Genomic DNA, 72,089 nt, shown 5'->3' with positions numbered 1-72,089 from the left:
ACTATTATTATTAGGGTTTTTCTACGTTATACCCTTGTATTTTTTCAATTTCTACGCCGTACCCCAAGCTTTTCAAAATTCCACAGAGTACCCTTAAACTTGTCCTTTTCAATGCACAATGCCCCTACCGCTGATTATACATCATTAATTTCGTCTATTTTTTATATTCCGATGGAACGAATCTAATTAGTGAATAACTTTCCAAGGGTTAAACTATGTATAAGTCAAATTAGTTCCAATAAATTTAAAAAAATAAAGGAAATTAATGACATATAATCAGCAGTTTGGGGCATCGGTGATTAAAAAAGGTAAGCTTGAGGGTATAGTGTAGAATTTTTAAAAAGTTGGGGTAAAACGTAGAAATTGAAGAAACACAAGGGCATAACGTAGAAAAACCCTTATTATTATATATTTTGCGTTCTAGTTACTTAATTATTATTTGAGCGGTATTTCGCAAATTAGAAAAACCAAAGTCGGTTTACCATTTCATTTTCCATTGTCAGTTGTTTTTGGAAGATAACCCCCAAATTTCCCCCTCATTTGTCGGTTAAATATGTAAACAAAACCCCATCACTTTCTTTCATTCTCTCTCGTTGATTCTAATATCTCAAAAAAGCCAAGCCCCAAAACAGAGAACCTCAAACCTGTATTCTCACCCCCATCAAACCCTCATCCATCTCTCTCGCTCACCGGCATCTCCCAAGTGTTGCTGCCCCGTCAGCTTTGCTCGCCGAAGATCCGCGCTGCACTTTGCAGCCCATGTTCCTCTCTCTCTCTCGTGTTGTGGTGTTGTTTTTCATGTTCGTTGCTGCCCTGCATCGCAACGCCAGTTCGCCACCTAGACGGAACCGCGTCGCACCACGACCCGCTAGCTTTGTCGCAGCTCTTCCCCTATGCGTCGTTGTTCGACCGTCTTTTAGCTCGTCGGAGGTGTGTATGATCCTCTTGTTTTGTCTCTCCTCCCTTGTGCTACCGTTATTGTTCGTCACTGCCACCAGTTGTGTTCAGCCGCTATTGTTGTGGTTGACGATGCTCGCCGGCGAAGATTCGAAAACCCCTACATCCCTCTGTTCCTCTGTTCTTCGCTCCTCTTGTGAGAAGAGGTATACTCATCTCTTTATTTTTCTCTTGAAATTCTGATTTTAAGTTTTGTACATTAATCCCAAGTTGCAGTTGTTTGTTGTTGTTCTTGCTGCGTTGTTGTTATTGTTATTGTATTGAATTGTTGGAGAATGTTATTATTAGTTGTTGTTCTGTTGTTGGTGGTGGAGGTGTTGGTGTTGTTGTTGTTATGATTGTTTGTGGTTGATGTTGTTGTTATTGTTGTTGTGGTGGTGGTGGTGGTTGTTGTAGTTGTAGTGGTTGTTCATGTGGTTGTGCTGGTTGCTGGTGTGGTTGTATGTTGGTTAGAATTGTGGTTATAGGATGGCAAGTTCAGTTTACATAATCTGTAATTAGGGAGTTAAATGATAAACGGATATGGTTATGTGTCTTAGTTTTATTATTTTGAGTATTGAGGATTCAAGTATAAATCATTAAATATCTTAACTTATAAGTATGAAAGTGAGGCGTGAACATGCACCCGAGTTATGGCAGAGAGAGTCCGTAATTATTGCCTTCCAGGAAGGGTGAATTTCTGGCGTTATAGGACATGTCCGGTTAAGTCTTGCAAGCAGAACAATAAAAGGTGGGGTGACGACCCTCAATAGTTTGGAGACAGCTGATACTGCGTGGTACCCCTCTCCATTCGTGTTCATGCCAAATAATTTGATTTTGTGAAACTATAGTAACTGAGTTGAAATGTGATTATTTGTTATTATAACTATGTGTTAGTTTTCAAAACACACCTAAACTTGTATTCTCTATTATATAGTGTGTACTCAGCTTTGCTGATAGTGTTGTCATATATGTGGCGTGTCACTTGGTGGGTGGCAGAGTCAAACTTTATTGCACGATTGTGTTGGAAGCTAGAATCGTGGTGAGAGCAAAGTTATGATTCTAATTGTGTATTATGGGATAAAGTCCGAGATTTAAGTTTGTATATAGAGGAGTTTATTTAGAATTACTTACAATATAGATTATTCTTTTACCATGGAATTTGAGATTCAATGACTATATAATTGAAGTCTTATATAAAGGATTTTGTTTGTGGGCCCAATAACCCACGGGTCCAGGATCGTTTTATAGGTTATGTTTCCGCTGCGAGTATATATTTAATTCGAGGTTTATTAAGCGTTTATTGTGATTAGTGAATACTAAGTGTGTTTAGCTAGCAGCTCGGGAATCGGACTGTAACACCAAGGCAACTCAACAAGCATTTGATAGCATTAAAGACTTGTTATGCCATACCCTATTCTTGCACTTCCGGATTTCACTCAACCTTTTGAAGTTGAATGTGATGCTAATGAGGTTGGCATTGGAGCTGTGTTGATACAAAAGAAGCGACCTATTGCATACTTTAGTGAGAAGTTGGGTGGTGCTAAGCTCAATTACTCTACATATGACAAGGAATTCTATGCAATAGTTCAAGCAATTGATCATTGGAGTCATTATCTTTGTCCCAGTCACTTTGTTCTTCACTCTGATCATGAAGCATTGAAGTATATACATGGACAGCAAAAACTAAACCCTAGACATGCCTAATGGGTTGAGTTTTTGCAATCTTTTAACCTCTCTTCTAAGTACAAGGAAGGCAAGCCAAATGTGGTGGCAGATGCTTTGTCTAGGCGACACTCTTTACTTAGAGTGTTGAGTTCAAGGGTCCTTGGTTTTGAGTTGGTGAAAGAGTACTACAAAGAGGATGAAAAGCTTAGAGAGGTGTTGGAGGCATGCTCCAAGGGATCACATGGTGCTTATGTGATTCATGGTGGGTTCATTTTCAGACGGGAAAGGCTATCCATTCCTTCTTGTTCCATTCGTGAGCTCTTGGTGAGGGAAGCTCATGGTGGAGGTCTTGCTGGTCACTTTGGAATGAACAAGACTTTGGCTATTCTATAAGAGCATTTTTATTGGCCAAAGATGCAGGGAGATGTTCAAGGGGTTATCTCACGTTGTGCTACATATCAAAAGTCCAAGAACACTTTTCACCAAGCTTTGTATACTCCTCTACCTATTCTAGATTGTCCTTGGAATTATGTTGCTATGGATTTCATTATGGGATTGCCTAGGACACAAAGAGAAAAGGATTTCATCATGGTTGTCATTGATAGGTTCTCTAAAATGCCACACTTTGTTCCTTGTCACGAGACTGATGATGCTTCAAAGGTGGCTGATTTGTGTTGTTAGGAGATCATTTGTCTTCATGGTGTTTCTAAAACTATTGTGAGCGATAGGGATACTAAATTCATGAGCTACTTTTGGAAGACCTTATGGAAGCTCGTTGGTACAAAGTTGTGTTTTAGTAGCTCACAACATCGTGAAACTGATGGGCAAACTGAAGTCGGTAATAGAACTTTAGGCACCTTACTTAAAGGATTGGTTAGCAAGAGTACCAAGCATTGGGATGGTGAAGCTTGCATATGCTGAGTTTGCTTATAGGTCACCTACATATGCCACAAGATGCTCTCCTATTAAGGTTGTATATGGTGTTAACCCTAGGGTTCCTATTGATCTTATTCCCTTCCCTAGTGATGAGGTTTATCATGTGGATGCTAAGGAGAAGGCGCAAGCTATGCTCAAGCCTCATGCACAAGTGAAGGCTCGAATTGAGAAGGTGAACACCAAGTACCAACAATTAGCTAACAAGGTTGGTGATTTCATTTGGTTGCACCTAAGGAAGGAGAGGTTCCCATGCCTTTGCAAGAACAATCTAATGCCACGTTCAGATGGACCATTCAAGATTCTAGAGAAGGTTAATGATAATGCCTTTGAGCTTGACTTACCTAGAGACTACAATGTGAGTGCCATTATGAATGTGGGTGATTTGGCTCCCTATGTCCATGATAAGGATATGGTTCAATTGAGGTCAATTGTTTCTAAAGAAGAGGAGGATGATACAGGAGCAGTTGATGCAAGTTTACTGGCTCTTGTTCATAAGAATGTTTCAGTGGACCTTGGCTCAATTGATGTACATGGAGGACGCTTCATGGGGATTACTACCAAGGTGGTAGCATGTTTGCTAACCAACTTAGGTAGCATGGAAGAGGCGTGTGATATTAACATGTTCACGAGAGTTCTAGTTCTGTTAGGACTCATACTATCTTTATTGCTTTCCTAGTTATGTTTGTATTAGGAATCATGGTTTTGCCTACGTTCTTAAAACGATGGATTTTACATGATTCAAAAGTCGAGAGAGTCTAGGACTTAGGGATTTTCCCTAAGCATATTAGGGTCAGTATGTTTGATTCCTACTAGGATTAGCATGCATAAACTAGTATAAATACAAGCTATGTAGTTCGATTATTTAATAGTGAACTTAATAAAAGTTTTCGAGAGATCGATTAAAACTTGAGTGTGTTTACACAATTCTCTTGATTGTTGGTGGCTTTGCCTTTATGCTTTTAAAACCCTTAGATTTATTTATTGTGGTGGCTTTGCCTTTATCATTGAATAAACTAAGAACTATCTTGTTCTTTATTTTGATTGTTTTGTTCGAACATAGATTGATTGATATACATACTTTCGCACTTTGTTATTTGATCTTGATAAATTAAATACTTCATATTCTAAGGATAAAGATTTGATCTTTGAAGTTTCTCATAAGGAAGCGGTGGTACCTAATGTTGATTTGCCGAAATATGAGCCTTTAGTTAGTATTTCTTTGACTTTGGCGCCTAGGGTTGCTGATGATCATGGTTTTTCGGAGGTTTTACATGTTATTTTTAGGAGGGATAAATTGCAACTAGGGACAAATCAAGATTTGGAAAGCCTAAAATTTCGTGCAGCATAAGAGGGTCATGAACGATGCCACATATTCATGGTATATATTTTTGTACGCTTGATTTGGATGATTCCATGAACTTCAAAACTTAAGACAAGTTTTTTCTAAGGAGGGGAGTATTCCATTTGAGAAATGGTCATTTTCTACAAATCTTAGTTCTGTTAGGACTCTATATGTAGTTTCCTAGTTTTGCTAGGAGACTATGTATTTTAGTTTCTTTATACTTCTTTATGTTAGGTGTTTGAGTGATAAAGTGCCTATTAGGTTTAGGAGTCTAATTCCTTTGTCATTGAGTCTTGTTAGGAGTCGATGTTAGATAGGATTGCTGAATTCTTATCCTAGGTGTGTTTTTACTTATCTTAGGCGTGTGTGATGGTTAGTTAAGTTAAGTTAGGAGTCTTTAATATCTATCTTGTTAGTATAATATTTATCTTTTTATAGTTAAGATTGTTTAGGAGTGTTTAAGTGTGTACTTATATATACACATTCATATAAATAAAATAGTGGAGATGAATGAATTGATTTGAGTTATTCGAATGCTATGTGCATTGAATTTTGGTTGTCGTTCCAAGAACACATAAATCGTGGTTTGTGTATGTGCATATCCTAATCGACGTTAGGTAGAGATCCTCTAGTTCTCGAGGGAACATATAGAGCCTATCCCTATAAAGATTCAATCTTTATATTATTCGGTTACAAAGCTTCAAACTTTAAGTGTTATTTATATTGTTCTTGTTTTAAAACTTCCACAATCATATCAAGCAACTTCATGAATATGTGCGTAACAAGATCATCAAGGCAAATGAGAAAGTTAAGGCACGAGTTGTTAAGAAGAGAATGGATGTTCAATTCCAACCAAGTGAGCTAGTTTGGATTCATCTTAGAAAGGAGTGTTTTCCTTCCAAAAGGAAGTCTAAGTTCCACCCTCGAGCTGAAGGTCCTTTCCATATTGTTGCTAAGGTGAATGATAATGCTTATCAATTAGAACTTCCGGGTGATTATGGAATTTCTAACACTTTCAATGTGGCAGATTTAAGTGTAATACTCCGTATTTTTTAGTAAGTTAATATTTATATTTTTAGAAAAGTTTTAGTTTTAAAAACGGTTTTATTTACTAAAAAGGCTTATTATTTATTAAAAAGGCTTTTATAAAAGATTTTGAGTATCTATAAATAAATTATAGCCCAAATAATATTGGGTCTAAGTTTACTAGTTTTAAAACCCAAGTATTTTGGTAACAAAATTTTAAAAATGTTTTAAAGAAATCTAAAAAGGTTTAGAAAAAAAGAAAAGAAATATATATATATATATATATATATATATATATATATATATATATATATATATATATTTGCAAAAGATTTTTTTGAAAAAAAAAAAGAAAAAGAAAAAAAATTTAGCTCACGCATAAGGAGTTAGGCGTGAAGGTGATAACTTTTGTTATTTTTCTTCCTTTTAACTAGAGCTGGCCACGGGCCGTGCTGGGCCTGACCACGGGCCAGGCCCGCGGGCTGAAGTGGATTACGAGCCGGGCCAGGCCCGTGGCCCATCAAACACGTGCCGTGCCGGGCCGGGCTGAAAATGTGGGAACCTTGTCCATGGCCCGTCCCGGCCCACGGGCCTGGCGGGCCGGGCTCGGGCTCACCGCGGGCCTGGTCCGAAAATCACAGTTTTTTTAAAAAAAAAATTTGCTCGCGAAAGGATTATTAATAGTAGTAGAACTGTAGAAGTCTAAAAGATGTCAAAACTATGAAAATAAATACTCCTACTGTACTGCTTATTTAGTAGCCTAGTAGTAGTACTTTACTAAATTTGTCAGGTTGGCGTGCCTATCACTACCACTCCCCTTTTTCCTTTTACTTCAACCAACCATTCAATATCACTAATAACTAATAATTTATTTATCAATTTTTTGCTTCAAGTTTACCACTTTATTTTGTTAGATAGAGAAATAACACCTTTTTTCTTTAAGAGAAAGATTGTGACTGGAGAATTGTACAAAATTTATCCTTCACTACTTGGCAATTTTATGGAAGTAGTTTTGTTTTTATAGGTGTTTTTTTTTAGGTCTACTTCACTACTTGTCTAGCATCGTTAGATTTGTTGTCACTTTACTAGAATTATATTTTAAGCTTTATTTCTCTTTCTCTTTCTTTTTTTAAGTTTATTTTTTATTTTATATATTTGTATTTATAAGTTAATTATAGTGAAAAACAAAAAGTAAAAAGTAAAGAAAATTTATTTACGGTAACATTGTAACTTGAAAAATACCTCAAATTTATTATTGAACTCTTGATAATATTGAAAAGGAACAAAATAACTAGATGTCTAGATTCTTAACAACTAAAGACATTAGAAACAATAAGAAAGTTACATTTCATCACTCATCATCATCATCATCTATTTCTTGTTCAAGATCGTCGGCTAATTGAATTGATTGAGAACTATTAGATCCAGAAGCCGAAGTGCCTTCATCATTATCGTTTAGTACATACGACTTATCTTGAGATCGATCTTCGGCATCTAACCAATCTTTGAAAGAGACACACATTTCAAGAGTTTCGGGTTTTAAACTTGATCTTCTATCATCTAGCACTCTTCCTGATGCGCTAAAAGCTCGTTCAGATGCAACTGATGAGACTTGGATAGCAAAAATATCACGAGCCATCGCCGCCAAAATTGGATGCTTTGTGCTTTGTCCTTTCCACCACTCCAGTAGGTCAAGTCCAAACTTTTCTTCATCATCCATACCTTTCATAAAATCATAGCTTAGATACATTTGTAATTCAGAAACATCACTTTGAGTTCTCCGGGATGATTCACTACCAGAAAATTTAGACATCATATTAACAGCTTGTGCAAATAAACCTTTTGACCGTTTACTTACGCTCTTGGATGATTGAGAAGGAGCAAATCGAGTAACTGTTCCATATTTAATTTCATAAATTCTAAATAGTTCGAAAAATCGAGTGCTCACATTAGTTTTAAAAGCTCCAACATCACTTTCAAGTAGCATGCATTGAAAATAAATATCAAGTAACAAGAAAGTACCATCATATTTTTGCCTTGGATCTAAAATAGAAGCAAAAACATAAATAATAGGAAGCTCCGTATAATATTTGCGCCATTTCACCTCCATTGCTGGAAGATAGTCATCATAAGTTTCTTCGCCACGATGCTCATAAAAAAGTTGAGCAAGTAAACATGCATTACTAAGAAAAGATTGAGAGCATGGATTATAAACAGAAGAAAAGCAATGGGTCATGCTATATAACAATTGTAAGAAGTTCATATACTTTTCACAATTATTCCAATCACTTTCTAATAAAGCCATTTGTGGAAATTTTTGATTGAAGAAAATCGTTATTGGAATTCTATACTCGATTGCCCTACTCAACATGTCATAAGTGGAGTTCCACCTAGTCGGACAATCGGCTTTGAGTTTTACCACCTTTAGCTTTTGCTGACGTAGAAATGCTTTCCACTCCTGAAGTCTCATAGAAGAACTGTTAATAGAAAGAATTGCAGTTCTAATTTTCTCATAAAAAGGACCAATAGCAGTAGTTCCATCTCTCATACATAAATTTAAAACATGACAAATGCATCTAATGTGAAGTGCTTCTCCATCTAAAATTAAATCAGGTAATTGTTGTTTGACCATGTTTGCACTATATGTCATAGATGTTGCATTATCAAAAGTCATGGACATAATTCTAGTCCTAAGACCATACTAATCAATAGCTTGCATTAGATGATGAGCAATGTTAAGACCAGTATGGGGGTATTCTAACATTCTAAAATGAATAATACGCTTTTGCAACAACCATTCATCATCTATCCAATGACAAGTCACACACAAGTAATGTAGTCCATAACCACCATCCCATGCATCTGCAGTTAAAGAAACTCTACAAGGAAGATTACTTAATAGTTGAATTAACCTTTCTTTATGCTCTAAATAGTTTCTCATCGCAGATGAACGAGCCATTTTTCTAGAAATTGGCTTGTGTTGAGGTTGTAGTGCTTTGTTGATGTAATTATTAAAAGGTTCAATTCTCAGCAAAAAGAAAAGGTTGTTCAGCATGCACAAGCATTTGCGCGAGTTCGTCCCTATCCCTCTCATAATTGTAAGTGAAACCGTGTGGATGATACTGAGAGATTTTGGGTTGTGCTGGATCGCTAGAGGTTCACCACATTTTTTGGAGTGTCTAACTAAGTGACCCGTCCCTTGTTTAGATAAAGCAGATAAAATCATGTTACATGTTTTGCACTTAGCTTTACTTTCATCCTTATTTAATAAAAAGTAGCTCCAAACCTTACTTTTTCGATGTTTTTTAGTAGCCATTTCCTCTTCCGTACACCACTCATCTAATGGATTTGGGATTTCGGAGAAGGGCCTATCCACTGATTGACCACTAGATCCGGATCCCATGCTAGGCATTGTTGATGAAAATTGAGGTATAGTTTGGGTGGAATGGTAAGAACTAGGATCTTGTGGTGTGCCAAATCCGTAATAGGGTTGGTATGAGTTTGGTTGAAATCCCGGAGGGGCATTCATATCGAATGAAGAAAACGGTTGGTTCATTTGGCTAAACTGATTAAATCCCATGTTTTGAGGTGGCGGCATAGACATGTTTGGGTTTTGTTGGTCACTAGAAGTAGCAATGTGTTTGGCTTTTTTGGAGGAGTTATTTGGTTTTGATGCCATTACAGAAACAAATTCACAAAAATAAATTATACTCAATTAAAATTAACAAAAATAACACTAATTAATATAGAAGGAATCAATTAACAATAATAATTAATAGCTAATAACGTACTAATAATATAATTGTAAATAGAAAATGATTAGTAATAATAAACTAAAAATAATTGAAACAAAGTTGAGTTAGATCTTACAACCAATATAGTAGAAATAGTATTAGGAAATGTGAGAATCGCAACTTCAAAGGTTTCTTGAATGATCTCCAAAAAATCTTCACCCAAACAACAAGTAATTTTGTAGTAGTACTATTAATAATTTTAAGAGCAAAGTGTTAATGTATAATTGAGAGATTTTGTTATTTAGGAATTGAGAACTTTGATAATTCTGAATTGAGGAGATTGAAATAATACAGAAGAATGAATGATGAGAGAGTGATGAGTTGTTTGGAAAAAATACTGAAATTTTGGTGTATTTATAGAGAAAGAAAAAAATTAGCCATTATAAATTTAGCTGTTGTGAAATAAACGTTGGAAATTTAGCCGTTGCAATATTGATTTCAGCATTTGTGCATTTGTTAGTACTGAACAATTACTGATACTCTAGTAGTAGGCTTGTAAAATTTCTGCATTTGCATGGAGTGAATTGTGACTTGTCATTGTCACACAATGTCAAGTCACATCACCATTTGTAATGAAAAGCAAAATGGGGAGAGGAAATTGCTTTCAACGGCTGCAACTTGCCACTGCCAGCCAACAATTTGCAGGGAGTGTAATTGATTAGGCCCACGGGTCAGGTCACGGGCCCAGCCCACGTGCCCAGCCACGGGCCAGCCCACGGGCCTGAACGGGCCAATTTCACGGGCTCGAGCCGGGCCCGGGCCGAAATCTGAAATCTCCAACGTGCAAGGCCCACGGCCCATGCTATGGCGAGCGGGCCGTGCCGGGCCCATAGCGGGCTCGGGCCGGGCCGAGCCGAGCCTAAAACGGGCCGGGCTCGTACAGCCCGCGGGCCAGCCCGGCCCACGGACACCTCTACTTTTAACTTATCTTTTTAGTTATTTAACTTATATGATTATGTATTATGGGATAATTTATATCTTTTCCTAATCTTAGTTGGATAAGCGTAAATATTAGTTATATCTTAACTAGATTAGTTTATCTTTTTCCCTAAATCTATCTTTTAGTTTTCTAATCATATTCCGATTCTACCTATCCAACTAGTATAGATAGGGGTCTCCACCCATCATATTTTTCACACCAAATTTGAGAAATAAATCTCTTTTCTCAAGTTTAAACTTTCTCTCTCTTTTAGCCTACCTTTCTCTTTCTCTCTAGCCCTTATTAATTTTCAAGGCGCGTGTATTTGTAGATCTTTAATAATTGTTTTGAGAGTATAGTATCATGTTTTTAGGAAAATATTATGGATTGAAATACATATTTTTATGAGTTTTATTATGAACTGCATCTGTTTTATATGAACATGTTTGAATGTTTATAAATTTTATTTATGAACTTTGAATTATGTCTTTCGTTTAATATATTTATAAAGTTTGATCTTTGAATTTATATTCAAATATTTTAGAAGGAGTTTGATCTTATGATTCATGTTTAAATATTTAAAAAGGAGTATTTTTGAACTATTATTATTTTTCAAAGGTTAACCCTTGAGCAAGTTATTTTATCTATGCCTTTATATGGCTAAGTTTAATATGCCTTGAGCAAGTTATTTTTCAAAGGATTGCTATGTTATTATATCTAGTGCATAGATTTTATAGTTATATAGGTTAAACATGTGATGTACATGTTATCTTAAGCGTGTGATTATAGGATAGGATTAGCTTAGTTCTTATCTTGTTGTTAGTTTAATTCTTATCCTAGTTTTATGCTTATCTTTAGTCAAACATGTACCCTATATAAGGGTCGCTTATTTCATTAATAATACATAGAATTTATTTGTGTTTTAAACATGTGATTATTATATTGCTTGAGAGCTTAACTAATCTAACCATTAAAAGCTTTTCATGAGTGTTAAGTTTTTAGTGCTAAACATCTTGATTTCAGGAGTGGTTTTAAGAAGTGGTTAGATTCTTGTATACAAGTTTCAGGAGTGATCTTGGATCAAGAAATATCCCCTTTGTTCGACTAATATCATTGAGTTGTTCGAATTCTTGGAGTTAATTTCTTCAAGATTCTTATTCATACTTGATTATTAAGCTATTTGGTTTAGTAATCATATCAAGTGGTATCAGTTTTCCAGGGAGGAGAGGATAAAAAGGATTCTCTTTTATCAACCAAGATCCGAGGGCAACAATAAGGTTCGAAGGTTGCTACTTGTTCAAGACTTAATCTTTTGATACTAACACTAGGGGGAAAAAGGAAGGGTTGCACTTTCTTCAAAACGCAGCCCTTCTTTGTTGTAGGGCTGCGTTTTTTAAAAAAGTGCAGCCCTACAGAACAAAAGGGCTGCATTTTTTAAGAAAATCGCTGCCCTTCACTTTGTAGGGTTGCGCTTGTAGAAGAAGCGCAGCCCTTCTTACATTTAAAAGGGTTGCGCTTTTTCTACAAGCGCTGCCCTACTAAGTGAAGGGTTGCGCTTGTAAAAAAAAGCGCATCCCTTCTGACTTAGTAGGGTTGCGCTTGTAGAAAAAGCGCAGCCCTTCTGTTATGTAGGGCTGCGCTTTTTGTTACAAGCGCATCCCTTCGTTAAATTTTTTTTTTTGATTGAATTAGCGCGCGCATGTACAGTATCCCAAGAGCAATTCTATTTCCCTCTTTCCCTCCCTTAGAGAATTACGAGCGAGAAAATCACCACCACGAGCGCGACCTAATTCGAGTGCACTACCACCACCATCACTGTGGCCCACCACATTGCTCCACCACCACGACAAGCACCACATTGCGTGACATAATTCAAGTGCACCACCACTACTGCCCACCACAATTCAAGTACAGTGGGTTTGCGCGACCTAACTCGACTGCTCCACCACCACCTTGCGCACCAATAGTGCTCCACCACCACCTTGCGCGCCACCCACCACGTGCAGCCGCGAACTCCACCATCACCACTACCCTTCTCTTCTCTTCTCTTCTCTTCTCTTCTCTTCCCCACCATGTGAGTGGTTAATTAGGTATGAATTAATTTTATTTTTAAGTTACTTTTGTTTTTCTTAATTGAACTAAATGATTAATGTGCAATGTGGGTTTTGTCAATTGTAAGAAGAAGAGGCTAAGGAAGGCAAATAAAGTTCCAAGTATCACTTTTCTCTTCATTGCTCGTCGTTGGTGTTAAGAGGTAACTAGTTTAATTTCGTTGTCTTTTTTGTTTGATTTATTTTGTTAATGAGACAAAGTTGTCATGTACTTCAAATTGATTAAGTTATGATAATTTAATGATATATATATGTATTTTTTATAATGTTGTAACAGCCCGAATTTCCCGACCAGCTTACAAAGGATTAAGCACAGCGAAAGAGACTCTAGTCGAGGTAACTCGGACTATTACCATCACACTCACCGAACTATATCGGAGAGTGTGGAACTCAATTCCCAACTCTATTCAAATAAATTAACTATTATAACTACGCTCTGATTCTCAGATCTATTCCCATAAATTTCTACAGAAAATCCAGCAGAGTTTCCTTTGAAAATAGGACAACGCTAAAGCGAAAAATGATTTAAACCTGTTTGCAAATTCAATTTATATAATATATCCAAATCCCAAAGCTCAACAACCTCAACGCTTTCGCGGAGCAACAACCAATAGAGAATCAGGAGCACTAACTAGCGACTCTTAAATGTAGAAATAAATATAGATTATAAACAATTAACTATTACAAAGTCAAGCGTCCTCACTTCGATAGCAACTATAATACTGCTCCAACTTGTATTAGCTTCAACTTGCAAAAGGATAACTCACGGCTTCAACCTGAAACATTTAAGATACTGCCACCCACCAAGTGACAGGCCACAGAAATGACAAAACAACATATACACATCAGCAAAGCTGAGTACTAACCCGTAAACAAGAGTAACACATGCTTTGGTGGTTTTTACTTGAAAACGACTCTCACACAATCAACATAAGTTCAACAATACACCAATCATAGCATACTTAGCAGCAATATTCTTGTTGAACAAACATATTACATTTCCAAAATTCCACGTTCCATAATACTTCATCAATCATATAGTAACAAAATTCAATAAGATGACTCTCAACAATGACATGTTTTTATATTCTCATTTAATCAACCTTTCAACTCAGTTACTATATTTTCAGAAAATCCGATCGTTTGGCATGAACGCGAGTGGAGAGGGGTACCACGCAGTACCAGCTGTCTCCAAACTAGTGAGGGTCGTCACCCAGCCTTTTATTGTTATGCTTGCAAGACTTACCCGGACATGTCCTATAACGCCAGGAATTCGCCCCTCCTGGAAGGCAACAGCTAGGGACTCTACCCGCCCTAACTCGGGGTGCCTATTCATGCCTCACTTTCATATTTATAAAATAAGATATTTAATGGTTTATACTTGAATCCTCAATACTCATAACATAACACCATATTCGACCTTATTTGGTCTTACCTCATATTTGAATCATTTCCTCATTATCATACCAAATCATATTTTAAGAAACATAGTATTTTCGAAAAACTCCAATGACTGAACAAAAAGAATACTTTTATAATAATCCAATAGCAATTCACAACTAACTCATAGAGATGTATCTATAATCATGGTTATTACCACAAACGATATATGATATCCAAAATTCAATATAATGCACACATGAGCATTTAAATATATATTGCTGAACATAAAGGTTACATCCACTCTATAACAATTATCCGAAGCCTCAAAGCATGATGACTTGAATTCCCATGTCATCTTGAATTATATACGTCTACATAGCCATCCTCCATCAATCACCTCAAAATAACATTGATAATCAATAACCAAAATTAAACTAATCTAAACTATAAAAACGTAATCGTAACTTATTCCCAATTCACAAATGATCAACCTTTAACATTCTAATTTCCTTAATCCTTAATTAATATCTATAACTTCGATGATATTAGGTACATCGACTTGCATCCCAATTCATAATCACAATTCCAAATTATATAACTAAACAAACTAAACATAACTCACAACCGTACCTAAATCAAGCACTTAATTGTGTTACCAACAGTTATATTAAATAAAGCTAGCTCGACTCAAAATAAACCTCAATAAACTGATTTCTATCTTAACTCAAATCCTTAACCAATCGAATAATGATTCCAATATTATAATCTTCTTCATAATTCCGAATAATACTCCATCCCAAAATCATCCTCCAATAATCCAGACTATTAAAGTAATTAGCAACTTTTATCCAACCTAGTGATTTCCCCTGTACATAACCATAATCGTCTAACTCTTATAAATACATATTTCAAATCGATGCATATATGCTTTTCAATTCCAATTACCAACATAAACACAACTGGTAATAATTAATCATGTCAACAAATTCCACAACAATAGTACTAAGTCTCTCAGTTAGAATTAACTAACGAGAGTTAACCAAAAACACATGACTCAAGTTTCATCGATCATAGGTTGATTATAAGTAACAAAATATAATCCAAGTTATACCATTAGCCGAGTTCTTGTTAACATAATCAGTAATAAAACCAAGTACAGATCATACTCCTGGTCATACATAGCGAGTTTATCTCATTAAAACAATGTCATTATCTAAGTGGGACTTCTTCAAGGTAATTCTTAACTCACTTTGATTATGTAATCAAACACACACACTAATACACTTTAGTGAATTACTAGTCAAATAAACCGACTTTACTATCTTATTCTATTTAAAGTTATCAAACTAAAATACTTTATTAACCACATCTTCATTAATCGAATCCATAGTTATAAAATTAACTCAAGTACTCTTCACATTACTAATAAGGACTAATTAATTCTCTTTCTAACTTAATATGAGAAAACTAATTAAACACATGAGCATCATACACTTCTTAATTACTATTCTTTTAACTTATACTTCAACCATAAACTTGGATTACTACCACATTTATAGATAATTTTCTATCAACACTAAACTAAAGATATTTGAACTACTTCTTACTAAATCATATCATCACAAGTCTAGTCAACCTCCCATATATAATTTATCAATCATTTATAATAATAACTTCTTAATATATAAACTAGATTGCAACTATTAATGGAATTATTCCTTCAATACACATGAGCCTAAATTTAATAATACTAATAACATTTCGTTCGTCGAGATCTGCAAGCTTATGTAACTCAATTGCGTTAAGAGTTTCAATTTGCATCTTTCTTTTCCTTCTCAAAGTTAAGGTGGACATGGGTTGCAAATCAACTATGTTAAAAACTAAGAGACACAACTCAACTTAGAGAATAAAGCTCAACTCAATAACTTATTTCAATTGTAATGTAACTAAAACAGAACTATAATTAGATTTAACCATAAGAGGACTCAAAGGGAAACTTGGGCAGTGTTAAAATCAAACCCACAATCAATAACACATAATCATACAACTACAATCTCAACAACAAATCTTGAAATGAAATAAAATCCAATTCTAGGTTAACTCACTAAAATCAGATTTAGGTTCAACTTGAAAGAAATTAACAACGTAATTAAACTTGTATGTAATCAGAATTTCAGGGGGGAAAATTACAAAGGTGCGGGTGTACCTATGCTCTTGTGAGCAGCAAAGAACAGAGAAGCAGAAGGATGGAGGGGTTTCGAAGCTTCGGCACCCAGCGGTGGAGCACCGACGAACTACTAAGCACCGACAAGAGGAGGATCACAACGGCAATAGTAGCACCAGCGACGACAAGGTGGTGCGGGATTACGCGAGGGAAGCGTCGAGCAGCGCGAGCAAGGGAGGGAATCAAACCTTAAGGAGAGCGAAGAAAGGACGCAGCAGCATCGAAACAGAGAAAGGAACGGCGCGAAACTCCGGCAACCTCAAAAAACGCCGGCGAGGCGTGACGCAAGTGAGAAAGACACAGAGGGGTCGAGGTTTCACCGAGAGAGGAGAGAGAGTGTGAGATTTTTGAAATTTTGGGGTTTCACAGGTTTGGGTTTTGGTTTTCGTGGGTTTTCTCACTGGAAAATGACGAGGAAGATCAAGATAAGGATGGGTTTCATTTCTTTTTGGGCTTGCACTTATAAACCGACAAGGGAAAGAAAATTGAAGAGAAATCGACTTTGACTTCCTATTTGACTAAATACCACACAATTTAATCGCACATAAGACCCAAAATAATTTTATTAATAATAATAATAATAAAAATAATCTCATATAATTAAATAAATAAATACATTACAGCGCGACAAAATAATTCATACTCCAACTCAAATAAAATAAGAATTTTCGAAACATAATTAACTTCATAAATATAATTAATATTTAATAAAGCTCTTAAATATAGGGCTATTACAAATGTATATGTATATTTCTTGATATGAGATTGTATGAAAACGCAATGTAATTTAGCTATATATGAAATCTACAAGTAGTTTGAATCATCATCATGTGCCTAGATACCCGTTCAAGACTTACTCATTAGAAGTAAGACTTGAATAGTCCCCGGTTTGGTTTGTTCTTGGACGTTTGATCTCACTTAGGTGGTGAATGTGTGTCTTCTTTTCATTCGAGGAAATCTTGGCTTATCGTTTCTGTACATTGTTCTCTGGGTACATATGTAGATAAGCAATTATCTACATTGTGTACTTGGAGAACTGTAGGGAAATGCTGCCGGTTTTTCCTTAGAATTGAAAAGTTGGCATATATTCACTAGTGAGATTAGACGTCCAAGGATGGGTTAGGTTGGAGTGATAAGGACCTTCGGCTGCATGCATACAATTGAACATGTCACTATCTTAGCTTGCTGTATACGTGTGTGATTTGAATATGTGAGTGTATGTACTTTAATAATGATTGATGCATTATAATGAATGTTGTGTTTAATTATTAGAGGTGGTCTTCTTGAATGAGATGGATCGTACTTGGATGTATGGTAGTCGTGAATCGATTGAGTTTGTGAATGGGGTCTCGGAATTCTGTAAAAGTGCATTAGAATATCAAACATCCTCTGGAGCAGTCGACTTTTATTGTCCTTGTTTGGATTGTAGAAATGTGAGCAAGGTTAGTAGTATACATGTGGTTAGGGAGCATGTCTTTGCCGTGGGTTTAGGCCTCAATACCACGTATGGTTTGGCATGGTGAGCAGGGGAGGTATATGGAAGCTCTGGAGTAAAGAATGATGTATGTGAAGAAAAGAAGGATGATGATGAGTTAGGGGATGAGAATTTGGATGATGAATTTGGAGATGAGATAGGGATGGGTAGACGAGATGATACACGAGGTTGAAGATCAGTCGTGTAGACGACCTCGTTTTTGAGTCTATGTCTCAGGCTGCTGAAAAGCCGTTGTATCCAGGTTGTACAAAGTACACCAAACTTTCCGCGGTAGTAACACTGTTCAACATTAAGTCGAACGCTGGTTGGACGGACTCTAGTTTTACATAGTTGTTGGAAGTTTTAGCTGAGATGCTCCCTGATGGAAATGAATTTCCAAAGTCGTACTATTATGCGAAGAACTGATGTGTCCTTTGGTTTAGAGTACGACGGATACATGCTTGTCCTAACGATTGTGTGCTTTATCGTAATGAGTATGAGCATTTACATGAGTGTCCACTTGGATTGTCGAGGTACAAGCGTGAAGGAGCTGGAGGTAGTGAAGGACCACCAGCAAGTGTTGTGGTATCTACCCATAATACCTAGATTTAAGCGCATGTTCTCAATTAAAGGAGATGCGAAGAATTTGAGGTGGCATGCAGATCGTAGGAAGAAAGACGGTCTGCTCAAGCATCCGGCTGATTCGCCTGAGTGGAAAACTATCACAGGGTGCATAAGTCATTTGGTAATGAGGATAGGAATCTGAGGCTTGGATTATGTACGGATGGCATGAACCCTTTTGGCAATCTCAGCTCGCAGCATAGTACCATGGCCAGTATTTTAGTGGTTTACAACTTGCCTCCTTGGTTGTGCATGAAACGCAAGTACATGATGTTGTCGCTTCTTATATCGGGGCCCAAACAACCTGGAAATGACATAGATGTATACCTTCAGCCGCTTGTTGAAGATTTACAGAAGATGTGGAACGAAGGAGTGTTAGTATTTGATGCGTATGCTAATGAGATGTTCACTCTGCGTGCCATGCTTTTTTGTACTATGAACGATTATCCAGCTTATGGGAACTTATCTGGGTATAAGACTAAAGGAAAACAACCTTGCCCGATTTGTTTAGATGACATGAAATCTACACACCTTAAGGGCTGCAAACATGTGTATATGCGCACACGAAGGCTCCTCAGCCGCGACCATCCCTATCGGTTTAAGAAGAAGGCATTCGATAGGTTGAAGAAGAAGTTGCTCATAGACCATTAACTGGTACTGAAGTTTATAATCAGGTGAAGGGCATTAAACAGTCTTTGGTAAACCTGCTAGTGAGGTTGATGACCTACAGGATTATGGAAAAAACAGTCCATTTTTTGGAAACTCCCATATTGGAAAGATCTAAAGGTCAGACATTGTTTGGATGTCATGCACATAGAGAAGAATGTTTGTGAAGCTATTCTCGCGACACTTATGAATATTCGGGCAAGACAAAAGATGTTAAGGCGTCACGACTTTACTTGGAAAAAGAGGGGATTCGACCAGAGTTGTGGGCTCAGAAAAGGGACGGAAGAGAAGAAAAAGGGGAGGAAAGGTTGATGATGAAACACAGAAAAGAAAAAGGTGGAGGATTCGGAGAAGAATTATTTGCCACCAGCTTGCTACACGATGTCGCGTGCAGAGAAACGGATTTTTTGCGAGTCATTGTATGGCATTAAGGTCCCTACTGGCTACTCATCGAATATGAAGCGCTTTGTTACCTTAAATGGTGAGTTGAAGTTATCGAGTATGAAATCGCACGATTGTCATGTCATGATGCAAGTATTCTTACCGATTGCAATTCGTGGGATACTTCCAAAGCATGTGAGGCACACCATTACAGAACTGTGTTCATATTTTTATACAATATGCAGGAAAGTCCTAGACCCGTCGACCCTCGATTCCTTGCACCAGAGTAGTTGAAACTCTATGCAAATTTGAGATGTATTTCCCCCTCCTCCCCGCATTCTTTGACATTATGGTCCATCTCATTGTCCATCTAGTTCGAGAAATTAAGCTGTGTGGTCCAGTGTTTTTGAGGTGGTGCTATCCTTTTGAGAGATATATGGGAACTTTGAAGGATAAAGTTCGTAATCCTGCACAACCAGAAGGTAGTATAATTCAAGGGATTGTGGGTGAAGAGATCAGTAATTTTGTGGCTGAGTATTTTGCTAGTGTTGATCCTGTTGGACTTCCGACATCCCGACACGAGGGCAGACTTGAGGGCAAGGGTACAATTGGTTCAAAATTGATCACACCTTCCGTAGAAAAGCGTAAACAAGCTCACTTATTTGTATTGCATCACGTACCAGATGTCCATCCTTATTTAAGTGAACATATGGAGGAATTACGTGTTAGCAATCCTGGAAAAGGAGTGAGGGCATTGACGCAAATGCATAACAAGACTTTCATTGATTGGTTTCATAAACGAGTACTCAATGATTTGGATGAAAGTGTTCCTGAAACAGTCAAGTGGTTAGCATTTGGTCCTCGTGAAGCTGTACGCTCTTATGAGGGTTATGATATTAATGGGTATACGTTTTGGACTGAACGTCAAGATCTAAAGTCAAGATCGCAACAAAATAGTGGTGTTTCACTTGTGGCGTCGTCTACACAATATGCAAGCTCGAAAGATAAGTCGCCTATGCATGCTGAAAGCAACTATATTTGGGCGAATACAAGAAATATGGGAGCTGGACTACTGTACTTTTAATATTTGCCTCTTGTGTTGCACTGGGTTGACAATAATCGACGTTGTGTAAGAAACGATGATCCTTGGGTTTCACTCTTGTTGACCTTAGTCGTCTACGTGAAACTGAGGAGCCATTTGTAATTGCATCACAAGTCAAGCAAGTATTTTTTGTAACTGATCCTGCTGATCATAAGTGGTCAATTGTTGTACCTGGAAAAGGAGTATCCTCGGTATTGGTGATGTTGATAATGAGGAAGAATATGATGCATTTGAGGACCTCCCCCCTTTACCTATCCTGAAACTACTGTGGAAGATGATCTGAATATGTCGGAGAACTATATGCGTGTAGATCACACGGAATGGATACATGTACTTAAGGATCCTAAGAAACGGCGGAAAGGTCAATAAATCATGAGATATAAACTCAGGTTTGTGTAATTTCTCCAATTTGTAACTATTGTGTAGAAACGGCTTTAATTTGTTGTTTGTTGCATATCGGGAACGAAAAGGTCAATTTAGGCCTATTTTCGCCTTTTCGCTCCCAAATCGTACTTATCGAGTCATTTAACCCCAAATTTTCTTTGAACATGATTATATGAGGTATAATGTAACTATTGTTTAGATTCTTAGGCTTGCATTTGTTGTTGGTTGCATTTCGAGAACGACAATGCCACTTCGGGCCTATTTTCGCCTTTTCGCTCCCAAATCGTACTTATCGAGTCATTTAACCCCAAATTTTCTTTGAACATGCTTATATGAGGTAGAATGTAACTATTGTTTCGATTCTTAGGCTTTCATTTGTTGTTTGTTGCATATCGCGAACGAAAATGCCATTTCGGGCCTATTTTGGCCTTTTCGCTCCTAAATCGTACTTATCGAGTCATTTAACCCCATATTTTCTTTGAACATGCTTATATAAGGTATAATGTAACTAGTGTTTAGAGTTATAGGCTTTCATTTGTTGTTTGTTGCATATCGGGAACAAGAAGGTCAATTTAGGCCTATTTTCGCCTTTTTCACTCCCAAATCGTACTTATCGAGTCATTTAACCCCAAATTTTCTTTTAACATGATTATATGAGGTATAATTTAACAATTATTTAGATTCTTAGGCTTGCATTTGTTGTTGGTTGCATTTCGGGAACGAAAATGTCATTTTCGGGACTGTTTTCGCCTTTTCCTTCCAAATCGTACTTATCGATTCATTTAACCCCATATTTTGTTTGAACATGCTTATATGAGGTATAATGTAACTAGTCCGTAGAGTTATAGGCTTTCATTTGTTGTTTGTTGCATATCGGAAACGAAAAGGTCAATTTAGGCCTATTTTCGCCTTTTTCGCTCCCAAATCGTACTTATCGAGTCATTTAACCCCAAATTTTATTTGAACATGATTATATGAGGTATAATGTAACTATTGTTTAGATTCTTAGGCTTGCATTTGTTGTTGGTTGCATTTCGGGAACGAAAATGCCATTTCGGGCCTATTTTCGCCTTTTCGCTCCCAAATCGTACTTATCGATTCATTTAACCCCGTATTTTCTTTGAACATGCTTATATGAGGTATAATGTAACTAGTGTTTAGAGTTATAGGCTTTCATTTGTTGTTTGTTGCATATTGGGAACAAAAAGGTCAATTTAGGCCTAATTTCGCCTTTTTCGCTCCCAAACCGTAATTATCGAGTCATTTAACCCCAAATTTTCTTTTAACATGATTATATGAGGTATAATTTAACTATTATATAGATTCTTAGGCTTGCATTTGTTGTTGGTTGCATTTCGGGAACGAAAATGCCATTTCAGGACTGTTTTCGCCTTTTCGCTCCCAAATCGTACTTATCGATTGATTTAACCCCAAATTTGCTTTGAACATGCTTATATGAGGTATAATGTAACTAGTCCGTAGAGTTATAGGCTTTCATTTGTTGTTTGTTGCATATCGGGAACGAAAAGGTCAATTTAGGCCTATTTTCGCCTTTTTCGCTCCCAAATCGTACTTATCGAGTCATTTAACCCCAAATTTTATTTGAACATGATTATATGAGGTATAATGTAACTATTGTTTATATTCTTAGGCTTGCATTTGTTGTTGGTTGCATTTCGGGAACGAAAATGCCATTTCGAGCCTATTTTCGCCTTTTCGCTCCCAAATCGTACTTATCGATTCATTTAACCCCATATTTTCTTTGAACATGCTTATATGAGGTATAATGTAACTAGTGTTTAGAGTTATAGGCTTTCATTTGTTGTTTGTTGCATATCGGGAACAAAAAGGTCAATTTAGGCCTATTTTCGCCTTTTTCGCTCCCAAATCATACTTATCGAATCATTTAACCCCCAATTTTCTTTTGACATGATTATATGAGGTATAATTTAACTATTATTTAGATTCTTAGGCTTGCATTTATTGTTGGTTGCATTTCGGGAACGAAAATGCCATTTCGGGACTGTTTTCGCCTTTTCGGTCCCAAATCGTACTTATCGATTCATTTAACCCCAAATTTGCTTTGAACATGCTTATATGAGGTATAATCTAACTAGTCCGTAGAGTTATAGGATTTCATTTGTTGTTTGTTACATATCGGGAACAAAAAGGTCAATTCAGGCCTATTTTCGCCTTTTTCGCTCCCAAAATCGTACTTATCGAGTCATTTAACCCCAAATTTTATTTGAACATGATTATATGAGGTATAATGTAACTATTGTTTAGATTCTTAGGCTTGCATTTGTTGTTGGTTGCATTTTGGGAATGAAAATGCCATTTTGGGCCTATTTTTGCCTTTTCGCTCCGAAATCGTACTTATCGATTCATTTAACCCCAAATTTTCTTTGAACATGCTTATATGAGGTATAATGTAACTATTGTGTAGATTCTTACGCTTGCATTTTTTGTTTGTTGCATTTGGGTAACATAAATGTGATTTTAGGCCTATTTTTAGGCTTTGAACAGCACCTCCCCTCTCCCCACTACTGCCTTCCCGTCCCCACACCCCACCCCACTGCCCTGCACCCTCCCCACACACCCCCTGCTGCCCTCCCCTCCCACCACCTGCACTCCCTCCCTCTCCACACAGCCCCTCCCACTATTGCCCCTCCCCACAGCCCCCCTCACTACACAGCCCCCTCCCCACTTCCCCCTCCCCACTGCTGCCCCTCCCATTACAGCCTCCTCCCCTGCACCCTCCCCATTGCACCCTCCCCACAGCTGCTGCACACACCCTTGCACCCTCCCCACAGCCTCCTCCCCACTCTCGCCCCTCCCCACAGCTGCTGCACACACCTGCACCGTCCACTGTTGCCCCCTCCCACAGCCCCTCCCCACTGATGCCCCTCCCCTGCCCCCTCCCCACTGCACTGCCCCCTCCCTCCCTAAATGTGATTTTTTTTATTAATGCGTATATTTGTATAATTTCAGGGACATGGCGGAGGTGCATACCGATACGAGTGCGGAACACACTACCGAGGATGAGTCTTTCGATTACCAAAAGGAGCGGGGTAAATTGGTTCGAGCTCGCCGTGAAGAAAAAAAGATGCACAAAGGGATAGAAGTCATTGGCGACGAAAAAGAGAAAAGGAAGGGGACCTACAAAGTCACTAGGGAAACCCACCCTAATGACTTTGGAGTATGATCATTTGGGGCAACCTTGTGGAAAATGGCGTTAAAAGTATGCCATGCAAGTTGGGATTTGCATGCATAAGCTCTCCATTTTCCACTCATGGAAAGAGGTGCCCGAGTCTTTCAAAAAGATGATTTGGGAAGATACTATGGTAAGCTTCGCGTACAATAACGTTTAGTTACTTAATACTTTAGTTAAATATATGTGTAATATTTACTAATTTGTGAAATGCGTTTTTTGTAGAATCAATTCAATATTGAAAATGATGAAGCCAAGAAGAATGTGTTTCTATCCGCGGTTGCCCAGTGATTCAGAGATTTCAAGGCTAAGTTAGTGTCGGGGTGGATCACTAAGCGGACAAAAGTAGTGGGTACAAAGAAAAAGAACATCTACGGCGGAGAAACACAAACCGGTTCTGAGGCTACACCGGACACATCATCTGAGGCACCCTCCAAGTTACCATATCAGATATGGAGGAATATCAAACCTGAGGAGTGGCAAGCATTTGTTGCACAAAAAACAACCCCGGAAGTTGTTGTAAGAATATTTTACTAGCTAAGGTTTAATACTCTTTGATCCTGTATTATTGTACAACACCATACCTAACCTTTGTTTATAATGTGTGTTTAAGCAACTCGTGAGAAAAGTAGCGCGAGTGCAAAAGCTAGGAAGTATTACATCATCTGGGTGCTCAGTCATACGGTTAGGCGAGAGATACGTGGATGTATAGCCATTACCCCACGGTAGGGTCGACAACGGCAACGGGGACAAGCTCTACGACGACAGTTGCACAGCCTCGGCAACTAGATAGAGTGCTCGATTGGTGGTGTTCGATGCATGGGGTTGATGCAAAGGGACAGAGAGTCTTGCCTGATCCCGGAACACAACAGATAGCTAATGCCATTGTAAGTACATATTATATGATTATATAATATGTATATATAATATAACTTGTGCGCTACGAGCATTTCTCTCTTATCCTTATGTAGATTGGCTTGAAGGAAAAGGAGGCAACTGGTGAGTTCATTCCTAAAGAACAAAATTGATGCCTTACACAAGACTTTAGGACGGGACAAATATGGACGTGTGAGGGGCGTAGGAGGTGTCCGCCTCAGGGTGAGAAAGGTGTATGGTGATCAATACACTACTACGTCAAAATCCAGTGCCTCCAGTGTGAATTCGGTAGCTTCAATAGATGTGGAGGCTATGAAAGCTGCAATTCGGGAGGAGCTCAGAGAGGAGATGACACAGAATTTCAACGCCATTTTGGCGCAAATGGGCTTACCGACTTTTCGTGCATTCAAGGAGGGCAGTGTTTTAACCTACGCAGCCTGATCCAGTTCCGGAGTTCACGGTAATCACTTAATATCACAACTATTGTTCTTAAATGCATGAAATTCTTACTATATATATGTTGTTTCATAGACTAACTATAAATAGAGTTTTTTTTAAGAAGAGACACCATGTGAGCATTAGCTCGAGGAGATGGTCATGCTAGTTTCATTCTCGTTGCTTATGGCCAGCACAAACCCCCTAGGACGGTACGATTGCACAACCATCATGGCTGATATTCACTATGTGGTCAGCGTTTCAGAGTTGTGCCTGGTTTCGAAGAATACCTCTTCCGGCCAGAAGTTGGTCTACTTCAGTGACTGATGCCTTGGCAGTTATGTTCTATGGTGCCGTGCATTGGTGCGTTATCAGATGAGTATATATGATTAAATAATATATATATATATTATAATATATATTATTTATTGTTTTCTTTTATAGTTCCTATATATGATTGTCAGTAATATCTTTTAATTTAACTAATTACTAGGTTTCGGGGAAGGCCGACAGGAAGGAAAGAAGGCATGTTCACCTGAGGAAGGCCGACGTGATGAAGGTGAACGAAATGTGGAGGAAATAAAGTTTCTATGGCAAAGTGTCCACTTATTACGGAGATAGAGAAGGTGCAAGGCCTTAGTTCTACGTGCTTTTGGTTACATGAGTGCGCTAGCGATGTAGACGATGAAGCAATGGTTGAGATTCATTTGTCGCACCAACAATTCCACTACTTTGAGGATACATCGACCTTCATTTCTAAGCTTGATATTAAACAATTCTTCTGTGGGGAAGAGTTGAATGTTTCCATGATACAAACATTCATGAGGTAATACTTTAGTATATAAATTAAATATACATTAATATACATATGCCTTAAGTAGTTTTCAATTCAACTAACTTCCATAATAAGTAAGTTTTCTTTTAATCAATATGATTTCTCAGGTTATTATACAATGAGTTGATTGCATCTAGTGAGCCAATGTTTGGTTGGTTATGTCCAAGCATAGTACGAGATGACAGTTGCTTAAGAAACAAAAGGGAGTTGAAAGAGTATCTCAATACTTCTTTGAAAGCATGTTCTCGTCTTGGATATAAAATCATTCTTCTCCCTCATATTGAAACGTATGCTTCTTAAACTCACTTTACTTTAATTAAATTAACCTATTAGTTATTCTACGATTAATAATAACTATATTTTATTGTTGTAGGAATCATTGGACACTGATTGCGATATGTTTGTCATGTAACGAAGCCTACCACTTTGATTCGTTACGTAAACAACCACCACGGTCCTTACTAGTCAAATCATTGTTAAATAGGTAGCCTAATCGAAACTCAATATATGCGCACTTATTAATATTAAATGTACATCTAATTTATAATAATGTATTATGTAGTGTGATGAAGGATGTTAATGCAATAGGACTTCGAGCACACAAAATCTCTTTTGGCATTCAGTCGAGGTAACATGACTAATTTTTTTTCCTTATATAAACACATAATACACATCTAACATCAATGTCATTTATTGCATCCTTTGGCGAATTTAGTGTCCGCAATAAGAAGGTGGACTTGCGTGTGGGTATTATGTCATGAGGTTCATGTTCGATATCGTCAACAGTTGCACTAAAGTTGATGATCTTCAAAAGGTATGTAACTTATTAATTAGTATATGTTAGTTTCTGCCTATTTTTGCCTTTTACGCTTCCAAATCGTATTTATTGATTCATTTAACCCCAAATTCATTTTGAACATGATTCTATGAGGCATAATGTAACTATTGTGTAGATTTTTAGGTTTCCAATTGTTGTTTGTTGCATTTCGGGAACGAAAAGGTCAATTTAGGCCTATTTTTGCCTTTTCGCTCCCAAATCGTACTTATCGAGTCATTTAACCCCAAATTCTCTTTGAACATGTTTATATGAGGTATAATTAACTATTGTGTAGAGTTATAGGCTTGCATTTGTTGTTTGTTGCATAGCATGAACGAAAAGGTCAATTTAGGCCTGTTTTCGCCTTTTTCGCTCCCAAATCGTACTTATCGAGTCATTTATCCCCAAATTTTCTTCGACCATGATTATATGAGGTATAATGTAACTTTTGTTTAGATTCTTAGGCTTCATTTGTTGTAGGTTGTATATCGGGAACATAAATGTGATTTAAGGCCTATTTATGCCTTTTTGCATCCAATTCCTATTTCTCGAGTCATTTAACTTCATTTTCTCTTTGAATATGATAAAATAAGATATATTATAACTAGTGTGTAGAGTTTTAGGCTTGCATTTATTTTTGATTGAATTTCGGGAAGGTATATGTCATTTTTAGAACTACTAACTACGGTAAAATGATTGAATTCTTATATATGTGTTTATGTCTTGGCAGTTTTGCAAGGTTTATAAGAAGAAATCCACACCATGTTTGGAGAACTTCACCAAAGAAGAAATAGCTAAAGTTCGGGATAAGTTGGCGTCCCACATTACCGATGATTGCTTATGATACATTTTAGCTCGAATCTACTAGTTTGTATCAATTCTATGTACACTTTTTACATTATTAAATAATGAAGTTAATTATTACCTTTCTCCACTTGTCATATATTATTGCATATTTCATCGGGTTTTTTTTGTGTCGAAGGGAGGTTTTGGGTGGGGGGGGGGGGGGGGGCTGCTGGGTGGAGGGGCTGTGGCATGTGGGCAGGGGTGTAGGGGGGTGGGCAGGGGTGTGTAGGGTGGGCAGGGGGTGGGCAGGGGTGGGCAGGGGGTGTGCAGGGGTGGGCAGGGGGGTGGGCAGGGGTGTGCAGGGGTGGGCAGGGGTGTCAGGGGTGGGCTGTGGGGGTGTGCAGGGCTGGCAAGGGTGGGCAGGGGGTGTGTAGGGGTGGGCAGGGAAAGGCTGGTAGGGTGTAGGGGTGGGAAGGGCTGGGGTGGGCAGTGTGTGGGGTTGTGCTGGGTGCAGGGCAGGGGGTGGGAAAGGCATGCTGGCAGGGTGTGGGGGTGGGAAGGGCTGGGGTGGGCTGGGGGTGTGCAGTAGATTTAATATTCAAAAAAAAAAAAAATTAAAACAAGAAGGGCTGCGCTTTTTTCAACAAGCGCAACCCTTCTACAAGTGAAGGGCTGCGTTTGTTGAAAAAAATGCAGCCCTTCATAGTAGGAAGGGTTGCGTTTTAAAAAAACGCAGCCCTTCATGCTTAGAAGGGCTGCGCTTTTACCTAAAAACGCATCCCTTCACTTTAATCTTGGGTTATAAGTTGTATGATCACTTATTTAATCCTAAGATAAAAGAAATAAAGTTTTGGAATCTTGATTATATATTGTCTATGTTGCTTGTGTGTCATAACACGTAATAATTGGTAAATCTGTAAAGTGAAACTTGGATAGTGATCAACTTTAGACTAGTGTACGTCTGAAGTTGGACAACCAGGAGTTGGGGTACATGGTGAGCGTGCCATGACTTTTTTTTGGGAATTGGATTGATCATTGTTCCTATTTTCGTTAAAAGGTTCCTCGATATCGTAGGTCATTTGGAATATGGAGTCGCGCCCGTATTTCGTCTTTCTAGGTGAAGGTTGGTTTTTAGTTAGACAAATCGGTCCAATGACCATTCCATTGAAGTAATAAAAAGGTTGTTAAAGTTTAATTAAGTAAAAGTAATCTCCAGATTGTTATGTTATTTATCCCTTCTTAATATTTATTAGTATCATGTTAGAAATGTTTATTTATTACTATATAGTACTCTGCTTTGTTGATTATGTGCTTTGTTTGTTTTTGTTGATCATGGATTTGCTTTATTGATCCTGTGATGATCCATTCTTGGTGAGCAGTTTCTCTAGTGCATTGACATCTACAGGTGTGCAGATTATGCACATAAGGTTTCAGGAATGGAGAGCTTGTGTAGCATATTGATATATTTATTGTCATAAAGTAAATACATTTATATTTAAGTTTGGTTTGAAGTTAATGTTAACAGTGTTGTTTGGTTTTAGGGTTACTTTGTTATTTGTTATATTTCAATTCTAAAGTTAATTATATGTTTTTCGCTGCAAAATTCTAAATAAGCCGATACGTTATCATACGGTCGATAATGCTTTGACGATGATTCTCTAAGTTTTATAATTGAAAAGTATTTTTGGAAAAGAGAGAATTATCGGGGTGTTACAAAAACAACCCAATTCTTTCAATTTTAAGAGTGAATCTTTCGACTAAAAGTCTATATCCATTGTTCGATTGTTTTAGCTCTTTTGGGTTTTGACATGGGTCCCGATTTCGCATCACTTTCAAAATATCTAATTTATATATTTTTTTACTAAATAATCAATTAAAGATAGGAAATATTATTTTTAATAAGTTAACCTTTACGTGTTCTTCTTAAAATAAGTTAACCTTTCGATTAACTCTGAATAAGTTAACCTTGTATCTACTTTTGCTATAAATGAGTTAAATCACAATGTTATCTCTATTATATAAGCCAAGGGAGTGAGTTATGGTGTCCCCTCTTAAAAATACTTATATACCTTAATCTAACAAAAAATAATAAAGAAAAGATTTTCTAAATTCTTTCCTTATTTATAAATATGGGTAGTAAAGAAAGTTTTACATACCAAAAAGACATACATAAAAATGCGTAAAAAGAGGAAACTCACAATTGAAAATATAAATAAATGACTAAATGAATTTTTAATCAATAACTATAAAAACAAAGATTCACAAGATTCTTACTATCTAAAATCTCAGTTGCAATAACAAATCAAATAACATGCATTACAAACCATAAAAGAATTAAAAAACCGTAATTACAGAATATTCATTTTTTTAATTTTTTTGGGAAGCACAATCAGTTGGGATAATGAATAATTAAAGATATAAACATACATCATCAGAGAATATCAATTTATAAATATTTTTTATTAAAGCACTACTCACCATAGTATGCCTAAAAAGTAAAAACCTCTATATCTTCTCTCTTAATTTCTCATTATTTCTTATGTAGTTCGTGCTTGATTCTTTTTAGTTTTAAAACTGTTTCTTCTCTCTTAATTTCTCATTATTTCTAGTTTTGCTCTTAATTTTTCTGCTTTTCTACTGTTGAAATTTACTTTGTTTTTTGGTTCGCAATTGATTACTGTTGCATCGCAAATATGGTTAAGAGGATCAGAAATGAAGTTTCTAGGTATAATTTGGTTTGATTTTTCCTGCATTTTTTTTTTTCAAATTCTTAGTGTGTTGTTGTAACTGTAATGCAGCCCGAAGTCGAACAAGGTGAAGACTGACGCATCTTTAGGAAAATATTTGGTTGTGTCTACTGCTGGGAAGAAGAAAGAGAAAGATGGTGATTATGAAATTCTTAGTGTGTTGTTTTGTATCATTCACATATGTTTTCAATTGATGTTGTTTTTCTTTCATTTAGACATTTCTACCTTTCATTTGGTATGTTAATGTTGTTTTTCTTTATTTTTTGACGTTTTCAGTTGATTATTGTATTTCTTTCATTTTATTATGTTTTTTGTTTCAGTTGATGCTGTCTTTGTTTCATTTACATATTTTGTTTTTTTTTCGTGTGTTTTAATTGTTGTTTTGTATCATTCACATATGTTTTCAGTTGTTGTTGTTTTTCTTTCATTTAGACATTTCTACCTTTCATTTGGTATTTTAATGTTGTTTTTCTTTATTTTTTAATGTTTTCAGTTGATTATTGTATTTCTTTCATTTTATTATGTTTTTTGTTTCAGTTGATGCTGTCTTTGTCTCATTTACATATTTTGTTTTTTTCCGTGTGTTTTAATTGTTGTTTTGTATCATTCACATATGTTTTCAGTTGTTGTTGTTTTTCTTTCATTTAGACATTTCTACCTTTCATTTGGTATTTTAATGTTGTTTTTCTTTAGTTTTTAATGTTTTCAGTTGATTATTGTATTTCTTTCATTTTATTATGTTTTTTGTTTCAGTTGATGCTGTCTTTGTCTCATTTACATATTTTGTTTTTTTTTGGTGTGTTTTCATTGTTGTTTTGTATCATTCACATATGTTTCAGTTGATGTTGTTTTCTTGCATTTAGACATTTCTACCTTTCATTTGGTATTTTTGATTTTGTTTTTCTTTATTTTTTGACGTTTTCAGTTGATTATTGTACTTCTTTCATTTTATTATGTTTTTTGTTTCAGTTGATGATGTCCTTGTTTCACTTATATATTTTGTTTTTTTTGGTGTATTTTAATTGTTATTTTGTATTATTCACATATGTTTTCAGTTGATGTTGTTTTTCTTTCATTTAGACATTTATTCCTTTCATTTGGTATTTTTGATTTTGTTTTTCTTTGATTTTTTGACGTTTTCAGTTGATATTTGTATTTTTTCAGTTGATTCTTGTATTCTTTCAGTTGGTGTGTAAATTCTTTCAGATTGTTATTGAATTGCTTAATTTGTTTATTTGGTTTGTTTAATGATTCATGTGATTTTTTATGTGTTTCAGTTGTTTGTTTATGCTTCAGTTTACACTACTACATAACTGGGCTATTGCAACAATATGGTTGCAACACTTTTTTTTGTGTTGCATTATTTAACAAATAGTATAATGTTGCAACACTTTTAATCGAAACGTTGCATATTACAATCTAATGCAACATTTTAAGCAACGTTTTAGCCGAAGTGTTGCTTGCTACTGATTTAAGCACCGTTTACAAGCAACACTTTATGAAAAACATTGCATTGTAGGAAATAAAACAAAAAAACAAAAGCGGGCTATCCAAAAATAACGCGCCATCCCCAATTTTTCCCCTAAACAAATTCATTCCTCGTTTCAAAAAGAAAAACATAAACTTCATTCCTCAACCAGTGAAGATTTCTCAAACAAATGCCATTGAAGATTTCTCAAAAATTAACAAAACAGCTTATTCAACCGCCATTATTGCAATTTCTTAGTTTCTTTCAAACTTCCGAGAAGATTAGTTTTGCAACTACTTCATCCATATTCAATTCTAACTCGAATTTCTTCATAATTTAATTCTTCATTCGTATATACTAATCTGCTACTCGCTGTGATGAATTTCAGAAAGGAAAAAGGCATTTTTGGCGAATTTTGAGCTAGGGTTCACGAAATTTGGGGGAATTTTCAGCAAGGGTTTCACGAAATTTGGGTGATTTTTACCCTAAAATTTGTAAGTGTTCGCTTTTCATCTTATTATGTTTGAATTTTTTTTTTGATTTGAGAATTATGCTCATCAATTTCATCACCTTCATCTTTTACATACGGAAAGCTTCTGGGCTATATTTCAATCAAAAGTTTGGGCGATTTCTGAGCTAATTTTCTGATTTCTAGTCGTTTTATCTCCAAATTGTAAGCGTCCATATGAGTTTCTTATTTTCGGGCTATATTATGATATATGGTTATCATGCTGAATTTTCCTTTTTTTTCCCCATTAGATGAATCTACTTGTTTAGACGATGTTTATTTGCGATTTTTTCATGTGAAATTTCATTTCTTTGCGATTTTTAAGATCTAGTTCATGTGATTATTCATGCGATTATTATTGTATGTTTCATGATATCAACTTATGATTTCTCCATCTCATGTTATGTTATTTCATGTTTTTAGGGATAATTTACATGTTATAAACTTAAGATTCGAATTTTTGGTATAACTTCTTAAATTCATGTTTGTTTCATGAAATCAAATGATAAGAACATTCATGTTGCAATTTGTAGATGCGCATATTTTCATGCAATTGTTCATTTGTTTTTGTTTGTTTCATCAAATCAATTTTTGAAATCTGGAATGAATGACCTATTATTCGTGGCCCAAGGCGGCTGCCCCTTCTTCCCTGGCTCAGGGATGGGCCTGACAGTGTGCATTTGATTAACTGAATGGGTTCATGGGAACGGAAGTTATTTGCATGGGAGAGGAGTGAGATCTGAAATGTGTCGAATCGACGAATCGCTACGGTTTTTATTATTAGTATAGACTATAGATACAACTAGTAAGAGTACAATTGTATGTTCCCATCACTCATATAATGTCAAGTGTTTGATCTGTGTTTAGGTAGTTAAGATGAAGTAACTTGAACTATGTTTTTTATTGTAATTTGTGAACAAATTGGTTGGCTTTATTTAGTTTAAGTGAATTTGAGCCTTGAATTATGTCTTGCTGGACGATTTAAAATTTTGTTGTGTTTGCTTTAAGTGAATGATTTATGGCCAAATTGTCTATATTTTGGATAGTTATGTGTTAAATGGTATATGCTTGATTCTAGATGATGTAAGTTGTTGAGTAAGGCAAGATTTGCAGCTGGGGTTAAACTATTAGTGGAGTATTTCTCTCGACTCTCGTTTGTGTCAAATGATTCACACTTTTGTATCGGCTTTGCCTGCATGCTTCATTTTGACACGATCCTACTTATTTTGGGAGGAACTATATGCTTTTGTATATAATCAGAGTAGTTTAGTGTTCTGTTTTCTAAGATTTAGTCTCAGAATTTTGTTGTTAATGGAAAATCTCTAATTATGAATAAAAGTATACCAACCTCCATAATTACCAAGTAGCTCTCTAGCTGCAATTATCTTCCTTAGCATCTAAGAACCTTGCTTGCTAATCCTCATATTGTCCGTTGTATGCCTCTTAATGTGCTAATGTAGTAGGCATGTACACTCTGAACCTAGAGCGTGTCACCTTTAAAAGTGATAGCCCACAATAACTTTGAACTAGCTGCTCTATTCCACAAGAGCATATTCCTGAATGTTCCATCCTCCTGAGGCGCTGTGCATGCATAAATTAGCCCAGAAAATTGAAGCTTTCCCAGACTCTGTCCAAATAAATGTTGTAAAACACAGGAGATTTTTGGAAGAAACTTGGGGGAAAATTAAGGATGGTTCAAAAAGTCTAAGAAATGTAGTGTCTTAGTGTGTTATAAGTTATAACTAAGGTGATTGAGATTAACTCATCATCTTTTGGCTATTGTAACTCTTAATGTTTTATCTTTGTTATTTTAAGTTGCTTCTAAGTTTAAAGTTTCGGATGCTAGGTTTGATGTTTCTTTTTTTATTCTTCTATTGTTGGTCGACATTATTGTTGTGCTCGTTGTTGCATCACTGATGTATAGCTCTATTTTTGCAACTATTATTGTGATGCCATTTGTTTTGTAAATTTAAACTTGACTAATGTTGGCACCGTAAGACTAAGTTATCTCAAGGTTCATTGCTAGTATTTCAAAGGCTTTGGCAATTGAAAACTTTTCTCATCTTCATGAATTCTATGCATATCGTGGAGTCAATTACAATAATTGGGTTAAATTTTAATGGTAATTCTATAATATTGTTGTTCGTGCGGTTATAGTAGTATTTCAACTATATAAGTTTCATTGATTGATGATAATGGTTTTCATTTAAAGTGTTTGTCAATGATATATCATTTATATTTTTATGTATGAAATTTTGTCATTTAAATTTAAAATTTCACGTTAGTTGACTAAAAATTTCAGGCTAGTATGAGGGAGGATAGGAGTTGGATGAGGCTACCTAGACGCTTGCCTGAATTTGAAAATGGATTGGTTAATTTCCTTAATGCTTCATTTGCTAAGGCATCCTTAGGGAATCAAATTAGATGTCCATGCAAGCAATGTAAGAATCGGTATTGGTGTCATAGATGTGAAGTCTATGATCACTTAAAAGTGAATGGCTTTGTGGATGACTATTAAATTTGGAGTTTCCATGGGGAGGACCATGTATCCATGGGGCTAGTCGATGTTATGGAAGAAGATAACTTTGTCATGCATGATAGCATAGATGAATTAATGCATGATCGGTTCAGAGAGCCCATAGTGGGGGCTGGGAACTCCCAAGGGCCAAATGAGGAAGCTAGAAAGTTTCATAGATTGGTGGAAGAAGGCAACCAAGAGTTGTTTAATTTCCTGGATGTAAGACCTTTTCAAAGCTATCTTTCATCATTCGACTCCTCCTTTACAAGACTCTTCATGGTCTTAGTAATGTGGCTTTTGATGATCTTCTTAAGCTTTGGAAAGAGGTTATTCCCAATGCCAACCTTCCCTCAAATTTTAATGAAGCTAAACAAATAATAAGAGATTTGGTACTTGATTATCGGAAAATTCACGCATGCCCTAATGATTGCATGTTATATTGGAAAGAATATGAAGATGCAGAAGAATGTCATGTTTGCCATACATCAAAATGGAAACAACCGGAAGAGAATCAAGGAAATGGTATAGCTAAGCCTTCTAAGAAGAAGTCTCGCATTCCAGCCAAGGTATTATGGCATTTTCCATTGAAACCTAGACTTCAAAGGTTGTTCATGTGTTCCCAGACAGCAAAATCCATGGCTTGGCATGCTGATGAACGTGAGGAAGATGGGAATCTACGTCATCCGGCAGATGGATTGACATGGAAAAATTTTGATTCTTTGTATCCAAATTTTTCCAAGGACTCTAGAAATGTCCGGTTGGGTTTAGCTAGTGATGGGTTCAATCCTTTTCGAACAATGACCATTGCACATAGCACATGGCCTGTGGTTTTAATCAATTATAATTTGCCCCCTTGGATGTTTATGAAGCAGGAGTACCTTATGTTGTCCTTGTTGATCCCTGGTCCCGAGTCTCCAGGCAATAATATTGATGTCTACATGCAACCCTTGAAGGAAGAACTTTTAGATTTGTGGAATAATGGAGTTCAAACATATGATAAGTACAATTATCAAACTTTTCAATTGCATGCTGCATTAATGTGGACCATTAGTGATTTTCCAGGGTATTCAATGTTGTCTGGTTGGAAAACCAAGATAAATTTGCATGTCCTGAGTGCAATTTTGAAACTCCCCACTTGTATTTGAAGAGTAGTAGAATGATGTAACACCCCCTCGCCGACCCGAACCCTTTTCCATTCGATAAAACTCGGGTTTTGGGGGAAAAATAAATCCACGGGGGTTCGACTCGACGAGGTGGTGCTATCGCCGCAATTATCTCCTTGCAAATAAATGCAAGGCTAAGTTACAACACACCAACTCAAATTCATTAATCAATACAACTAAGTAAATTGTTCATTAAACAATACTAATTAATTAAGTGTTTCAGAGTTCCAGCAGAAACTAATCATATGCTAAGTGGATGACAACTCTAAGTGATCTCCCTTTTGTTCCCCCCGATCGATCACCCACCTGCACAAATACATTGGAAAGAGACAAGAGAGACAAACTCCCAAAAATCAGAAAAACTGAGTAATTCCAACTCCTGAAGTTAAAATACTTCGTAAAATAGTATATTAATAGTTTTGGAAGTCATAACACATATACACATATATATACACTGAATAATCATATCATTAATTCAATTGGTCCAGTTATTCAAGGAGAGAAAAGAGAACGTCAGTAAACCGGGGCTAACCCCTGTAACCACTTACTTCAACATAGTAGGCCGGGGAAACCCCCTGTAACCACCTACGAAAAATCATAATGGCCATAATAACAGAGTCCCTAGTGTGCACACCCCTTCTACTTGGATCACAACAAGATAGAAGAAAGACAGTAACAGAATAATCAGCATAGTAACCAGAGAACCTGTAGGGGCCGCTGAACCACTCATACAGGGCAACCTGTTCATCATTTCCCTCCGATATATTTCACTTTACGTGATTTATATCTTTTAATTCACGTCATCACATAATTCACATATACATTTACGTCATCTTATTCAATTTACGTCATCTTGTTCAAACCAGTGTGAACATATTCAATCCATCATAATCTCAATTCATTCATAGAGATTTCAATAATTCATTTCATAAACACAACCGTCACTTGATTTCATTTATCACTTCAGATTCATAATCATTTCTTTATCACAATTTCTTATCAATTCAACTTCCATAAAATCTCTATATTAATAACGATAATAATACTCATGATAATCATAATGATATATAGTAATAATAATAATCGTAATAATGATAATAATGATAATAATAATAATAATAATAATAATAATAATAATAATAACAATAATAATAATAATAATAATAATAATGATGATAATAGTAATAATAATCATAACATTATTAATAACATTAACCGATTTTAATAACGTTATAATAAACATCGTTGTCATATCGTACATCGTCCATAGTCATGTTCATAATCGAAAATCCATAGTCATTGTCCATTTGTCATTCGTATTCATAATCCTCATTAAATCGATAACTCATAAATAAGTCCATACTTATAAATTTTATAAGCACATAATAATCACGTAATCAATTCATTTTACACTAGCGGGATCTATGTTTAGATGGACATCGGAGATTACCTCATGACGCGTGCCCAAAGTTAACCTCACGAACGTATTAGCGCTCTTGATAGTCCTTGTCTACGAAATCGGAGTCTACAATGAATATTATGAGATCTAAGTTAGTTCCTAAATAACCCCTTTTTATAAAATAAGCAATTTAAATAATCCAATAACTTTAGAGAAATTCCTAATGAACTTAAGAGGTTTATAAATCAAAGTTTTATAGTTTTCACACTATATATGACATCATTTTAAATATTCATAAAATTACTTCAACTTAATTTTATTAACTTAAGCAACTATTTTAAACATAGAAAACTAACTTTATTACTCCTTGTTTTAATTTAGAAAAAATTAGAAAACATTATCAAGTTTGTAAAAGATTAACAAAATACACTAACTTAATTAATGTAGCTAGTTTAGGAAGTTTATGGGTTTTAGTTTTAAAATAAAAGTAAAATAACAAAACTCAAATAAAATCATTTAAAAGGGGAAGGGGGTGTCCTTTTACTGATTCTTTGAATCAGTTTCATAAAACAGAAAAAAATAGAAACGGAGGGAGAAAGCAGGGGAGCACGAAAAGGAGCACGAAGAGGAGTTTTGTGGTCGTTTCGGCCGGTGATTTCCGGCGGAATTCAGGCGAGGAGGGATGCTGGGTTAGGCGTGGGTCACGACGCAGCAGAGGAGGCTGCGACGGGTTGTAGGGGGGCGCGCGAAGTTGCGAGGGTGAGGTGTTTGTCGCGGTGTGGGTGACTTAGGTGGGTTCGAGGTGGTCGGTTTGTTTTCGAGTGGTGGTGAAGGTTTTCCGGCGGTTTGAGATGGTGGAGGAATGGTGGTTCGAAGGTGGTGATAATGTTGGGTTTTCAATTTTCTATTTTAACCTTTAAAAAAAACAGAAATTCAGAATTTAAAGAGGGAGAGAGTTTGAAGCAAACCTTTTTTTTTGATTGTTTGCTTGAGGATTTTAGTGAATAAGTTCAGTATTTATCGTGAAGGTTGGACAGAAAATTGAAGTTTAGTTAAGGCCATTAATGGTGGATGTGAGAGATGAGAGGGCTATGGAGTCTAGCCTTTGAAAAATTTACCCCTAAATCTGATATTGTGGTTGGGAAAATTGAATTTCTACTGATAAAAGTTGAAAATTGATGACCCATTAACTCATTTAATGCTGAATCAGAAGAAGAGGAAGGAGGGAGAAAGATGGTGAAAATTGTTTTTCATTTTTTTGTTTTTAATTTACCTTGTTTTTTTGGCCAAAGGACATATGGACTATGGATTATTGGGCTTTGGATTACAATGTGGATGGACAACATGGATGACAACTTGTATAAGAGTATCCATAATCAAATAAAGAGTTTAATTTATTTAGAAATAATGAAATGAATAATAAAACAAGTAAATGATTTATTTGAAACTTGTTAAAATAAATCAAAACTAAATGAAATCATTATTTTAATAAACATAGTTAACAAATAAAATCTCATTATCATAAAATAATTTTAAGTGGAAATAATGTTAAATCTTAATTCTTTGAAAATTCGGGGTATTACATCTGCTCCTCCTTAAAAACAAAGTTCGTCCTCGATCTTTAAAGTTAGATGTTTAATAATAATGAAACAATATCTTTGCGCTTTGTTAGTATTACATTCAGTCCCCCTTAAGGAGTTTCGTCCCTGAAACTCAATAATCGTACCTCAGAAAAGAGTTCAGGATAACGCTTTCTCATGTCGTCTTCTATTTCCCAAGTTGCTTCCCCGATTAGATGATTAGACCATAAAACTTTGACTACCTTTATTGCTTTGTTTCGGGTATTTCTCGACATGGAATCAAGGATTCTAGCAGGACGTTCTTCAAAAGTGAGGGTTTCATCTAATTCAATGGTTTCAGGTTGGATAACATGGGAGGGGTCAGAGATGTATTTACGAAGTTGAGACACATGAAAAACATTATGAACTTTGGCTAAATCTGTAGGTAAGGCTAACCTGTAAGCCACTTGTCCAATTCTCTCCAACACCTCATAATGTCCAATATAACGAGGACTTAGCTTTCCTTTCCTACCGAACCTCATTACTCCTTTGGTTCACTAGTAGAATAAATGCTACTTGCTGAGGTTAAAAAGTGTCCTATTGTTGCGGTTTGGGGCGCGCAGCAATTAAGGGCGCAGCAATATGTATTAATTATATTGCTGCGATTTTAAACCGCAACAATAAACAACATATTGCTGCGGTTTCTACCCAAAACCGCAGCAATATGCTTTTTTTATTAAAAAAAATGAAAGATATTGCTGCGGTTCCTACCCAAAACCGCAGCAATATGTCCTGGTACAGGTAAAATATTTTTATTTTTTTTTGCGTTTTGTACTAAAATTTGAAATATTAAAATCAGCTCACTAACCATACACTATCTACCAAATTCGCAGATGAACTTAAAATAAAATGACATATGAATCTCATTAATATATAAAAATAAAAAAAGCTAGTTACATAACTAATATAAAAAATCAAAAAGTAAAATAAAAAAGCAAAAATTAAAAAAAAAACTGAATTACAACTAAATAACTCATAAAAAAAAATACAATGAAAACAAAAAAGAAACTGAAAAAAAAAGAAAATGAAAAAAAAGAAACTGAAAATAAAAAGATCCTAAGATAAAACTGAAAAATTGCGAATGAAGAACCGGATTTCGCGAAGGAAGCCACGAGCCACGACTCACGAGATGAGTTTCAGTGGATCTAAAACAAAACTGAAAAATCGCGAAGGAAGCCACGAGCCACGAACCGGTTTCAGTAGATCTGCGGCGAAGAGAGATTGCGGTACAGAAGAGGAACGCGCGGCGAAGGCGGCTGAAGCGACCTATCTGACGACTTCGCGTGGGACGACGTGGTGGCTGAGATGACTTCGCGTGGGACGACGGTCGACGACTCGAAGGGAGAAGACAAACAGCCGTGACTGGAAGGGCGTTGAATCTGGCGAACGGCACGTGGTTGAAGACGACCGGAACTCTGAAGAGAGAGAGGAAGGGAAAATTCTGGGCGTGAAATGAGAGAGGGTAGAGAGGAGAGAGAGAGGAAGAGAGAAATTCTGGGCGTGAAATGAGAGAGGGTAGAGAGGAGAGAGAGGGGAAGAGAGGAGGAGAAGAGAGGAAGAGAGAAGTTTTGAATAGGGCGTGAAATGAGAGAGTGGTAGAGAGGGAGGGATTAAAACCCTAGAATTTTTTATTATTAAATTTTAAACCCTATTGCTGTGGTTTCTTTTAGGAACCGCAGCAATAGGTTCAAATAATAATTTTTTATATTATATTAATATATTGCTGCGGTTTTTGTCAGTAACCGCAGCAATATATTTGGTCAAATAGTCAAAAAATTTCAAAAAAAATTCCGTTGTAACCATATTGCTGCGGTTTTCGGCCGAAACCGCAGCAATATGGTTATTTTAGATTTTTCTTTTTTTTAACGTGATATATTGCTGCGTAGGGGTAAAACCGCAACAATATTACCGCAGCAAATAGGATTTATTCTACTAGTGGTTGGTGAAACTCTCAGCAACACTTTCTCTCCAATAGCAAACTCCAAATCTCGTCTCCTTTGATCGGCATATGATTTTTGTCGATCCTGAGCTGCTTTCATGCGCTCTTGAATCAGCTTCACCTTGTTGATAGTCTCTTCTATCATTTCCGGTCCTAAATTCAATGATTCGTTCACATCGCTCCAGCATATAGGACTCCTACATTTCCGTCCATACAACGCCTCATAAGGTGTCATTTCTATGCTCGAGTGATAACTATTGTTGTACGAAAACTCAATGTACATCAAATGATCATCCCAATACCCTCCAAAATCCATCACGCATGCTCTCAACATATCTTCCAAAGTCTGAATGGTTTCTCTGTTTGACCATCTGTTGTCGGGTGGAAAGTTGTGCTGAATTTCAATAATGTACCCACGGCTGTTTGAAGCTGTTTCCAGAACTTAGATAAGAATCTCGAATCCCTATCCAAAACGATGTCCTTCGGAACACCATGTAGCCTAACTACCTCATTAAAGTAAGCATCAGCCAACTATTTCAACGACCAAGTATCCTTCATTGCCACGAATCTTACTGTCTTAGTCAGACGATCCACTATTACCCATATTGCATTCTTTCCAGATCTCGTATTCGGTAATCCCGTGATAATATCCATAGAGATAGATTCCCATTTCCATCCTGGCACTTCCAACGGTTGCAATTTTCCTCCAGGCTTCATATGCTGTATTTTCACCTTCTGGCAGGTTAAACATTTTGCCACAAAGCCGGCTACTTCTTGCTTCATCCTAGGCCACCAAAAGGGCTTCTTCAAAACCTTATAAAGCTTATCTCGTCCTGGATGTATAGAATACGGCGTGCCCAAAGTTAACCTCACGAACGTATTAGCGCTCTTGATAGTCCTTGTCTACGAAATCGGAGTCTACAATGAATATTATGAGATCTAAGTTAGTTCCTAAATAACCCCTTTTTATAAAATAAGCAATTTAAATAATCCAATAACTTTAGAGAAATTCCTAATGAACTTAAGAGAGTTTATAAATCAAAGTTTTATAGTTTTCACACTATATATGACATCATTTTAAATATTCATAAAATTACTTCAACTTAATTTTATTAACTTAAGCAACTATTTTAAACATAGAAAACTAACTTTATTACTCCTTGTTTTAATTTAGAAAAAATTAGAAAACATTATCAAGTTTGTAAAAGATTAACAAAATACACTAACTTAATTAATGTAGCTAGTTTAGGAAGTTTATGGGTTTTAGTTTTAAAATAAAAGTAAAATAACAAAACTCAAATAAAATCATTTAAAAGGGGAAGGGGGTGTCCTTTTACTGATTCTTTGAATCAGTTTCATAAAACAGAAAAAAATAGAAACGGAGGGAGAAAGCAGGGGAGCACGAAAAGGAGCACGAAGAGGAGTTTTGTGGGTCGTTTCGGCCGGTGATTTCCGGCGGAATTCAGGCGAGGAGGGATGCTGGGTTAGGCGTGGGTCACGACGCAGCAGAGGAGGCTGCGACGGGTTGTAGGGGGGGCGCGCGAAGTTGCGAGGGTGAGGTGTTTGTCGCGGTGTGGCGTGACTTAGGTGGTTCGAGGGTGGTCGGTTTGTTTTCGAGTGGTGGTGAAGGTTTTCCGGCGGTTTGAGATGGTGGAGGAATGGTGGTTCGAAGGTGGTGATAATGTTGGGTTTTCAATTTTCTATTTTAACCTTTAAAAAAAAGAAATTCAGAATTTAAAGAGGGAGAGAGTTTGAAGCAAACCTTTTTTTTTGATTGTTTGCTTGAGGATTTTAGTGAATAAGTTCAGTATTTATCGTGAAGGTTGGACAGAAAATTGAAGTTTAGTTAAGGCCATTAATGGTGGATGTGAGAGATGAGAGGGCTATGGAGTCTAGCCTTTGAAAAATTTACCCCTAAATCTGATATTGTGGTTGGGAAAATTGAATTTCTACTGATAAAAGTTGAAAATTGATGACCCATTAACTCATTTAATGCTGAATCAGAAGAAGAGGAAGGAGGGAGAAAGATGGTGAAAATTGTTTTTCATTTTTTTGTTTTTAATTTACCTTGTTTTTTTGGCCAAAGGACATATGGACTATGGATTATTGGGCTTTGGATTACAATGTGGATGGACAACATGGATGACAACTTGTATAAGAGTATCCATAATCAAATAAAGAGTTTAATTTATTTAGAAATAATGAAATGAATAATAAAAAAGTAAATGATTTATTTGAAACTTGTTAAAATAATCAAAAACTAAATGAAATCATTATTTTAATAAACATAGTTAACAAATAAAATCTCATTATCATAAAATAATTTTAAGTGGAAATAATGTTAAATCTTAATTCTTTGAAAATTCGGGGTATTACATCTGCTCCTCCTTAAAAACAAAGTTCGTCCTCGATCTTTAAAGTTAGATGTTTAATAATAATGAAACAATATCTTTGCGCTTTGTTAGTATTACATTCAGTCCCCCTTAAGGAGTTTCGTCCCTGAAACTCAATAATCGTACCTCAGAAAAGAGTTCAGGATAACGCTTTCTCATGTCGTCTTCTATTTCCCAAGTTGCTTCCCCGATTAGATGATTAGACCATAAAACTTTGACTACCTTTATTGCTTTGTTTCGGGTATTTCTCGACATGGAATCAAGGATTCTAGCAGGACGTTCTTCAAAAGTGAGGGTTTCATCTAATTCAATGATTTCAGGTTGGATAACATGGGAGGGGTCAGAGATGTATTTACGAAGTTGAGACACATGAAAAACATTATGAACTTTGGCTAAATCTGTAGGTAAGGCTAACCTGTAAGCCACTTGTCCAATTCTCTCCAACACCTCATAATGTCCAATATAACGAGGACTTAGCTTTCCTTTCCTACCGAACCTCATTACTCCTTTGGTTCACTAGTAGAATAAATGCTACTTGCTGAGGTTAAAAAGTGTCCTATTGTTGCGGTTTGGGGCGCGCAGCAATTAAGGGCGCAGCAATATGTATTAATTATATTGCTGCGATTTTAAACCGCAACAATATAACAACATATTGCTGCGGTTTCTACCCAAAACCGCAGCAATATGCTTTTTTTATTAAAAAAAATGAAAGATATTGCTGCGGTTCCTACCCAAAACCGCAGCAATATGTCCTGGTACAGGTAAAATATTTTTATTTTTTTTTGCGTTTTGTACTAAAATTTGAAATATTAAAATCAGCTCACTAACCCATACACTATCTACCAAATTCGCAGATGAACTTAAAATAAAATGACATATGAATCTCATTAATATATAAAAATAAAAAAAGCTAGTTACATAACTAATATAAAAAATCAAAAAGTAAAATAAAAAAGCAAAAATTAAAAAAAAAACTGAATTACAACTAAATAACTCATAAAAAAAAATACAATGAAAATAAAAAAGAAACTGAAAAAAAAAGAAAATGAAAAAAAAGAAACTGAAAATAAAAAGATCCTAAGATAAAACTGAAAAATTGCGAATGAAGAACCGGATTTCGCGAAGGAAGCCACGAGCCACGACTCACGAGATGAGTTTCAGTGGATCTAAAACAAAACTGAAAAATCGCGAAGGAAGCCACGAGCCACGAACCGGTTTCAGTAGATCTGCGGCGAAGAGAGATTGCGGTACAGAAGAGGAACGCGCGGCGAAGGCGGCTGAAGCGACCTATCTGACGACTTCGCGTGGGACGACGTGGTGGCTGAGATGACTTCGCGTGGGACGACGGTCGACGACTCGAAGGGAGAAGACAAACAGCCGATGACTGGAAGGGCGTTGAATCTGGCGAACGGCACGTGGTTGAAGACGACCGGAACTCTGAAGAGAGAGAGGAAGGGAGAAATTCTGGGCGTGAAATGAGAGAGGGTAGAGAGGAGAGAGAGAGGAAGAGAGAAATTCTGGGCGTGAAATGAGAGAGGGTAGAGAGGAGAGAGAGGGGAAGAGAGGAGGAGAGAGAGAGGAAGAGAGAAGTTTTGAATAGGGCGTGAAATGAGAGAGTGGTAGAGAGGGAGGGATTAAAACCCTAGAATTTTTTATTATTAAATTTTAAACCCTATTGCTGTGGTTTCTTTTAGGAACCGCAGCAATAGGTTCAAATAATAATTTTTTATATTATATTAATATATTGCTGCGGTTTTTGTCGGTAACCGCAGCAATATATTTGGTCAAATAGTCAAAAAATTTCAAAAAAAATTCCGTTGTAACCATATTGCTGCGGTTTTCGGCCGAAACCGCAGCAATATGGTTATTTTAGATTTTTCTTTTTTTTAACGTGATATATTGCTGCGTAGGGGTAAAACCGCAACAATATTACCGCAGCAAATAGGATTTATTCTACTAGTGGTTGGTGAAACTCTCAGCAACACTTTCTCTCCAATAGCAAACTCCAAATCTCGTCTCCTTTGATCGGCATATGATTTTTGTCGATCCTGAGCTGCTTTCATGCGCTCTTGAATCAGCTTCACCTTGTTGATAGTCTCTTCTATCATTTCCGGTCCTAAATTCAATGATTCGTTCACATCGCTCCAGCATATAGGACTCCTACATTTCCGTCCATACAACGCCTCATAAGGTGTCATTCCTATGCTCGAGTGATAACTATTGTTGTACGAAAACTCAATGTACATCAAATGATCATCCCAATACCCTCCAAAATCCATCACGCATGCTCTCAACATATCTTCCAAAGTCTGAATGGTTCTCTCTGTTTGACCATCTGTTGTCGGGTGGAAAGTTGTGCTGAATTTCAATAATGTACCCACGGCTGTTTGAAGCTGTTTCCAGAACTTAGATAAGAATCTCGAATCCCTATCCAAACGATGTCCTTCGGAACACCATGTAGCCTAACTACCTCATTAAAGTAAGCATCAGCCAACTTTTCAACGACCAAGTATCCTTCATTGCCACGAATCTCTGTCTTAGTCAACGATCCACTATTACCCATATTGCATTCTTTCCAGATCTCGTATTCGGTAATCCCGTGAATAATCCATAGAGATAGATTCCCATTTCCATCCTGCACTTCCAACGGTTGCAATTTTCCTCCAGGCTTCATATGCTGTATTTTCACCTTCTGGCAGGTTAAACATTTTGCCACAAAGTCGGCTACTTCTTGCTTCATCCTAGGCCACCAAAAGGGCTTCTTCAAAACCTTATAAAGCTTATCTCGTCCTGGATGTATAGAATACGGCGAACAATGAGCTTCCCTTAGAATTCGCGTCTTGAGCTCCTCGTCTTGTGGTACACACATTCTTCGTTTATACTTTGCAACTCCATTTTCATCGATCTCGAACTATGGTGCTTGACCACTTTCTTTCATCTCTCTTAACTTACTCCGCCACTTGTCGGCAGCTTATTTCTCTCGAATCTCCTCAAATATGTCCGGTCCAACAGTAAGAGCATTCAATTGAGCTTTCACATAACCGGGTTCTACAATCTCCAAATTCAATCTCTTGATCTCCTCACACAGATCATTTGCCAAAATCAGCACGTTTAGCGAATGAGCGCTCTTCCTACTCAACGCATCAGCTACTTTGTTCGCTTTTCCTTCTTGATACACTATCTTCAAATCATAGTCGTTTATAAGCTCTAGCCAACGTCTTTGCCTCATATTCAACTCCTGTTGCGTATACAGATACTTCAAGCTCTTGTGATCTGTATAGACTTTACACTGCACTCCATACAAGTAATGTCTCCAAATTTTCAACGCAAACACGATCGTCCTAACTCCAAGTCATGAGTAGGGTGATTTTGCTCATGCGGTTTTAGTTGTCTCGACGCATAGGCCACTACTTTGCCATGTTGCATCAAAACACACCCAAATCCTTTCTTCGAGGCATCACTATAAACTTCAAATCCTTCTACTCCAGAGGGCAATGTCAATACCGGGGCTGTTTAAGTCTTTTCTTCAGCTCTTGAAATGCTTCCTCACACTTATCATCCCAATGAAATTTGTTGTTTTCTTCATCAGGTTAGTGAGAGGTTGGGCTTTCTTGAAAAATCTTTCACGAATCTACGGTAATATCCAGCTAAACCCAAGAAACTCCTTATTTCAGTGACGTTCTTAGGTTGAGGCCAATCAGTCACCACTTGAATCTTCGATGGGTCTACTAAAACGCCTTCCTTTGATATCACATGACCCAAAATGATACTTTTTCCAACCAAAATTTACATTTTGAGAACTTGGCGTACAATTGTTTTTCTCAAAGAATCTCCAATACTTTCCTCAACTGAGCCTCATGATCTTCTTTATCCTTCGAGTACACCAATATATCGTCGATGAATACTATCACGAACTTATCCAAGTATGGCCGGAATGTTCTATTCATGAGATCCATGAAAGCTGCTGGCGCATTAGTGAGTCCAAAAGGCATGACTGTGAACTCATAATGGCCATATCTCGTACAAAAGGCTGTTTTCGGAATGTCCTCTTCGGCAATTCGTAACTGGTGATAACCTAATCTCAAATCGATCCTCGAAAATACTGCTGCACCTTGAAGTTGATCGAACAAATCCTCAATCCTCGGGAGCGGATATGTATTCTTCACTGTGGCATTATTCAACTCTCTATAATCGATACACAACCTCAAAGATCCATCTTTCTTTCGAACAAAAGTACTGGGGCTCCCCAAGGCGAAACACTAGGTCGAATGTACCCTTTTTCCAACAATTCCTCCAATGCACCTTCAATTCTTGCATTTCTGCAGGTGCCATTCGGTACGGAGCCTTAGAGATAGGTCCTGTTCCTGGGGTTAAGTGGATCTTGAAGTTCACTTCTCTGACAGGCGGCATTCCAGGTAACTCCTCGGGAAATACCTCCGGAAATTCCTTTACTATCGGAATTTGAGTCAACTCCTCGTTTTCCATGCTCACATCCCTTACTTGGCATAGGTAGACTGGGTAGCCTTTTCTAAGATAGGTTTGAAGGTTCAGGGCAGAGATTATTTTGACATCAGGCTGGAAGATTATGCCTTTATAAGATATCCTATTTCCCTTTGGTCCTCTAAGAGATATTTTCTGGTTATGACACTCGATTTTGGCTTTATACTTAGCTAACCAATCCATTCCCAAGATAGCGTCAAAGTCCTTTTGGTCAAAAAGGATAAGGTCGGCCGATAATTCAGTATCAGCTATGACTATAGGGATATTTTGGAAGAGAGATTTACAAGAAACAGATTCACCTGTGGGCATGACTATATTGGCTTGACAAGACTGGGTAAACTCGAGGGGATACTTATCAACAAAAGTACTAGAAATGAAGAATGAGACTCCTGAATCAAAGAGTACATAAGCAGGTTTTGAGTTAACGAGAAAAGTACCTGTCACAACGTTAGCATCGGTGTCAACTTCGACTTGGCTCATAACATTGATTCGTCCACTAGGGTAGCCTCTATTGTCATTCCTTCCGAAATTTCCATTTCCACTTCCAAAGGGGCGGTTGTCCTGGTTTCTGTTCTGGCAGCATTTCCTCCATGGGGCGGTTGTTATTAAGTTTTGAATTCTGTTTCCACCTCCAATGTTGCCAGTGTTACTTTTGTTCGCATTCGGTCCATTTTGAGCTTGCCTCTTTGGACAGTTGAATGATTTGTGACCTAATTCTCCACATTCGAAGCATTTGATTCTTTCACCCTGACAAGTGAACCCTGGATGGCTCTTGTTACACTTCTTGCAATTAAAGTTCTTTTGGATCCTATTTCCTTGCTGGGCTTGTTGTCCATAATTCTGATTACTGCAGTTGTTGTAGCGTCCACCATTGTTGTTGTTGTTGTTGGTCCTTTTATCATACCCTTGGTTTTGTTGTTGCTAGCAGGTTCCTTCCTTTTATGTCTACTTAGCACCTCTCTTTCACGCTGCAGAATTCTCTCTAAGTTTGAGGCCTTAGCATACGCCTCCGCAAAAGTAGTTGAGGTACTACCTCCCATTCGAGTCTGAAGATCAAACTTAAGTCCGTCTTCAAACTTCTGAGCTTTAGTTCCCTCATCTGGAACTACAGTTGGACAGAAGCGAGCATACTCATTAAATTTCTGAGCGTACTCTTGCACACTCATGGTATAACTCTGATTGAACCTACTAAACTCATTGTATTTCTGCCTACGAATGTGCTCGGGTAAGAATCGAGCCTTAATCGCTATCTTAAACGCTTCCCAGTTAAAGTTCTCTTGAGCTTTAACGATTGGTCCTACACTTTCCCACCAAGTATCAGTGTCCTCGTGCAAATAAAAGGTCGCTTGGTCTACTTTCTGGGCCTCAGGCGTACCCGTGGCCGTGAAAATCTTTTCGAAATCTCTTATCCAATTCTCGGGAAGTAATGGATCTTCTCTACCAACAAAGGTTGTGGTTTCAAAGAGGAAATGTTTTTCGCCATGGCAGCTTGCGGATCATCTCCATGGTGGTTGTTGTTCAGCTGGTTTTGAAGAACTAAGCCAAAGTTTTAAGCTAATTGCTCGAGAGTCCTAAGTCGTGCTGCAACTTGTTCCGGCGTTTCGGCCATTTGGTTTTCTTAATGTCTTCCTCTAGATCGTGTATAAACGTATTGCATAAGCTACCTGCGTTATTCATTGGTGTTCCCACCATTCACGTTGATCCTTAATTAATAAGGCTAATTCACATAAACACATATAATCAAGGTTCATTCAATTCATTCATTTCCACACAGCATACTCAGTTCATATACTAAAAGTTCATCAGTTCATTTACTCGGAGAGTATCATGCATATTTCATTCATCACACAAAGGTCATATTAGTTCTCATAGCTAAGAAATACTAGCATCACAAAGCAAATAAGTTGACACGAAAGTTAATAAGTCTACCACGATTTTTCTTAGATTCTTAAGGGTTAAGTCTAGCTAGGTTTTAAGGTTTTACTCTTCACACTTGGACGGATCCTCTTCCTCATCATCTTCATTTTCATTTTCTCCATGATTTTCCACGGGTGGGGTAGGTCTTCTTTCTATTTCTTCATTGTCACTGTAGTCAGATTCGTCATCATCGAAGGTTGCGTAGTCATTAAGCCACTTGGCTCTAGCATCAAGCATTCTTTTCTCCAGGTAGCTCAATGTGAGATACAACTTCCCTTTCCATGTGTATCATTCGTAGTTTGGCCTTCCATTCTTCAGAATATCAGAGTATTCGTTCTTGAGTCCGGCATAAGGACCATCGTTGGGGAGAGTGTGAAATAAAACATCGGCTTGTTTTGGTGGCATGAGGTAATCTGAATTCCCGTGACCTTCATTGACGTGATAGCACTTCATGGTCAAACGCAACCGGTAGATATAAGCTGAAATGGACTCTCCTACCCTCATACTTAGAAGGTAAGGTCCTTGACGAGGGTTCTGGTGCATTTCCTGGCGGTCATACGTGTCCTGACCATCTAAAAAATATAAACAATTAATAAGTACCTTTAACGAGTACTTTCATACATGCACACATAACCCATTCGTACCCATACTAAACCCTTAAATCAAATTTTAATCCTAATTTATTTCTCCTAAATATTTTATTATCTTGACTTCCTAATCAAATTTTAAGTTTAGACCTATTTGATTCATTTCCTTAATCTCTATATTTTAAAAATTTTGATCTTTCCCTAGTTAATCTAACTCCGCTATGATACCATCTCTGTAACACCCCCTCGCCGACCCGAACCCTTTCCCATTCGATAAAACTCGGGTTTTGGGGGAAAAATAAATCCACGGGGGTTCGACTCGACGAGGTGGTGCTACCGCCGCAATTATCTCCTTGGAAATAAATGCAAGGCTAAGTTTAACACACCAATCAAATTCATTAATCAATACAACTAAGTAAATTTTCATTAAACAATACTAATTAATTAATGTTTCAGAGTTCCAGCGGAAACTAATCATATGCTAAGTGGATGACAACTCTAAGTGATCTCCCTTTTGTTCCCCGATGATCACCCACCTGCACAAATACATTGAAAAGAGACAAGAGAGACAACTCCCAAAAATCAGAAACCTGAGTAATTTCAACTCCATCCCGTAAAATACTTAAGTTAAAATACTTCGTAAAATAGTATATTAATAGTCTTGGAAGTCATAACACATATACACATATATATACACTGTATTATCATATCATTAATTCAATAACTCCAGTTATTCAAGGAGAGAAAAGAGAACGCTAGTAAGCCGGGGCTAACCCCTGTAACCACTTACTTCAGCATAGTAGGCCGGGAAATCCCCCTATAACCACCTACTTGTAGGCCGGGGAAACCCCCTGTAACCACCTACAAAAAATCATAATGGCCATAATAACAGAGTCCCTAGTGTGCACACCCCTTTCACTTGGATCACAACAAGATAGAAGGAAGACAGTAACAGAATAATCAGCATAGTAACCAGAGAACCTGTAGGGGCCGCTGAACCACTCATACAGGGCAACCTGTTCATCATTTCCCTCCGATATTTCACTTTACGTGATTTACATCTTTTAATTCACAGATACATTTACGTCATCTTATTCAATTTACGTCATCTTGTTCAAACCAGTGTGAACATATTCAATCCATCATAATCTCAATTCATTCATAAAGATTTCAATAATCATTTCATAAACACAACCGTCACTTGAGTTCATTTATCACTTCAGATTTATAATCATTTCTTTATCACAATTTCTTATCAATTCAAGTTCCATAAAATCTCAATATTAATAACGATAATAATATTCATGATAATCATAATGATATATAGTCATAATAATAATCGTAATAATCATAATAATGATGATAATAATAATAATCATAACATTATTAAATAACATTAACCGATTTTAATAACGTTATAATAAACATCGTCGTCATATCGTACATCGTCCATAATCATGTTCATAATCGAAAATCCATAGTCATTGTCCATTTGTCATTCGTATTCATAATCCTCATTAAATCGGTAACTCATAAATATAGTCCATACTTATAAATTTTATAAGCACATAATAATCACGTAATCAATTCATTTTACACTAGCGGAATCTATGTTTAGATGGACATCGGAGATTACCTCGTGATGCGTGCCCAAAGTTATCCTCACGAACGTATTAGCGCTCTTGATAGTCCTTGTCTACGAAATCGGAGTCTACAATGAATATTACGAGATCTAAGTTAGTTGTAACACCAAGGATTTTCGCTCATAATTTCTTCGAATTATTTCTCTTAATTATTATTTTTCGTTAAATTTAGAATATTTTACTTCTTAAAAATATTATATCTTATGTTGTTTGTTTTCCAACTTTTTAAATGTTGTATTTGTCAAATTTATTAGATTAGAAATTATATATGTCCTACTATTTTAAAATGCGTGTTTGATTTAGTATTTTTATTTATTCGGTTTTAGCGAGTTTTGAACCGTTGCCCGACTTTTTAACGTGAAGTATGTTTCTAAAAGCTGTCCGAAATTATGTCTTGTATGAGAGTTATTTTCAGATTTATTTCGACCTTTAAAATCCCTTTGTAACACCCATTTTTATTACCCCATAATTTCTTCATCAATTTCAACTTGTAACCCCCCCCCCCTTTTTATTTCCCTTGGCTGCTGAATCGATCAGGAAAAAAAACGTGCTTCACAACTCTTCTTCTCTCTTTTGCATTTTCATCCATTTATGCACACCCATTTTGTTTGCATCGTATCTCTTTCATTTCGCATCGGAATTGGATGTGTGAGTAGTCAAAATCCATCTACTCGGAAATCTCTTGCTCGTGGTGTAATTTGTTTTTGAAGATAGGGAAAGACAAGACTGCATTTTCTGTTTCAATCAGACAGGTTACCCAGTTTTGTTTTCCTGTCGCACCTTCACGAATTTGATCATCGCTGAAGATCTAGCTGTTGGATCGTCCTCAAATTAGGACAGAATGTTTAGAACATCTGGGTATTAACTGTGACTGGAGGGATTTGGTATACGAGCTTTGTATCGTCGGGAATCGTGGTCAGAATAGAACAGTACATAATGAAAATGCAAGCAATTGGAGGTCTTCAAAGGTAACTAACGGCGAACCTAGTGCGATTAGAATTCGTTTAGGAATTATTTAGTTCTTAATATCTAAGTTGTGTTGAATTTTTTTTTAAGATTTGTGGGTTGCTAAAGCTTCATATTTTTGATGTTATACTTGTTATACATGAATGATTATGAGTGTTAAATATTGTGGAAGACAATGATTCTGTTGTGTTGTTATTCTTGCTTGAGTTTGCTGTTAGAATTCTTGTTCTATTGTCTTCAGTTTAACTTATGCTTTGGCTAATAAATTTTGTAAATCATATCATTATACAGTTATGAGTTAGCTTTAACACGATCATGATGTTGGTAACTGAGAGCATGAATGTCTGATGTATGCTAGTTTAAGTCGTGTTTGAAGAAAGAGTTTTGTTCATGACTTTTCTTTCTATAGCGGTTAACAAGATTGTTATGTCTTACATAATCTTAAAGTTTTTGGTACTACCTCCGTGATGTATAATATTCTTGATCTGTAAGTTCTTGAAATAGGTAGATGGTTAGTTGTGATAATTACTTCTGCCTTTGTTAATTATATATATTTTACACCTTTGTCCTGTAGCAGTAAAAGGGATAGTGCTTGACAAGTCAGATGGGTTGTTGTGGGGAATTACATCTATCTTTGTTAATTAGTACATTTATATATGACTATTGTTATATGTGTACATGAGTTGAATGATATATTTACATATAGTTATCACATCGTGAGTGTCTTATTTATTTTATGATGGTATTGTTGTTGTAATTATATTGAGATTATAATAATATTATAGTTTTATAAATCAATATCTAAGTTGTCAACGTTACAATACTCAAGGGAGAATAATACTGTCTTTAGTACCGTTTCGCCAAGAGTTATGCACCGGGGGTATTATAGCTAACGTTGTAATTAACCTTGTACCCAAATTCAGACAACGAGAGTGTAGTAATTGGAGTATCTGATTATATTGTGTATATGGTGTATATTTACGTTGTAAGAAAGATTTATTCTTTTTAGTTGGGTGAAATGATTTTTTATTAGTATTATATTACTATTACTTTGAGAAGAATAAATATTGTTGAATTGAGACTCTTGGATTGCGATCCTAGTTTCTGCTGATTTTCGGTGTAAGGCCTGAAGGGCATCCTTATTATTTATATTTGATGAATAAATTATTGTATTTAATTGTGAAAATATTTTATTGAGATTAAGATATCCGGTGGGATAGATGTAGTCCCCGGTGAAGAACATGCCAACCACCTAGGTTGCGATTTAGGGGTATTACCTGGGTTAATTGTTGTCGTCCGAGAGGTTGGGAAGTACTGAGCTGGGTACTATCAAGCATCGGGAGTTTGGCCATTCTTAGACACAGACAGTAGGGAACGTAAGCCCATAGGCTGTCTGGAGATTTCGATCTGACAAATCTTAGGAAGTGGGTTGCGATCCACTGGCGTTCTGCTCTTTCTCAAAAGCTATTTATATTATTTTGAAGGCTTATGTTTTTGATCTTGTATGTCTATATTAAGTTTACTATTCATGATTTACTTTATTTAACCATGTTAAACTGTTAGTTGTTGTTTTGCTGTTATTTGGTTCAGTTTGATCTTTTATGTTGATTGGGACTTATTTATTAACGCTTGATAACTTCTACATGGATCCTAATTGAGCTGGGAGAGCTGTTAGTTACTCCCCACTGATTGTGGATATCTGTTGTATATCTTTGTAGGTTATGTTGATGACAATCTTATTTGGTTTTGGGCTCGGGTTGAGATGTGAGCATTAAAATGCTAGATGTTTTAGGCCTAATCTTTTATTAATTTAAGAGTTAGTTTTCTCTTTTGGTTATCAATTTAATTTATTTATACTATTTATTTATGTTGGTTTTATCACTTAGATATCTAAACGCATTTCTTGTAATAGTGACATTCCCAGAAGACGATGTTTTCGCCATCATCCTATACTACTATTATTATTATTATTTCTTTCTTTTCTACTTTGAAATTCTGGGGTGTTATATAGTTCCTAAATAACCCCTTTTTATAAAATAAGCAATTTAAATAATCCAATAACTTTAGAGAAATTCTTAATGAACTTAAGAGAGTTTATAAATCAAAGTTTTATAGTTTTCACACTATATATGACATTATTTTAAATATTCATAAAATTACTTCAACTTAATTTTATTAACTTAAGCAACTATTTTAAACATAGAAAACTAACTTTATGTTACTCCTTGTTTTAATTTAGAAAAAATTAGAAAACATTATCAAGTTTGTAAAAGATTAACAAAATACACTAACTTAATTAATGTAGCTAGTTTAGGAAGTTTATGGGTTTTAGTTTTAAAATAAAAGTAAAATAACAAAACTTAAATAAAATCATTTAAAAGGGGAAGGGGGTGTCCTTTTACTGATTCTTTGAATCAGTTTCATAAAACAGAAAAAAAAGAAACGACGGAGGGAGAAAGCACGGGAGCACGAAGAGGAGTTTTGTGGGTCGTTTTGGCCGGTGATTTCCGGCGGAATTCAGCGAGGAGGGATGCTGGGTTAGGCGTGGGTCACGACGCAGCAGAGGAGGCTGCGACGGGCTGTAGGGGGGCGCGCGAAGTCGCGAGGGTGAGGTGTTTGTCGCGGTGTGGCGTGACTTAGGTGGTTCGAGGGTGGTTGGTTTGTTTTCGAGTGGTGGTGAAGGTTTTCCGGCGGTTTGAGATGGTGGAGGACTGGTGGTTCGAAGGTGGTGATAATGGTGGGTTTTCAATTTTTTATTTTAACCTTTAAAAAAAACAGATATTCAGAATTCAAAGAGATAGAGAGAATTGAAGCAAACCTTTGTTTTTGATTGTTTGCTTGAGGATTTTAGTGAATAAGTTCAGTATTTATAGTGAAGGTTGGACATAAAATTGAAGTTTGGTTAAGGCCATTAATGGTGGATGTGAGAGATGAGATGGCTATGGAGTCTAGCCTTTGAAAAATTTACCCCTAAATCTGATATTGTGGTTGGGAAAATTGAATTTCTACTGACAAAAGTTGAAAATTGATGACCCAGTAACTCATTTACTGCTGAGTCAGAAGAATGGGAAAGAGGGAGGAAGATGGTGAAAACTGTTTTTCAATTTATTTATTTTTAATTTACCTTTTGTTTTTTGGCCAAAGGACATATGGACTATGGATTATTGGGCTTTCGATTACAATGTGGATGGACAACATGGATGGCAACTTGTATAAGAGTATCCATAATCAAATAAAGAGTTCAATTTATCTAGAAATAATGAAATGAATAATAAAACAAGTAAATGATTTATTTGAAACTTGTTAAAATAAATCAAAACTAAATGAAATCATTATTTTAATAAATATAGTTAACAAATAAAATCTCATTATCATAAAATAATTTTAAGTGGAAATAATGTTAAATCTTAATAAATAATAATAAAATATTCTTTGAAAATTCGGGATATTATAGAAGATGTGTTACATGGACTTTCGAACACTATTGGATGTAAATCATCCTACCTCCTCCAAAACCCTTAACTGGGATCGAAGTTCATAGTGAGTTGTTGAATTTTGAAAATTTGTTTGGAAAAATTGTTAGGAGGAGGAATGATCCCCAGTATCCATGGAAAAAAAGACCATGGCTTTTTGACTTGCCATATTGGAAGGATATTTCTTGTCGGCATAATCTAGATGTGATGCACATTGAAAAAAAACCTTTGTGATAATCTACTTGGGACTTTGTTGGATATTAAGGGAAAAACAAAGGATCATGCAAAAGGTAGATTTGATCTTATGGATTTAGGTTTCAAAGAAGAGTTGCATCCTCAACTTGCAGATGATGGTAAACATGTTTTCTTCAAAAAAAGGGAGCTTTTCAATGTCACCTTAAGAGAAAGATATCTTTTGTCGAGCTTTGAAGGAAGCAAAACTACCATATGGGTGTGCATCTAATATTGCTCGTTGTGTGCGTTCCTCCGAAAGGAAAGTTGTTGGGTATAAAAGTCACGACGCACACATTATATGGCATCACCTACTACAAGTTGTTGTGAGAAAATCTTTACCCAAGCATGTGGCAATTCCTCTCATTAGGCTTGGAGTTTTCTTCCGAAAGCTTTACGGCAAGGTTATTGATCGAAAAGACCTTGATAGCTTGCAAACTGAAATAACTGAGAGATTATGTGAACTTGAGAAGATATTTGTACCTTCATTCTTAGATATTATGGTACATCTTCCTGTTCATTTAGTGGCTCAAGTTAAGCTTGGGGGTCCTGTGCATGGGCGTTGTATGTACTTCATTGAACGATATCTCTGTACATTAAAGTCATATGTGCGTAATCGAAGCCATCTAGAGGGATCCATGGCAGAAGGGTATTGGTTAGATGAGTGCTTAACTTTTCTTGCACGGTATATGCAAGGAGTGAAGTCAACTCATTCCAATGAAGACAAGGAAGGTAAATCGGATGTTATCATCTTTAGAAGGGTTGGTCATCCATTGGGAGGAAAGAAGAGAAGGAAAGGCAACTCATTCACTTTGGATGCTAAGTCCCTTCAACAGGCGCATCGATATGCCTTGTTCAATTCTGATAGTGAAGAAGTCAATAAGTATATCAAGTAAAGATAGATAATAACATTAATTAACTTACCAACTTACCTGCTTATAATTCTTTTTAAAAATTTTAATGCAGTGAACATGAACTGTATGTTAGTTGTCAGTCAAGGAAAAGTAAGTGGGCTCAGGCACGAGACCATAGCCATGAGTTTACTAAGTGGTTTAGAAATAAAGCAGTGGTGAGCGATGTCCCGAATCACATCTTTTGGTTAGCTAAAGGTCCAAGTGCTACAGCAAAGAGATATTCAGGCTACGTTAATAGCTTTAGATTTTACACCAAAGAACGTGACAGTAGATGTAAAACTCAAAATAGTGGTGTATCTTTTGTTGCATTAACTCCAAGCTTGCAAGCACTAAGGACAAGAATCCAGTTTTGGGGAAGGTGGCTTACTTCGGTTCGATACTTGAAATTATAGAGCTGAATTATTGGTCTAAGTTTAGCGTTGTTTTGTTTCAGTGTGAGTGGTACCAAGAGGAAAAGGATAACTATGGGCTTCCTTGTGTTAATGTCAACAAGTTTTGTTCCTTGGATGATCCCTTTGTTTTGCCTTCTCAAGTGCACCAAGTTTGGTATGCTCCAGATCCTATTAGCTCGAGGTTGAATTATGTTATGAATGCAATTCCAAGGGACATTTATGATTTTGGGGAAGGTGAAGAGGTTGCACACTCTAATAGGTGTGTGCCCGAAGACAATGGCTCGACTTCCCTTGTTAGTATTGATGATACATAAATTAACTTATCAATGGAAGATATATAGCCTATGGTAATGGATGCAAATGTCACTCTTGATGGTGTTGCAACAGATGAGCAAAACCGTGACGACTCAGATTTTGATGATACCGTGTGAATTTGGATGGAAGCAGATGAGGATTTCGACAATGTTGCTGAATGATTTAAACGTATAGATTACTTTTTATGAGGTTGTCTTATTATAGCATCTGCATTTAAGCCTTTATTAGCATACAAAAACCTCAATTATTAATTTATAAGCCTTTATTAGCATACAAAAACCTCAATTATTAGCTTCACCCTTCACAGATTACTTCACCTGTTTGTCTTCTTGTTTTGATCGAAGAAACTTCTTGCTATTACGAATCTCGAATCTTCTGAGCTCTGTTGATCTTGAATTGCATGTCATTTTTTTACAGAGTTCACTTATATTCTCTAGTATGTAAATTCTATTTGTCTCACTTACAAATTAATTACTGCTACTTGTGTCTTTTTCAACTATTGAAGTAGTTGAATGGTCCAAAAATACGTTACTTTAGCTGTCTAATTCCCCTTCTATGATTGCTTTTAGTTGTTTTATTCAATTCCTTTTCTGGATTTTTTTAATAATTAATTAGTTAATGCATGTTCAATCTGCTACTTATTCTTTGTTAATGATACTTCCAACTATTTTTCATGCTCTTTTTCAGGGTATCTGAATCTGCATGATGAATCTGTTTCAGTGCTTTGTTGTACCTTTAACTTGAATTATTGTAGATTTTATTATCTGAATATGCCTTGTTAATGAGATTGCTACTGAATCAGTTTCTAATGTAATGTGTAGGTTACAAATGGAAAAGGGAAGTAAGGCTTTGAAGACAATGAATGCTTATGAGAAAGGCAGAATGCAGCGAGTTGAGGAGTGCAGGACCAGATTGCTTGAGTCTGGAATCCTAGACATAAGCAGGTCACTGACGAACTTGGTGGACAACGAAAAGAACAAAAAAAGGAAAGAGAAAGCAAAGGGATCTAAAGAGGGAAACAAGGATCCTGATTATTCTCCTGGTAGTCAGTCTAGTGAAGAAGAGCAAGAGGAGGAACAAAGGTCAAATCATGCTAAAGCAGTTTCGAAATTGGTACGTTGTTGTGACTATTATCGCTTATTTATCTGTTCAACATAAGATTCTGATTATAATGATTTCATTTAGATATAGGCCTGGTCATGGTGTTGTGATGTAGGATATCTTCATAATAATATGTAGTTAAGTTCATTATTTTGTTTGAGGAATAATTAATAATCTGACGTGTTATGAATAAAAGCTTTATGAATCAATTAATAATCTTACAGGGTTAAGAGAACTCTATTATGGTTGGGGCTGTATTTGTGGCAAAGTTTACGCATTCGTTTTGATTAGTTAACATCGGCGGTTTTAGAGAAGGTGGTTTAAATTCTATTGCTTCATTCTACAAACTTTTTGTGTGAGACTGAGGTGGGATGAGAAAATATGTTTCTTGTTTTTTTCCTAATAGCTGCATTTGTTGAAGTTTTCCCTAAAGCTTCGTTTTAGCAAGTTTTTCGAGTGTAATTGAGGATGGGCATGGAGGCAATAGTCTGTCTTCCGGCTGCAAGCTGTTTTTTTTTTTTAATCCTGAAGCTTCCCACTTTGTTTTTTGATATATCAAGATGTGGAAGGATATGTGTTTCTGTTTGTAAGTTTTGGCTTTTATCTGACCTCCTAATGAAAATCAACATGGATGGTGCACATGAGTTTATTAATTGATTCATTTTTGCTAAAAAAGTACTGCTGCACATGAGTTTTTGTTAACTGTAATTAGTGTGTGTGAATCAACAATCACATTTGTTGCACCATAAAGCAGTTCAAATCATGCCAACTGCATTGTGCATATTTCCTTTTTCCTTTCGTACAATGCATCAAATTTAGCATGGTAGGATTCAGAAATTTGCTGCTTCTGTGATTTACTTGCGAGCTTCTGATTTCAAACCCAACAGTTCTGTTTTTTTTTTTTAATAATGCCTTGAAGTTACGACATCCGGTGTATGGATCCCTTTTTTCATCGTATTTTCTTGCTTACACTTCTTTTTTGTGTGTTTGTGTTGTGGATGGGTGACAAAATTGGAAAGACCAATAAGCTTTTTTTTGTAATTTGTAGTGCAAGAATATGTTTTTGGTTGTTATATGGATGTAATGGTTTATGTGATCTGCTGATTATGCATCAATTCTCATGACAATCATGTTTTCCATATTGCAGGAAGGAAGTGCTACAGCAGCTTTTGAACCCAGTAAGCCAGTTAGTTGGTCTTCGGAACCCTATTCTGTTTGAAGCTACTTATTTATTTATCATCTTGGTTTGGTTATTGCACTTCATAGCTTATAATTGATAATTGATATTTTGCTATTATAAGTGACATGTAATGTGAACTGAAACAAGTGTCAATTTAGTGAGATGGATTGGATGGAGAATTTGGTAGTCTAACTCTGTATTTCGGTATGGCCATTGATTTAAGTTTGTGTAGTTCGTTTTAGTTCGAAGCTAGTTCTGAATAGGATAGGAATAAGATCTTCCAGCCTCTTGCCATCTCTATTGACTTGATGTTTGCAGTCATAATGGAGGGTGTCTAGCTGTACCATTGTTTGTTAGGTTGTAATATACCTCAGATATTTCGTCATTATGCAAAGGCAGATTTCAACTTACTGAATCTAACATTAGCACTTAAAATGCAGAAAATGCTGAAATCTAACATTAGCACTTAAAATGCAGAAAATGCAGAAATTGTTACATAAACAGGTGACTCGATCATCTGCTCCTTCCCAAAAGTATGTACCTCCAATGATGCTTAACAAACTTCAAGCAGAGTAAACAATGGAGACAAGTTGGTGAAAATGGAAAAGGGAAAGCACCAACTATGGCTGAACTGATCTTGAAGAAGAAATAACCAAATCAGGAAGTCGCCTTGGAAACTCCTACACCTTTAGCTGGTTGTCCTGAAAATCAACTTTTGGTTGATGCAGACTCAGAATGGCTCTTAAGTAAATCTTTTTTGTGCAGTTGAATTAATATAGACCCTGCAAATGCATGTGATTCTAACATACAAATTGTGTCTGTGATAGAATTGGATGAAACACGCCATGTCAATGTAGATGAAGAGGATAAAAGTGATGGAGAATCTCAAAACCCAGCAGATGACGGTGAATCAGCAGCAAAATAAAATGACGAAGGTGCTGATGATGATGGCAATGACGAGGAAGTTGATAGTGATAAAGAGGAGATGGATGATAGTGACAATGAGGATGTGGATGATAACGAGGCTGAACAAAACACTGTGAATGAGACTGAATAACAAGGTAAAGTAATAACTAATTACAAAAACAACTCTTAATTCTGGGGTAATGAAGTTGCAATTTGCTAATTAATGTGTAGAATCTGAGTATTTTACATAATAAGTTCATCAAAAGTGGCACCTTCAATGAAAATGAAAACTTTTTGTTGTCTCTTTTCAAAACCTTGAAAAGTTCCGAAGTGGCACGTGGGGTAAGTCCAGGTTCACTTTATGTTCCATAAATGGTATACGTCTTTCCGGAACCAGTTTGATCATAAGCAAATATGCAAACATTGTATCCGTCCACAGTAGATTGAACTAAATATTGCATGAAAATAAAACACATGCAGTTGACAGCATATGCACAAGTTAACTAATAGGCTACAGAAATCTGAGATTATATGAATTGACTCTTTCAATTTTTTATTTTTTTTATAACAGTACAAAGAGGAAATCCTTCTCTCAAGGTCTTTTCCTAATTTAGCAAAAATAAACAAAATTTAAGAAATTCATTAGGAAAGATTTAAAAATGTGGGGATGAAGTTTGTGATCAGAATATATGATGAATTTGGGCCACCCAAAAATAGATGCGAATATCATGGAAAGGTTCATTAAGTACTCAGAACATGCCTTTGTATCCTCAAAAATATCTTCTTGGGTTGCACTTCCATCAAATACATGATCATAGATATGTTTCTTATCCCTTTCATCTTTCCATGGATGTTCAACTGTAAACTCGTCAGCACTTATAACAATGTTCTTTTCGTTATCAGTCTTTTCTTTGGCACTTAGAGGCCTAACACGACAATAGACTCTAATTTTGCCTTTCATGTCTACAACACAAAGAAAATGACATATCAATACATAAAACAATACTTTTTGCTCAACATGATAACTCCTAAATTCTATCTACAGTGTATGTGTGTTTTTCTACTGTCAGATCTCTAGAACCCTGACCACCTTGATGAAGGTAGATCCATAGAATCTGAGTAATCTTCAACATTCAGAATTCCTTGATGATAGACACATTGAACATAATAAAAAAAAGCACCTGAGTAAGGCAAAAATGGTCTCTTGAGAGCAAAGAAAGTAGAAGATTTTATTTGGTTGAGAGTGGATTTAGGAAGGAGCATTGACCACTTCCTTATTTTTTGTTTTACTAGGAAACTTCTGTTTTCTTTTCTCTTCTTTCCATTTTTTAATTTCTTAAATATTTATCTCACTTTTGACAAAAAAAAAGCTTCTGTTTGAAGCACAGCAACACGGTACTTAGGTCTCTTGAAGATGAATAAACTTCTGTTTATATATATATATGTGTATATATATATATATATGTGTGTATATATATATATATATGTGTGTATATATATATATATATGTGTGTATATATATATATATATATATATATGTGTATATATATATATATATATGTGTGTATATATATATATATATATATATATATGTATATATATGGCTTGTTTATAGTTACTTTGAACTTTTTGCTTAGTTGCGATTGGAAGGGGTCCTACTATGATGCATGCAGTGCATATGCGCCGTCTTGAGAAGTGTGAGGCCATTATTTTGAATGAGTTTGGACAGCCTATTGGACCAATCACACCTGAAAAGGACACAATAGGTGAATTTTCAAGATTCTTAGGGACCATTGCTCGAGACTATGGTAATGCTCCACTGACATATAAGAGTTAGAGAAAGGTGCCTGGCAAAGATAAGTTGTGGGAGTACGTTTTGGTAGGTCTTGTGTCTGCTTCCAAGTGCAATAATACAGCAACACTGTACTTCCCTTCTACGTACTAAACTAATAATGTTGTTCTTTATCTTCAGTCCAAATACCTAGTTCCCGAAGAAGAAAAGGAATGGGTACTAAAGTTTATTGGTGCTGGCTGGAGGATTCATAACTGCTGATTCAAGAAAAGGCATTACCATAAGTACACCACCAACAATCTGAGATGGATGAAAAGGCCTAAAACTATACCCGAAGAGGATTTCAAGCAGTTGCTGGTTCTATGGAACAAGAAAGAAGAGAAGGTAGTGCATTTGCCTGATATTGTTTTGAGTGTCAGGTAACTCAGCTGAGTTAAACATTTACTCCAAATATGAAACTTTATATAAAAGCAACTAACAGTTAAGGTGGAGGACCATGTATACAAGTATACCAGTATTAGATTAGGAAAGGTAGTTAAATGGATTTGAATACTTGAGTCAAGGTTTCGAAAAGCGAAAAGATGGCATATTGTGTTGATTCTTTTCTCAGCTCCTGTTGGGATATTTACAGGAAATGAAAACTGGGATATGTCTTCATTTGACACATTTTTGCCTGCACAATAGTTCAGATTAGTTCGAAATATGTTTGAATGGATACTTTTTTTGCATTTGACTTAAGTGATCTTTGATAGGACCTAGCTTTTTTATTGTGCATGTATGTGTAGGCCCGATGTTCTCTTAATCAAAGTCGAAGGAAAGCTCAAAAAAACAATCACACTGCTGGACCTAAAAGCTTTGCAAGGATACGTGAAGAAATGGTAAGTCACTTCCCTAATGTTCTCTCTAGTGTCACTTTTTTGTGTAGTTTGAGTATGTTAGGAAGCCAAAGATTAGATCTCAATCAAACTAATTCTAGTTAGATCTCACTTAATGCATGGTAAATACTCTATATTGTGGCCCTTGTAATGGTAAACTGATTCTTTCTTTTTCGGGTAGAAAAATGAAGATCCTAATAAGCAGTTCCCCTCGTTGGCTCAAGTCTTTGAGCGCACTCGTGCAAGAGATGAAAAGAAGAAATATGCTGATACATTTGAGGATACAGCAAGAAAAATTGTATGTTCATTCATACGCTGATTTAGGATGCTGATATTGTTATTTTTGGCTATGCATGTGTTGATATTACTAGATACGTTGATTTAGGATGTTGCTGCCTATAATTCTGCCTACAATATAATTTTTTTTATGATACCTTGATTAAGGATATTGATATTGATATTGATTTTGCTACCTATAATTCTGTTTATGTGAATTATAGGAAGCTATGAAGAGTTACCAACCCATAGAAGATGAAAGTGACCTTCAAGATGCTTTTATGGGTGTGACGGACAAGGAGTACCCTGGTCGTAGGCAGCTATTTGGTAGGGGGTCACCAATAAGGTCTTGAAGAAGAGTGTTGTTGCTGCTGGTTCATATGTGGTGCTAAAAGAGGTAATGGATGCTGTGAGGGCAGACATGGAAGCCGAAAAGACTGAGATTGCTGACATGAGAAAGGAACTTGAAGCAGACTATGAGCAAAAGAAAGTGAACCTTGAGGCAGATTACGCAAAGAAAATGGAACTTAAAGATGGTTGAAGACATCTTGCAGAAGCTCATAACAAAGCTGCCATCTGATGTTGTCCGAGAATTCTTAGTTTAGAAGGTACACAATCACATATCAGTTTCATCTCCTCAAAAGTATTATATGCATCATATATAGTTAGGGATTCAGTTACATAAGGTAATATTATATGCATAGATTGGTCAAGTATAAGGTTAGCAAACTATAAACACTTGGGTATCTCTAATTAGTTTACTTCTCTTTTACACTATATTATACTAGACCGTAATAATCACAAGGTATGAAAAAACACAATTACTCTTAGAACAGAATTGTTTTACTAGACATTGTACTAAAATGGTATGTGGTCATTTGTCATGTTCTGATCCTATAGAAAGAATTCCACATCATTAAGATAGTCCAGTGACTAGCAGTACTTGATTAATAACACCAACTAAAACAGGGTCGCACATAAGCAAATTAGTTGAACGTCTCACTAATATATTCATCTTTCATAGCTCTAGCTCTCTGAGAGACTTTTCTAAGAATAATATCAATATCAACAACCAGAAATATAGATCACGGAAGCACAAACACAGTTTTATTAAAAGATCACTTAACAGTACAATGTTTTTCAGGCTATAAAAATTTCCCATAAAAAGGTTGAAAATCAATATAGCAACTATGCTGTGCAAAGTCCGAACCAAGGGATACTCCCTCCATCTGAAATTAAATGGCCACAAATTTACAATAATTTTGTTAAAAGATCACTTAGCAGTATAATATTTTTCAGAAAATTAATAACTTTTCCCAGTCCCACTAAGTTAGTAGTACGCATGACTATTATCTACTGATGATCTGGTTATCATTAAGTGGAAACGCGAAGTACAACTCCAGACAGATGTTAAATGCTAGATTTTCCATAACAAGTATTGAGATATACTCCTTATAATACAAAAAAGTTCCTAATAATTTGATATTCAAGTATAGATAGCACTAGAAGTTGTCTGATAATGTCTCAGTTGCAACTTGCAAACAGTAAGCTTAAAGAACTAGATATGGTGCAAGTATAAGGTTAGCAAACTATAAACACTTGAGTAGTTTAGATGTGAGAGCTTCAAAGTAAATTTATATTTCATAAGTTTAATCTCATTGTAGCCTTTTATGAAGGTAGGAATTTAGAATGGGTAGAGTTGTTGGACTTACTGATATCTTATTAATATTAGCACAGTTTACTATTGAGCTTGGTGTAGTTCATTCCTTTTATTAGCAGCTTGTCTATTATAATAAAAACAAGCTAATAGCTAGCTCATTCATTGGTCCATTCATGCTATGTTATTATTTCTTCATTTCTTTTTCCTAGCATATGTGGGCTGGTTATGTTAGTTGTTTCGTGTTGTTGTAGGCTACTTGTTGCTACTATTGGTGTCTATATTAGACCTGCACGTATGGCTTCGTGAGTTGCAGTGATAATGGTACATGATGTTTTTGACTATCATGTTGTTGCAATCTTAATTTCATCTCCATTTCATATAGCAGTTTGGTTTCTTTGTATTCTCCACAAATAATTGAGCATGAATATTAAATCAACTTAAACTATTTACAACATATTATTAACAATCAATTTTTCTTTGTGACAGGTACAAAGCTTTTCAAAGTCCGAATTGGAAGCATTTTGATATTTATATATTTCTCGTTGAATCAAGAATGAATCATTGGCTTCTATTTTGTGTTGAACATTATTTTGGGTTTAAAAACTTTTTAGCTAGCAAACTGGCTAGATAATCATTTTGTAATTTTGTACAAAAACACTAGTACTTGTACATATTTGATATCGACTTTTTGCTATAATATATGACTTTTTCGAAGCCATTTTTAATGCATTAGTAGCTTTTAGTAATGGATTTACAGGGAATTCGTTTAATTAGAAAGTAATTGATTCGGCGTTGCAACTATATTAAAAAGTTTTGCATATGGTTAAGAAAATGTTGCGGGCATATGATTTGAATATTTGAAGAAAAGTTTTGCATATAAACAAAGATAAAGTTGCAATTGTCACTGTTTAAAAACTTCAAAGTGTTGCATATAGCTGAAAAAATGTTGCACTTGTGATTTATAAACTATGTAGAAGTGTTGCATATAGAAGAAAAAAGTGTTGCACTTGTGTTTAAAATAAATGTAGAAGCATTGCATTTGATGAGAAAAACGTTGCCATTGTATCAACGTATAATCTGAAAAGCGTTGCAATAGGAGGCTAAAAACGTTGCACTTCAAAAAGCGTTGCATTGGACAAATCATGCAACGTTTCTATGAAATGTTGTAATAGCCCCTTGTAAGCGTTGCATTAGACCTAATGCAACAGGACTTATTGAAATACTTTTGAAGCGTTGCATTTGATCTTTTGCAACGTTTTTATACCTTATAGCAACCCTTCAGTAGCGTTGCTATAGCTTAGTTATATAGTAGTGATTTGTTGCTTGTATATTTCATTTTGTTCTTTTTTCCTCTCAGTTAGTGCTTCTCTTTTCATTTGGTTATATTACTTTGTTTCAGTTAGTCTTATTATTCTTTCAGCTTTTGTTGTTTTTCTTTCATTTGGTTTTGATATTGTTTATTTGATTAAACTTTCTTTCTTTCAGCTGTGATAAATCATTGTCTAAGAAGAAAGGCAAAGCTGATTTATCACCAGTGAAGTTTATATTTGCAAGGTCTAATCTAGACGAAGAGAAAGACACTTTTGATCGATCGTATGTTTTTTCATTTTTCTCCTTTTATATGATATGATTGTTTCTGTCTTTTTTTTATTTATTTTTGTTCACTTTTCTTAGGAAATTGACAGAGCAATAAATTAAGTCTATTAGTCTATATGTATTGTCATATTATTCTCATTTACATGAAGTTGTTAGTAACCTCAGTGATCAGCAGCAAAGAGATATTAGGGAAATTGGTTTTGGCAGTCTTCTAGATATTAGGATAAAGAAGTTCTGTTCAAATCTCTATTTGGAGTTGTTGTTGAATTACAATGCTTCCGTAATTTTTAATAAGTTTACCATTAGGGATGTTTTGGGTTTACCTGTATCAGATAAAGCAGTTGAGGTGATTGATGATGATGCTTTTAGGAGGAAAGGTAGTTAGGTTGAGGCAGGAAGTGCCAGGAGGGATTGACATAGGTTGCTTGATGTTTCTGATCCTAAGAAGCCATATATTAGTAAAAAAATTGGGATGATTTGTTTAAGAAGTATCAAAGTGAAGATGATTTTAAGAAGTTGTTTGTTATTTTTTGCTTGTCAAAGCTCCTTTGTCCACGTGGTGATTTAGGGCCTGCCTTGAATTATGCCAAGAGTTTGGAAGATGTAACTATGATTTCAAGCTACGATTGGTGTGGATATGTGTTATGAAGTCTTTGTACTGCTATCTTGCACTGTCATCATAATATAATGATGAGGAAGAACGAGTTGGGATAGAAGAAAGTGACATTTAAGCTTCGGGGATGCATGAGTGCTCTGGCTCTTGCTGTTATTCACAACTTCAAGTGTCACAATCTAGATTTCTCAAATGTGAGTAAGCCATTTATTACTTATTGGCATGAAGATAAGCATTTGACTAGTGTTATGAAGCAGTTTGAGATGAACATGAATTTTATTCTACCAGTGAAGTGTGAAAAAGAGAACGAGAAAGATGGCAGTAGAGTACTTGAGTTTAAAGCTCCTAGTGTTAGTGCTGCTAGTGTTATAAAGTCTTCTTCTCCTACAATAAAGGTAGTTAAGGGTCCATCACCTTCAACTAGGCAGCTTGTTATGGATCTACCTCATACTTTGTTGACCGATGAGGAAATAGATGCTCTTGATGTTCCTGTGAGTTTCTTTCATCTTATGTTTTTATTATTTTTGTACTCTTAAACTCTAACTGAAAATTGTTAAACTCTAACTGAAATAATATCAATACCAGCTGAAAATTATATAAATACCAAATGAAACTATTTCTATTTGTTTTTATTTCATTCAAGTTTTCATTTGATTGCTGGATTTTTTCAGTTGGTCCATTTTTTTGTTTCTGTTGTTTCTGTTTGGCTTTCAATTGGTTTTGTGTCATTATGATATTCATTTGTTTCTTTTTCTTGCTCTATTAATCGAAGGAATATGTGAAGAACATGCACAAGTTAAAGAGGAATGCACTTGCATTCTGTCAAGTGAACTTGGATATTGCACAAAACATTCGGGAAGAAGGCGAGAAGCTGTCTGAAGACAGTCTTTCTCTGGATGACAGTGAAGTTTTTAATCTAGAGTTTTTGAATCAAATTGACGACATATGCATGCGTCATTGGGCAGCGAAAGAGAGCGCAAGCAAAGTTGATCCTACAATTGCACTGTTGGTGAAGCGGAATGTGCATTTCGAGTTGGAAAGAAATAAAACTGTTCTTTTCAATGAGACAAAGAAACAGCAGGAAGATGTTGGAAAATGCGCTCCTGATTTGGATGCTGGTGTTCATGGAGATGAAGAGAAAGGAGGAAATAAAGATTATGGAGGCAGTAAGAACCTTTCATTTTATTGTTTTCATTTGATTGTTAGAGTTTTTAATCTGGTGGAAATATTATTTTAGTTTGAGTGGAATACATTTGTTATATTTAAAAAGTTAAAGAGGTAACTGAAAGAATAAAAAGACCAACTGAAAACTGTGACACTCTAACTGAAATAATATAAATACCAGCTGAAAATTATATAAATACCAAATGAAACTTTTTCTATTTGTTTTTATTTCATTCAAGTTTTCATTTGATTGCTGGATTGTTTCAGTTGGTCCTTTTTTTTCATGTAGTGAAAACATTGTTTCAGTTCTTGTGCGTTTAGCTTGTTTTTTATTGTTTTTGTTTTTGAATGAATATGATGAGAAAGAACCAAAGGAAGATGATAAGACGAGGAATGCTGATGGTAAAAGTGATGATGATCAACTTAAAGAGGGTAAGGATAAGGTTAAGGATAAGGATAAGAGTGTTACTCAAAATTCTGGTTTGCAGAAGAGTTCTTGTGAGAAGCAGATTGAAACTCAGGATATTGATTCTACACCTATCCCTACTCCTACCGCTGATGTTGAAGTTGTTGATCTTTCTACTCCTCCTCCCATTGTTGTTGAGAAGGTGTTCAAGAAGAGGGATTCAACATCTAGGCCATCTTCTTTGTGTTACAGCTATAGTAGAAGGTCTTCGAAAGTTAATTCTTCTGGTAAAGGGAAAAAGATATATGATTACGTTTGCGATCTGCGTCATCAGCGTCCTGTTGGTGGTCCTGATAGTGGTCCTGCTTTTAAAAGTGTTGATCCTTCATGCCCTTCATTCCAACTATTAACTCTGAGTCCTGTTGGTGAGGGTGTTGGATGTACAGACAGTGCATACAGTGGTGAGGGTGTTGGAAGTTCAATTCCAATCATCACTCCAGTTAAAGTAAAATATCCTCGTGCAAGTATAGTTTTTGTTTTTTTTAAACTGCATTTTGTTTCAGTAGGTATTAATTTATTTTTCCGTTTGTTTGTGTTTTAATTTGGTTATTTTTCTGTTTCAGTTAGTGTATGTTTCTTGTCAGTTAGTATCTGTTTCTATTTCAGTTAGTGTATGTTTCTTGTCAGTTAGTATTAGTTTATGGTTCAGTTAGTGTATGTTTCTTGTCAAATAGTATTACTTTATGTTTCAGTTAGTTATGTTTCTTATCAGTTAGTATCTGTTTCTATTTCAGTTAGTGTATGTTTCTTGTCAGTTAGTATTAGTTTATGTTTTAGTTAGTGTATGTTTCTTGTCAGTTAGTATATGTTTCTATTTCAGTTAGTGTATGTCTCTTATCAGTTAGTATTGGTTTATGTTTCAATTAGTGTATGTTTCTTGTCAGTTAGTATCTGTTTCTATTTCAGGTAGTGTATGTTTCTTGTCAGTTAGTATTTGTTTATGTTTCAGTTAGTATATCTGTCAGTTTTGTTTAAGTATTTTTTCATATTTTAATGCAATGTAAGGTGATGGCTCTTATTCTTCTCTTGATCAATAATCATACAAATCGTACATACCTAAGAATCATTCAAAGTTAGAAATTCTTTCAACACCTGAATTATTGAAGGGGTGGGACTATGACTATAATTCGGAGAAATCTGAAAAAGTTTCGAGAGTGGAGGAAAAAGGTGATGATTCTGAGGATGATGATTTGGGTAAAATCATTGACAAGATTGCAAAATATGGAGTTGATTATGAAGAGCCGAAAAAAGAAGAGGATGAGAAGAAAGATATGGAAGACGTAGCTGGTGTTGGTTCTTCTTCTGCACCTGGTTTGCAGGCTATCCCTGTCAATAATCATGGTATATTCTTGTGTCGAAGCTTGCAGTAATATAACAAGTACCTGAATGATCTCTCTCCTAAAAACGTGTTGCTGGTTGATTAGCTCTTCTACAATGAGTTTGACGACGTTTCAAGGCTCTCATTGGATCCAAATTTTGAACCTACAAAGACAAAGAATTTGATACTGCAAGATGAACTACAAAGTGATATCATTGTGGACTTCAAGAATCACGACAGCAACTACTAGATTCAGTTGTACAAGTTCGACCTTGTTAGCATGCCTTGTCACGGTTGGTTGACTAGTGAAGTTATTGATGGATGCGCATATATGTTTAATAGGCAAGAAGAGGAATCACCTTCTGCAACGAGGAGATTTTGGTTTAATTTGATGCCTTTTGTAAGTGATTCTATCTAATATAGTTTTATTTTTTCAGTAAGTTTTTCAATTCTTTTTATTTTTCACTTCTGTAGATGGTGTACTATGTGGTTAGTGTTATGGCTTAGTTTTATTTGCTCTTTT

At 36.0% G+C, this 72,089-nt stretch overlaps 3 protein-coding genes and 1 long non-coding RNA gene across 4 annotated transcripts; 2 read left to right on the top strand and 2 right to left on the bottom strand.

Moving 5' to 3' along the window:
- Positions 1 to 20,787: 20,787 nt before the first annotated feature.
- LOC130591245 (uncharacterized) lies at positions 20,788 to 25,304 on the top strand. Its single transcript, XR_008968989.1, has 4 exons — positions 20,788 to 20,972; positions 23,959 to 24,311; positions 24,404 to 24,697; positions 24,792 to 25,304. It is a non-coding gene; the product is annotated as an uncharacterized LOC130591245 (long non-coding RNA).
- A 683-nt stretch (positions 25,305 to 25,987) lies between these two features.
- LOC104884098 (uncharacterized) lies at positions 25,988 to 28,071 on the top strand. The gene is made up of 6 exons (XM_057393763.1): positions 25,988 to 26,315; positions 26,432 to 26,611; positions 26,698 to 26,808; positions 26,887 to 26,952; positions 27,040 to 27,138; positions 27,872 to 28,071. Exons 1-5 carry the CDS (start codon positions 26,080 to 26,082, stop codon positions 27,083 to 27,085), a joined length of 639 nt encoding a protein of 212 aa, XP_057249746.1. The 5' UTR covers positions 25,988 to 26,079; the 3' UTR covers positions 27,086 to 27,138; positions 27,872 to 28,071.
- An 11,349-nt stretch (positions 28,072 to 39,420) lies between these two features.
- Positions 39,421 to 39,831, bottom strand: LOC125496579 (uncharacterized). The gene has a single exon (XM_048642084.1). It carries the CDS (start codon positions 39,829 to 39,831, stop codon positions 39,421 to 39,423), a length of 411 nt encoding a protein of 136 aa, XP_048498041.1.
- Positions 39,832 to 46,046: 6,215 nt separating this feature from the next.
- LOC130591094 (uncharacterized) lies at positions 46,047 to 46,550 on the bottom strand. Its single transcript, XM_057394008.1, has one exon. The coding sequence runs from the start codon at positions 46,548 to 46,550 to the stop codon at positions 46,047 to 46,049; it is 504 nt and encodes a 167-aa protein (XP_057249991.1).
- Positions 46,551 to 72,089: the final 25,539 nt, after the last annotated feature.

This window comes from Beta vulgaris, chromosome 4 (genome assembly GCF_026745355.1).
Source record: "Beta vulgaris subsp. vulgaris cultivar EL10 chromosome 4, EL10.2, whole genome shotgun sequence".
Classification (NCBI taxonomy): domain Eukaryota; kingdom Viridiplantae; phylum Streptophyta; class Magnoliopsida; order Caryophyllales; family Amaranthaceae; genus Beta; species Beta vulgaris.
Note: the sequence above shows the minus strand (reverse complement) of the source record. Positions and strands in the feature narration are given on the sequence as shown.

What these genes read in the sequence shown, in the direction of transcription:
- LOC104884098 (XM_057393763.1), top strand. Translation starts at nt 26,080, where the DNA reads ATGGCAAAGTGTCCACTTATTACGGAGATAGAGAAGGTGCAAGGCCTT. An exon ending in ATGATACAAACATTCATGAG is followed by an intron (nt 26,316 to 26,431) that starts GTAATACTTTAG and finishes ATGATTTCTCAG; the next exon opens with GTTATTATACAATGAGTTGA. An exon ending in CTTCTCCCTCATATTGAAAC is followed by an intron (nt 26,612 to 26,697) that starts GTATGCTTCTTA and finishes TTATTGTTGTAG; the next exon opens with GAATCATTGGACACTGATTG.
- LOC125496579 (XM_048642084.1), bottom strand. Translation starts at nt 39,831, where the DNA reads ATGAGGTTCGGTAGGAAAGGAAAGCTAAGTCCTCGTTATATTGGACAT.
- LOC130591094 (XM_057394008.1), bottom strand. Translation starts at nt 46,550, where the DNA reads ATGTGTGTACCACAAGACGAGGAGCTCAAGACGCGAATTCTAAGGGAA.